At 45.0% G+C, this 72,089-nt stretch overlaps 1 protein-coding gene across 3 annotated transcripts; it reads right to left on the reverse strand.

The window, feature by feature from the left end:
* Window positions 1-26,491: 26,491 nt before the first annotated feature.
* Window positions 26,492-57,323, reverse strand: NOCT (nocturnin). Of its 3 annotated transcripts, none has more exons than XM_075615225.1 (3): window positions 56,742-57,323; window positions 30,729-31,004; window positions 26,492-27,943 (listed from the first exon to the last, which is right to left on the reverse strand). In XM_075615225.1, the coding sequence occupies exons 1-3, from the start codon at window positions 57,019-57,021 to the stop codon at window positions 27,108-27,110; spliced, it is 1,392 nt and encodes a 463-aa protein (XP_075471340.1). In that variant the 5' UTR covers window positions 57,022-57,323; the 3' UTR covers window positions 26,492-27,107. The 3 variants fall into 3 exon arrangements, with proteins under 3 accessions (XP_075471340.1, XP_075471349.1, XP_075471359.1); XM_075615234.1 differs by lacking the exon at window positions 56,742-57,323 and adding an exon at window positions 36,823-37,105; XM_075615244.1 differs by lacking the exon at window positions 56,742-57,323 and adding an exon at window positions 34,532-34,639.
* Between the last annotated feature and the right edge of the window lie 14,766 nt (window positions 57,324-72,089).

The following is a 72,089-nucleotide window of genomic DNA, read 5'->3' on the forward strand; positions in this document are numbered from 1 at the left end:
TTTTCATCCTCTGCAAACAAGATGGAAGACGTGGTGGGTGCGCTGGTACGCAATGTCGCTGCCCAGAAAGACGCGAATGAAACCCAGCAACAGCTGTTAATAGCCCAGCAAGAAACTAATGCAAACCAGCAGCAGACGAATGCAGCCCAGCAACAGCTGCTAATAGCCCAGCAAGAGATTAATGCCAACCAGCAACAGGCGAATGCCAACCAGCAACAGGCGAATGCAAACCAGCAACAGACGAATGAAGCCCTGCAAAACGCGAATGCAAACCAGCAAGAGACAAACCGCTTGCTGAGAGAGGAGCAACAGCGGTTCGCTCAGGGCTTACAGCAGGAACTCGAGATCCTGAGGGGGACTATCAGTAACCTTCCACTGGCAGCGGCAGCCCCAGTTCCGAAAATGACCAGGGCAAGCCACTACCTTCAGAAGATGGGACCCTCGGATGATGTGGAAACCTATCTTCTCACGTTTGAACACACGGCACAGAGAGAGGGATGGCCAGAAGCTGAGTGGGCTGGTCTAATCGCACCCTTCCTAAGCGGCGAACCCCAGAAGGCTTACTTTGATCTAGAGCCAGCCGAAGCTAACGTCTATGCAAAATTGAAGTTCGAGATCCTCGCCCGCCTCGGCGTAACCACGGCTGTTCGCGCCCAAAGGTTTCACGCATGGTCCTTCACGATGGATAAAGCCACCCGAAGCCAGATGTATGACCTCATCCACCTCGCCCGGAAGTGGCTACAACCCGAGATCAACTCAGCCAGCCACATCGTGGAACGGTTGGTCATGGACCAGTTCTTGAGGAAACTTCCCTCTGCCTTACGCCGTTGGGTCAGTCGGAGTGACCCCCACAATGCGGATGAGCTTGTGGCCCTCGTAGAAAGGTACAATGCAGCAGAAGAGCACCCGCAACCCACAGTCGTGGAGCAACCCCACTACCCGAGGTTCCAGGACTCTTCCAGAGACGGTAAAAGGGTACCGGGGTTAAGGGGCGCTGAAGAGCGGCGACCACCTTCACGCAGCACCAGCAACAGTGGTTCGCACACTAAGGGCAATAGCCAACATGGGGAGCCGGGAAAAGGCTCTAAGTGGGACACAGACTATGTACCTAAATGTGTAAATTGTCATGAGAGGGGCCACACAGCAAAAATCTGCCCACTAAATGATGAGCCCATGCAATGCAACAGCGTGGAACCTTATTCGCTGTTGTCCCAATGTATGGGCCCTAGCCCAGAGGACCCCTTGAATAACCATCTGTGGGCATTTGTAAAGGTTAATGGTAAGAGGGTTCGGGCACTTCTTGACTCTGGGAGCATGGTCACACTAGTGTCCGAATACCTCTTGCCCATTAAGAAGAAACAGGGAAACAGTTCACAAAGAGTGGCAATTTGTTGTATACATGGGGATAATCATGAATATTCCACTGTTGATGTTTTTTTTGAAACAGAGTTTGGTTCTTTAGATTTCAAGGTGGGTATTGTACCCAAACTGGCACATGATGTGTTAATAGGGACCGACTTTCCCCATTTTCTAAAAATGTGGTCCCCCGCTCAGAATAGCGCCCAGAGTTCAATAGCGGACCATAACGAAGTATTAGAAGAAACAAATCCTTTCCCTTTTTCAGAAATGGAGGTTGACGAGGGCCCAAATAAGAAGGGGGAAAAGGAGGAGTGCTGTAAAATTCCCTTCCCCATCACTACTTTGGTAGGGAATACCCCAAATCAAGATGTTGAGCAGACACTTACCACCCCAGAACCGGATAAGACCCTCGCTGACCTAGAGGTCAGTCCTGGGAGTTTTAAGAAGGCCCAGTGGGAGGACCCCACATTAGCGGTAGCAAGGGGAAATATACGGAACCAGAATAGTACTCCTGGCCAACCAGATAGGTCACTTGCTTACCCCTACTTCGAGGTAGAGAACGACCTAGTATATCGGGTTGATAAAAGGAAATCAGTTACAACTAAACAATTGTTGGTACCACGGACATTCCGTAATGTAGTATTACACCTCGCACATAGTCATCCATTGGGGGGACACCTAGGGGTGGAAAAGACAAAAGAAAAGGTTCTCCGAAGCTTCTATTGGCCTGGGGTTCTGGCAGAAATTACGAATTATTGTTCCTCATGCCCAGAATGTCAGATCACCGCCCCGTTCAAGGCGTACCGCAGCCCATTGGTACCCCTTCCCATAATAGAGGTACCATTTGACCGGATTGCTATGGATCTAGTAGGACCCCTAATAAAGTCTGCTAGGGGACATCAGCATATATTGGTAATATTAGATTATGCCACCCGATATCCGGAGGCAGTTCCCCTACGTAGCACCTCAGCTAAAAACATAGCAAAAGAGTTAGTAGTTCTGTTTTCCCGGGTCGGGATTCCTAACGAGATTCTATCTGACCAGGGAACACCATTTCTGTCCCAAGTAACGAAAGAGCTATGTAAACTCCTAAAAATCAAGCATCTCAGAACCTCAGTCTATCATCCACAAACAGATGGTTTAGTGGAAAGGTTCAATAAAACCTTAAAGAGCATGTTACGGCGGGCGGTTGATAAAGATGGGAAAAACTGGGATTGTTTGTTACCGTACCTGTTATTTGCCATTAGGGAAGTTCCCCAATCATCCACAGGCTTCTCCCCGTTTGAACTATTGTATGGCCGACACCCAAGGGGCTTACTGGATATAGCCAAAGAGACTTGGGAACACGAGGTTACCCCTTACAGAAGTGTAATAGAGCATGTTGCCCAGATGCAGGACCGCATTGCTGCAGTCCTACCCATAGTGAGGGAACACATGGAGAAAGCTCAAGAAGCACAGAGGAATACATATAATAAGGGTGCTAGGGTCAGAATTTTTTCTCCAGGTGATAGGGTACTAGTTCTGGTTCCCACCGTGGAGAGTAAATTCCTTGCTAAATGGCATGGGCCATATGAGGTCTTGGAAAGAGTGGGAGAAGTAAATTATAAGGTAAGACAGCCAGGTAGGAGGAAACCTGAGCAAATTTACCATATAAACCTACTCAAGCCCTGGAAAGATAGAGAAGTCTTGTTAACCCTAGTACCCCCAGGTCCGTCAGAGAATCAAGAAACTGACCCAGAGGTTAGCATAGCTGAAACCCTGTCTGTTCATCAGAAACGAGAGGTTCAGAATTTAGTGAAAAGAAACAAAGAAATCTTCTCTATACGGCCAGGTAGAACTAGCGTAATTGAACATGACCTAGTCTCTGAACCGGGGGTCCGAGTTAACCTTAAACCGTACCGAATCCCAGAGGCCAAAAGAAAGGCTATAAGTTTAGAGGTTAAAAAAATGCTAAAACTAGGTGTAATTGAGGAATCCCAAAGTGGGTGGAACAGCCCTATAGTCTTAGTCCCAAAGCCAGATGGTACAACAAGGTTTTGTAATGACTACCGGAAACTAAACGCGGTGTCAAAATTTGATACTTATCCTATGCCCAGGGTAGATGAACTTGTAGAGAGACTGGGCAAAGCCCGATATCTCACAACCCTAGACCTAACAAAAGGGTACTGGCAGGTTCCCCTCACAGAAAGGGCAAAAGAAAAGACAGCCTTCTCAACCCCAGACGGCCTCTTTCAGTATAAGGTGTTGCCTTTTGGCTTACATGGAGCTCCCGCCACATTCCAAAGAATGATGGATAAAATTTTAAAACCACATGCTCGGTATGCTGCCGCCTACCTGGATGATGTGGTAATCCATAGTGAAGATTGGCAATCCCACCTTCCAAAGGTCCAAGCTGTGCTTGACGCAGTCCGGTCTGCTGGACTAACTGCTAACCCCGCTAAATGCACTATTGGTCTGGAGGAGGCCAAGTATCTGGGATATTCTATTGGCAGAGGTTTACTCAAACCCCAAACACTCAAAGTGGAGGCGATACAAAATTGGCCAAGGCCAGTTACAAAAAAACAAGTAAGGACCTTTTTGGGGTTAATTGGGTACTATAGAAGGTTTATTCCCAATTTTGCAACTAAGGCAACCCCACTAACTGACCTCACAAAAGCAAGAGGACCGCTAATGGTAAAGTGGTCCCCCGAAACCGAACAGGCCTTTAGAAGCCTGAAAGAAGCTCTCTGTGCCCAACCAGTGTTGGTCACACCTGACTTCTCCAAAGAGTTCGTAGTCCAAACCGACGCATCTGAGGTAGGGCTGGGGGCGGTACTCTCCCAGGAGTCTCAAGGTGAGGAGCACCCCATCCTTTATTTAAGTAGGAAACTAAATCCCCAGGAGAAAAATTACTCCATAGTAGAGAAAGAGTGTCTCGCAATAAAGTGGGCTGTAGAGACGCTCAAATACTACCTGTTGGGGAGAAAATTCCGGTTGGTCACAGATCATGCACCCCTTACCTGGATGTGTCAAAACAGGGAAAAGAATGCTAGAGTGACCAGGTGGTTCCTAAGCCTACAACCCTTTAAATTTTCTGTGGAACACAGGTCAGGGCACAAACATGGCAATGCTGACGGGTTGTCAAGGATGCACTCCCTAATATCCATGGTCGCTCATCCCTCGAGGTCTGAGCTGGGGGGGAGGATATGTGACAGAAACCAGGGGATGGTAATAAATTCCGTATATAGGGCTCCCAGGATACTAGACAGTTTCTATCCTGTTTGGCCTGGGAGTGCAGCCTTATAATACATACACTCCATCCCACAGTTTGGCAAGCGCTGGAACTGAGGGATGAGAGATCCAGACCAGAGTTTGTCTGCTGCCTGATTTCTGTCACCTGTCATGCTAATTAGGAATCAGGTATGAAAGACTGATTTCCTGTTTGCTCTGGTCTCCCCACAAGAGCCAGGAGGCTGGAAGGCTGCTGAACTACAGAGGGGAGAAGCCTCTTCCCCAAACAGGTTCAATCTTTCTGTTCATTTGTGTAAGACTGCAAAAGTACCGTGTTTTGATGTTGGAAGTGGAAAAGCCACTTCCAACCCTGAGTCAGGGATATCTAAGTTAAGTTATCGCTCAGGTGAGCAGCTTTTGTTTTGATCTGTTTTCTGTTGTATGCACTGTGGCAGTCTCAGTGCCTGGGACTGAATAAACCAGGCATAGCCTGTTTAAAGGAACAGTACGTGACGCCTCATCATTTAACCTACCCTAAAAGACCGTGTTCTAAACAGTCCTGGACAAACGACGGAGCCCCGGAGTAAGCCGTTTGTCACAATATATATATATATATATATATATATATTTTTTTTTTTTTCCTATATTAAGTACGATAGCAATATATATTCTGCACACAATAGGTTAAAATGTTTTTAAGTTGGCTTTCTCATGAAAGATTTTATGGGTAGCTTGAATCTTAAGGGAGGGTTGAAACCGAGTGACAGGATGTATATGTTAGAGATAAGACTTGTGCTGCCCAGTTTCAAACTCCCTTTCCCATACATTGTAATTCTCTGATGCTATATGCTATAACTCAGGTGTGAGCAAACTTTTTATGACGAGCCCCCCTTTTCATCCATGAAATTTCTCGGCCCCCCCCCCCCCTGCCTGATGTAATCAAAATCACATGAAAAAAAAACCCTTTATTAAATGGTATACAAGGTAAATACAAATATGTCTAAATACTTATTTCAACAGCTCGTGCTTGCAAAATTAGGCTGCGTCCACGCTGGCGCTGAGAGCGGTGACATCACCAACTCTCCAAGCATGAGCGCAGGGAGTCCTGCATAATTTTGCAAGCACAAGCAGGGGGGGCATGGATCGGGGCTATTTTTGTGTGTGGCTGTGTGTGTGTGTGCGCGAGTGCATGCGCATTGACTGCTGCTGAGTGTGCTTCAAAGTCAAATTTGTTTGTCTCCCCAAGCGCCAAGCTTTGGAGAGCGTACGCCCCCCCAGTTTGTGCACCGCTGCATTTAATTACCACACACAATCACAACACAGACACAGCACACTTACTCGGAGAGAAGGTGAGAGACGGAGAGAGGGTGAGACGAGAGAGGGTGACTGTGGGGGGATGGGGTGACTGGGTGGGGTGATTGGGGGTGTGGGGTGACTGGGTGGGGTGACTGACTGGGTGATTGGGGGGGGGGGTGATGGGGTGGGGTGATGGGGTGGGGTGACGGGGTGTCTGACTGGGTGGGGATTACTTACTGTCTGGGGTGGGGTTACTGGTCAGGGGGTGAGGGTTGGGATGACTGACTATGACTGACTTGACTGACTGGGTGGGGGGGTATGACTGACTGGGTGGAGGGGGTATGACTGACTGGGTGGGGGGGGTATGACTGACTGGGTGGGGGGGTATGACTGACTGTGTGTCGGGGGTATGACAGAGTGGGTGGGGGGTATGACTGACTGGGTGGGGGGGTTATGACTGACTTATGACTGACTGGGTGGGGGGGTATGACTGACTGGGTGGGGGGGTGTGACTGACTGGGTGGGGGGGTATGACTGGATGGGGGGGTATGACTGGGTGGGGGGGTATGACTGACTGTGTGGGGGGTATGACTGACTGTGTGGGCGGGGGGTATGACTGACTGACTGGGTGGGGGGGTATTACTGACTGGGTGGGGGGGTATTACTGACTGGGTGGGGGGGGGGGTGTGACTGACTGACTGGGTGGGGGGGTTATGACTGACTGGGTGGGGGGGGTATGACTGACTGGGTGGGGGGATGACTGACTGACTGGGTGGGGGGATGACTGACTGACTAGGTGGGGGGATGACTGACTGACTGGGTGGGGGGGTGACTGACTGACTGGGTGCTGTGGGGGGATAACTGACTGGGTGCTGTGGGGGGATGACTGACTGGGTGGGGTGATGACTGACTGACTGGGTGGGGTGGGGTGTACCTCTGGTATCGTACACGTACACACACACACACTCTCTCTCTCTCTCTCTCTCTCTCATACACACACACAAACACTCTCTCATACACACACGCACACACACTCTCTGTGGGGGGGGGGGACGGAGACAGCCACGGGGACCGAGGGGAACACACCTGCTGGCATCTCCTGCCCCACGCGTGCAGCCACGGGGACAGGAGCGGAGACTAAGGGGAAGCGGGTCCGAGGGGGGGGGACACATCCCCCGCTGTCATCTCCTGCCCCGCGCGTGCAGCCACGGGGACAGGAGCAGACTGAGGGGAAGCGCGTCCGAGGGGGGGGGGAACATCCTCCGCTGTCATCTCCTGCCCCGCGCGTGCAGCCACGGGGACAGGAACGGAGACTGAGGGGATGAGGGGGGAAGCGCGAGCAGGAGGTAGGGACCGCGTGCGCGAGGAGCAGGAGCAGCCATTACTTACCCCTGCAGAGAAGGGCTCCATTCAGCGTCACGACTAATTGGCCAATCAGATAGTAGGATATTTGTTTTTTTTTGTTATTTATTTATTTTTAAATTTGTGGGGGTGGGGGAGGGGAGGAAGCGGAGACCGGAGGGCAGGGGGAGGGAAACATCGCCGCTGTCATCTCCTGCCCCTCGCGAGCAGCCACGGGGACAGGAGCGGAACCGGAGGGCAAGCGGGACAGTGGGGGGGGGGGGGAATCCCCTGCTGTCATCTCCTGCCCCGCGAGAGCAGCCACGGGGACAGGAGCGGAACCGGAGGGCAACCGGGAAGGGGAGGGGGATCGCCCGCTGGTATCTCCTGCCCCGCGGGAGCAGCCAAGGGGACAGGAGCGGAGACTGAGGGGATGAGGGGGGAAGCCCGGGCAGGAGGTAGGGACCGCGTGCGCGAGGAGCAGGAGCAGCCATTACTTACCCCTGCAGAGAAGGACTCCATTCCGCGTCACAACCAATTGGCCAATCAGCCAGGAGGATATTTTTTTTTTTTTGTTATTTATTTATTTAAAAAAAATTTGCCCAGAGCAGGGAAAAAAAGTAGCTGGCCACCGGCCAATTTCCGATCGCGCCTGGCGAGTGGCCGACCGGATTTGTCGAGCACGCACACACGCACACACACACACACACACACACACACACACACACACACACACACACACACACACACACACACACACACACACAACACTGTACAAATGAATGGATGAAGGGTTGGTATTGGTGCAGGATGGGTTAACCCCTTAATTACTTTGGCGGTGATTAAGGGGTTAACTGGCATTTGAAAGTATTTTCAATGTATTCTTTTGCCAACGGAACCCGTTTGATGACCGGACTGCATCTCATTGACAGGGGGTAAGTAGAACTCTATTTATTTAATTGATTGATGCTGTTTTATGTGTTTAATAACAGGCAAATAATCTATTATCCATATCTGGATAATAGTTATTTTGCACATTACTGTACTGTATGTGTTTAGGGGGGGGGGGTATTTCTTTCTTTAAATGTATAGGACGAGGTTTATTTATTTTAAATACAGGGTTGGTTCCTTAGGTCTGCGAGGACCTCTGGAGACCACCTGAGGTCTCCTTGGACGCTCACGGGTACCAGGCTGACGTGTCCTTTGGGGGACACCTGCGGGGAAGAACCGGTGGCCCCACATATCTGGGGGCACCGCGGACCCGTAGGGACCACCCGAGGGCCCCCAGACCCCCAGACCCCCGTGGGAACCAACCACACCTGTGGGGCTGGCCCGGGGCCCCCAGACACCCGTGGGCCTACCCGTGGAGACCCCATTTTGGGCCCACCTGACCCGCGGAGACCACCTGGATGACCACGGTGCCTGCCGGGGACCACCCGTAGGCCTCCAGACCCTGTTTGAAACCTTTTGCTGGGCCACTGTGGGGCTTGCGGACACCCGGCAGGCCCATCGGGGACTCCCGTGGGCCTGCGGTATTAACCCTGTATGTAAAAGAATAAACCATGTATTTATGGGGGGGCACAGGGGGTGGGTTATGTATTGTTTATTAAATATAGTTATGATTATTGTGGCTAGCGGGGGTGGGGGAAGGGGGTATTGTCCCCAAGCCAGGTTGGGTAGTGGTTGAGGGTGGTTAGGCCTCACTGGTGGGGGGGTAGTGGTGGAGGGTGTATAGGCCTCCTGGGTGGTGGGTGAGGGTGGGTTAACCCCTTAATGACTATAGCGGTTAATGACCGCTAAGGTTAATCACCGCTAAGGGGTTAGGGGACATTACATTGGCTTTTTTTTATTCTTGTTTATGTTTTGCAGCATCAGAGGGGGGCATGGACGGGAATGAAGATGAGAATGACCTTCATCGTGGCAGCCGGACATGGGTGAGTGCAATATGTATTTATTGTATTTTAAATGGGCAAATGCACTATTATCCATATGTGGATAATAGTAATTTTGCCCATTACTATACTGTATGTGTTAGGGGGGTGTATTTATTTATAAGTATTTGTGTTTTAAAATTATTTTTGGGGGGCACAGAATTGGTACTGCAAGCCCGCGGGGAACACCCGAGGGCCACTGCTGGCCCATAGTATCATTGCTGTGCATCCCAAAACTTTAATATATGTACTGTATGTTAGGGGGTATAGGGGTTGTTGGGGGCACAGGGTGTGTATGTTGTTTATTGCAATGTTTATTGGGGGCAATTGTCCCCAATAAACATGCTATTATGTCTTAACCCCTTCATTGCCTTAGCGGATAGCCGCTATGGTAATGAAGCAGCATTAATGTATTTTTAATAATATTATGCGGGAGCAGGGGGTCTCCTGAGCTGAACAGCATTGATTTCTGGCTCAGGGACCCCCTGCTTCCCGAGTTGCAGGCCCCAGTATGGGACATCGGTGCCAGTGTCGCCGCCATCTTTATAGCTGGCACGTCGCGTATGGGATGCAATAAAGATGGCGGCGACACTGGCACCCGATGCCCCATACCGGGGCCTGTAACTCGGGAAGCAGGGGGTCCCTGAGCCAGAAATTAATGCAGTTCAGCTCAGGGGACCCCCTGCTCCCGTAAACTATTATTAAAAATACATTTATGCTGCTTCATTACCATAGAAGATAGACGCCACGGTAAGGAATTATTCTTTTTTGATATGTGTGTTTTACTCATAGTGTAGATGTGCAGAGGGTCTCCGGAGCTGAACCGCTTTGATTTTAGGTCCGGGGACCCCCTGCTTCCCGAGATACAGGCCACTTTAGGGGGTGCCAGTATCCTTCTGCTTTGTTTACATTCTGCGGTCACGTGATCAGGACATTTAAATGCAGAGGGATACCGGCACCTCATAATGGTGCCTGTATCTCGGGAAGTAGGGGGTCCCCGGACCTGAAACCAATGCGATTCAGCTCCGGAGACCCCCTGCACATGTACACTATGAATAAAAATTGATTGCAAATATTTTTTATTTTGCCGATGTTTGCGCAGAGAGAGTGGCGGATCTCTCTCTGCTGCAGGCTGATGTCGGCATGGGACGGCGTATCGCCAGGTTATGGGCAGACAGACTGTCTCGCCACCGGCTACTCAGTGTGTTGCTTTCACAGTGATTCGCCAGGGATTCGGCCCTTCCTGCATACTGCGAGGGCAACACGTCAAAAACATGCCGATTTTGAACCCCTGCCGAAAGTGCTTTTTCGGTGCTTACTGCATCGAGCCCCATGTCTGTTATTTTAAACAGTTCCTAGGATTCTTGTCTGTGTTTTATATTTTCTGATGTCTTTCGTTCCTAGCTCTGATATATATTTTTCTTAGTTCTTTATCTTCCTGAGAAATCAGTGTTTAGTTAGTAAAAAAAGTAAGTTAGTTTAGACCAGTGATTTATGTCTCTTTGTTCAGATGGTATAAGAATCACTTTGAATATTGCATAAGTCACTACCTTCTTAGATACTGAAGACTAACAGATGTATCTATAATGTGTATCCTTGCTACATAAAACGCTGAAAGCTGATTGAACAATAAAGAATGCTGATTTTGGACTGGAACCCTGAATACTGATTATTATATCACAAAGGCTTTTCTGACATAATGGTGGAGAATGCAAGCTCGGACTAACAGCTAAAGGGGAGAAGGTGAGAGTTATCGTGCCTCCCAAAAGGAGAGGGGGTTTCCATAAAAAGGTGTATACCTTGATAAAGGGCACACAGCACGAAACACGTAGGTGTGGTGAGTTTGGAGCTCTCTTGGGGTTATGTTGGATCCATCTCAAGAGTAAAGAATTCATTTTACTTGTGAGCCTCCTCCTGTTTTTCTGGCAGTGCGCTGCCCGTCTCCTTTTCACTTTCCTGTTCATCCTCCTGGTGGATCTGCACGCCGTCTGGACCGTACTTGGACCGCACTGAGGACCTGGGAGCTATAACAGTGAGTTACCCCTGTGGGTTTATGCATTCATCAGCTTTGTATGGGACAATCTTTGTACTACACGTGTGCCAGTGAGCACTAGGTACTAGTCCCTTTTCCCCTGCCAGGGATGCTGTACTAATACCCTAATACAGTGGAGTGGTCGAAGCGGAGATATATACCTTATGAAAAGGAATTCAATCCGTTTCTGATGCGCTGGTCACCTATGTTTGAGTTTCTGAACAAAATGGTGTTGATACATGAGGAAGAAATAATAGTTAAATGTGAAATTGACCTAAATTGTAAGCCAGGGGGGCGTAATCTTTTCCCCTGCACTCACCTGCTGGCTTTCCCCCTCTCCTTGCGCCCCACCCCCCCTTACCTTGATTCAGACGTCCAGGCATCATGACATCACATTGTCATGGCAACGTGATGTCACATGACCCTGTGGCGTCATGTGACGCCGCGTTGCCATGGTGACGCATCCCCAGGAGCGTCTGAATCAAGGTAAGTAAGGTTTACAGAGACCCTGCAGCTCTCCTGGCATTAATATAAATGCCTTCGGGAAGCGTGCGGGGGCCTCTGTAAACCCCGCACCCCCCGCAGCAAATCTTACACCCCCCTTGGGGGGTGCGCCCCCCACTTTGCGCACCGCTGTTGTAAGCAATGTGCAGTGTTAGGGTTGAAAAATCAGCAAGGCAAAATTCCTAGAACTGTATCAGGAAAATATTTTAAATTGTATGCTTTGTAGATGTAATGAGAGGACCGTATGGCTGGAGCCTGAAGTGTCAAACGTCGATCTATATCTTTTTACGGAGGCATCTGAATCTTGGGGGAGGGGGGTTGATGGGGCTGCTGCACAATAAAAGTGTGTTATTCAGATCAGATAACAAGGGTGTGTTAGATGCACTTAATGGGTTAATGGCCAGCTCTCCCACTGTGGTGCGGTTGCTGAGAAGATTAGTGCTCTTCTGCCTAATGGGGAACATTTATTTTTGCGCAAATCATGTTCCAGGGCTGGAGAATAACATAACCGATGCACTCTCTCATTCTAAGGTGGGGTTGTTCCGAGAGCTAGTGCCAGAGGCAGATGCAGAGGGACACGTGTGCTCTGATCATTTATGGAACCTGGGTTGGGAAGAGTGATGGAGGGGATAAGGAAGGCATCATACGAGGGGGCTTGGAGGGATAGGGGCACATTTTTTTTAAGCCTTTGGAACTCCCAACGGCTTATAAGGAGCAGGTTGGGGGCATGGTGGCATACTTATGGTGATTGTCTGAGCAAGGGATGTCTCCCGGTTCCATGGAACAAAAAGTGGTGGGTATATCCTTTTTCTGTAAATTGTATGAGTCAAGGGATGTGACAAATAATTTTTTAGTGAAGCGGATGCTGCTGAATTGGAGAAGAATAACACCTTCTGGGGACAGAAGACGTCCGGTGTCACCGGGCCTACTAGTACAGCAATGCCAGGCACTTGCAGCAGTGTGTTTTTCTAGTTTTGAGGTGGGTTTATTTAAGGCCTCCTTCGTGTTAGCATTTTTAGGGGTGTTGAGGGTTAGGGAGTTAGTTTTTGCTTCAAGTTTAAAGCCTTGGGGGTTATGGTGGAATGAAATGGTGATTGATCAGGCAAGAGTGAGGTTTTTTCAAGTTTTTCCAAGACTGACAAGCAGGGAAGGGTGTTGTTGGTCACCTTAGCAGCTATTGATCGAGAAGTAATCTGCCCTGTGGGCGCAATTAGAGCCTTTATAGTTAATAGACTACAGAGGGTCCAAGGCCCAATTTTTGTTGCTTTTGATGGGGCACCTCTTACATGATTTCAGTTTACCCGAATTTTTAGAAGGGCTTTGCAGCAGTTGGGTATCAACCCGGCTGAGTTCGCACCTCCCTCTTTTAGGCTAGGAGCAGACACAGTGGCGGCTAGGCTGGGGCTAAAGGAAGAGGTGATAAGGAGAATCGGCATGTGGGATTCGCAGCACTTTAGGAGCTACATTCGCGCTGGCTGGGAGGTGTGGTAAGGCTGGTCATTATGTCCTCCCCCCCTTCCTTTATCTAGGACGTTTCACTGGCAGAATATGGGTATATGGTAACTTCTACATTCATTGGGCAAAAAGAGGGTGGCTCGTAGCCCATACAGATAGCAGCTGTGGATGGCAGGGTCGGAGGCTGAGGTACCATGGTTGGGCATTCGGGGTATGCGATGGGCAGAAACGCTTCGGGAGCTGTTGAATGTCACTTGCTGAGCCGGCGGTTCTAATTAGATGTTGGGGGAAATGATCTATTTTACAATAAAGTGGGACACAGCTCAGATATATTTGGCATTTAGCTCTACGGTGTTGGTCTGGTCTGAGGTGGTTGCAAGGCAGGTTTGGCAAGGAGCGAGAGATGTCAGGGCGATTGAAAAAAGTAGGAGAAAGCTGAACAAGGGGGTATCCGATTTTGTCAGGACTCTGTGGGGAATCTCTTTGAGGTACAGTAACCTGAAGGATAAGCAGTCAGGTTTATACAGGGGTGGGGTGGGGGGGGGGGGGGGGGGGTGGCATTGGCATTCATCTTTCAGACATAGCCCTGGACATCTTTAATATGGGTGTTCAGGACAGGGTAGAGCAGACAGTGGGTCTGGTGGGGGTCCAAGCTAATTTTAGGGGTTACATTTCCCGTCTTTTGGCAGAGGTAGTGTTCAGATTGCACGTGATAAGGATGGATCAGTGATCCAGTTTACAGAATGGGGAAGACGTTGCTGGGCTGTGCTAAGTCGGCTGGTTTGGTGATGTCCTTTCGGTTTGGATAGTGGTATATTATAAATTTCCTGCTTGGCTGGTACGGCCAGTGGGTTCTTGGGCATCATAGGTGACGCAGGAGGTTCATCATGTGTGGGTACAATGTGATGCTGTTATTTGGGTTATGTTGTTGTTTTAATAAATGCGGTGGCCATTTTACGCCAATTCTGAAGTCTGTGCCTCGGGTGTGCACTTCAAACAGGGAGTTACCCCGTTGATTTGAGGTCCCAGGACACAGAGGAATAAGATATAATGAGCGGCTAGCTTCAGCTTGAGAAGTACTCAACACCGGCCCCATTCACCATCAGTTTCTGCATACCAGAGCCCACGTATGGAACCTTAGAGGATCCTTTTGCATCCAGGGCGGCTGACAGGGGGAGCCTGGCTGCCGGTCCTCTAGTTGCCGCCAGGTCCGGCTCTCCCCCAACTGTGGGCTTCCCTCACTAACACTGTCTCACGTCGAGGTTCTGATGCTGGCGCGCGCTGGAAGTAAGCTGAGGGAAGACCGGCATCAGAAGCTCAGTGTGGGACAATCAATGAGAGAGGTCCGCAACTGGGGGAGAGCCGAGCCTGGCAGCAATGAGAGGACCGGCAGCCGGGGCATTTTTTTTATATGTATTTGGTGGATGTTTTTTTTTTAATATATATATTTGGGGGATTTTTTTTTTAATGTGCATTTTGGGGGTGTTTTTTTATTTTTAAACTGAAATGTAATTGAAGTTTTTCAAGGGAAAGGGAGGCGGGGGGGGGGAACAAATGGGGAGGGGGACAGGAACAAAAATTAAGCAGGGAGGGGGCGGAGGTAGAGGTACATTTCCAAGTTTTAACATCATCACATCATAAAAGTTACATTGCTCGTGGGTTTTACAAGGCAGGGAATATCAGCTATACGGTATATGAAAAGTAATATCAGATATTCTCGTTGACAGTTTTATGTCCGACATACCCTCGAATCGAGGTGTTGAGTGAGGAGAAGAGGAAGGGAATGTTCAATGACACATTTGTAGCAGCAGGACAGAATGAGAATTTATACCTGGATGTCCCGAGTATAGAATCCATGGTTGCGAAACCTTTTGATAATCCAGGCAAGTGTCATTCGTTAGACTGGCCAATTTCTCCATACTATACACAAACCAGACCTTCTGATTTTGGAGATTGGGGGAATAACTGCTTGCTCACATCTTGTAGCTGTGGTAATATGACATAGTAACTTATTCTCATGTTTCGTGAGGGCTTGGCATGGTTTGTTTAGCAGAAACAACCAGGGGTCTAGAGGGAGGTCCAGATCAAAAATTAGTTGGAGCCAGGACTTTATTACACAAATGTGTACACAAATGTGCAGGACCACCACATATGTAGAGATGTAGCCTGTTCAGTGCAATCTTTGGGGCATGTTGACGGGTAACCTGCGATGAACATAGAGAGCCTCATGGGGGTTAAGTACCACCTCATCATGACTTTATAGGCATTTCTTTTATGGTGGTGCACATGGAAGACTTGGCAACTGCCAAAAAGATTTAATCCCAATCCTTCATTTCCAACTCTTCCCCCATGTCCTTTTTTCCGTTGAGTCATATATTTCATTTTATGTTGTCAAAGGAGAGGGGGGACTCACGAAATAGCCATATAAATGCGAGATAAGCTCTGACGTATTTCCTTCCCCTAAACAGAGAGACTCAAATTGAGTGAGAGAGTCAGAGGGGTGGATTTTGTTATAAAAAATTTGAGGTGCAGGTACAGAAGGAACTGATTTTTAGGGATGGCCTTTTCATTGTTAAAATATTCAAAACGTCTGGGCTTCATGTCAGGACCCAAGTCCCTCAGCCTCATAATACCTGCGTCCAACCACTGCACAAACCTTTTCTGCCACAAACCAGGCCCAAAATTTGAGTTATCAAAAAAGGGGGTCATCAACGACTGAACGTGATGTCTGAAAATATTTAAGTGCCATCAGTTTCCAGAATCTTAGGGAGTGGGCAATAATTTTGCCGGATTGGGTGATCTCAACCTGCTTCCTTTCCGGAGCCCACATCAGGTTTTTGAGCTCTATTGGAGCTACCAGATCAGATTCAAGAGATACGGTATCCAGCGTCTGTGAGCTGGGCTCGAGTGCCAGAGCACCAGTTGGCTATGTTGGGCAGCATTATAGTATGAAATAAGGTCCAGACCTCCTGCCTTCTTGGGTATTGTAAGGATTTGTTTCCTTATTGTGGGCCTTTTTTTCCTCCAGATAGATTAATTTATGAGGGATTGAAGGATTTTAAAGTCTTTCGACACTAAAGGAATAGGTATGGTCTGGAAAAGGTATTCATTTTTATACTATGGATTCTGCCTATCCACGAGATGCTGTGGTCAGACGATGTCCCGATGTCGGCTCTGAGAGCCTGCAGAATCCCTAGGTATTTGATGGCTACTGGCCAGTTTGATCGAAGAGATCAAAGTTTGAGGCCATCAGCTTGACCTGTTCTTTTGGGGGTTAATGTTAAGGGCCGCAGATTTACTATTATTCATTTTGAATCTTAAGATAGTATTGAAGTGGGTTAGAATGGAATACAGGTTTGGAAGCGTAGTCAATGGTTAAGGCACGTGAGGATCACACCATCCGCGAACAGTGCAGTCTTATAGATCTGATCCTTCAACCATATTCCAGCTATATTAAGGTAATTTCTTATATTCGCTGCCAAGGGCTCATATAAAGAGCGAATAACAAGGGGGAGAGAGGGCACCCCTGCCTTGTACCCTTCATTATGGGGAAAGAGCCTGAAGAGAAACCCTGGGAGTATACTCTAGCCCAGGAGTGCGCAAACTTTCTATACTGTACCCCCCCTGCCTGCCAGCCCGTGCTCGTGCCCCCCCTTAACTAATATCCAGCGTCAAATAACGCGCAGGGTCATGTGACATCACAAGACCCCTGCAGCGTCATTTGACGCCGCGTTGCCATGGCAATACATCGCCGAAGATAAGGTAGGAGATGGCTGCAACCCCCAGAATAATCTTGCGCCCCCCAGGGGGGTGCGCCCCCCACTTTGCACACCCCTGCTCTAGCCGTGGGTGTAGTGTATAGTGCCTTAGAAAAAGGCCTCTTAGGCCAAATGCCTGCAGTGTCTTAGATATGTACGGCCAGTAAATCCGGTCAAACGCCTTTCCGGCGTCCAGGCTCAGGACCATCGATGGTATCTTATGTTTGAAAGCGAACGCCACCAGGTCGATAATTGGTCTGGTGTTGTCTGCCACCTGTCTCCCGGGTATAAATCCCACTTGGTCCGGATGGACCAGGGAGTAAAGGACTTCATTTAATCTATTGGCCAATATTTTTGAGAATATTTTTAGATCTGAGTTTAATAGCGAAATTGGTCTATTGCTTTTGCAATTGGTAGGGTCTTTGCCTTCTTTGTGGATTAATGCTATAGAGGCCTGGAGCATGCTATTGGGAAACTGGCAAGTGGATCATCAGGAAGCGCATACCATGTGGGAACACATAAAAAATGCTTGTGGTGCAATATTGTGCAAACAATGTTGAAAGAAATAGTCTAGCCATATAGTCAGATATGGCAAGGGTTTTTGAGCGATCGCGATCTGCAGAATACATTTGCCCAATATATAAACGGACAGGCATTCAGCATTAAAGTCTATCTGACTGCCCTGCATGATCGCGTGTTCAATCACTCAAGCTATACATCAGAGAAGTTATCTGAGCCATTGTAAAGTGTCTACCAGCTTTTTTCAGTTAATTAATTTAATGCCAATTAGAGGGTGTATATATACTAGCTACACTGCTCACAACGTCACTCTTGAGGACGCCTAGGATAGGTGAAACGCGTAGAGTGACGCTGTCTCTACCCACCGGAAGCCTCGGATGCTGATGACGTCACTTCCGGTCGCTGACACGCACAGCAGAGAAGGAGAAAAATCCGAGAGAGAGATTCCATCCGGTGGCAGCACAGAGCGAAATTTGCAGAGATCATTGAGATCTAAAATGCTGTTTTTTATCTTGCACCATGTGAGTAGATTGGAATATAACTACTTCATTTATTAAATTGTCATACAGTCTACGCTATGTCCAGTGTTTTCCTACCCTAAGGTCAGCTGAGAACCACACTCCTCTGGCAACAACACACTTGACAGACTGACACCAGTTCGTAAAGATACCTTTATGTGTCTGTATCCTACCTCACGTTTGTGAGTATTCTGTGCATACATTTTTGGGCTAGACTATTTCTTTCAACATTGTTTGCACAATATTGCACCACAAGCATTTTTTATGTGTTCCCACATGGTATGCGCTTCCTGATGATCCACTTGCCACTTCTTCAAACGAGGATTGAGAAAGAAATCCTACACCAGGTCACAGCTGCAATCAACCATTGTGTTTGTTTAAGTATCACTTTATCACTATTTTATTGATTATATCACTGTCTGTTGTAAATGTTTATGAGCGCCATTTTTGGTTAAACACCCCACATACACTATTGGGAAACAGGGACTTGGTGAATATGGAGCTATACATGACTAACAGGAAAGGGTCGAGTATGCGAGAATTTTTTTTTATACAAGTTTGAAAAACCGACGGGTCCTGGGGCCTTTGAAGGCTTGAGATTTTTGATAACTAGAAGAATTTCTTCTAGTGTGAATTTCTGGGATTATTTAGTTTTCTCATCTGCAGTCTGTTTACCTTGCTTGACCTTGTTACCGTCGTATAACTTGGTGTTAAATGCCTGAAATTCCTTGATTATGTGGGTCGGATTAGTAGTAAGATGTCCTGACTTTAAACTAATAGCGTGGACATTACTGCTGGGCAGGGTGATCTAAGTCTAGCAGCCAACATAGCGTCGGGTTTGCTTGCTTTTTCGAAGAATTTAGCTTTGGCTTATTTTAGAGATTTTTCCCGTATTAGCTGTATGGAGGTTTAGCTTGATCTTGGCTTCATTTATTTAATTTAAATAGAGCCGACGATTGGCATTCTATTTGGTGTAATTTTGTCAGCTTCTCTACTTTTACTTGAGCCAGTTTTATTTTTTCTTCTCGCACCTTCTTTCTACCTGCTGCGATACCTATTAATTTACCCCTCGAGGTGGCCTTATGAGCCTCCCTGGGGATAAAAGGGGATGATACGCTATCCTTGTTGGTCCAAAAAAGAAAGGCTAACTCCTCCCCAATTAATTTCTTGATTTCCGGGATTTGAAGCAAGGATTCATTAAGTTTCCATTGAGTTTATTGTGGTGACATATTGAGGTGCAACCATCTTATTACCACCGGGCATGGTCTGACCACGTAGCAGCATAGATTTTTTTTTGTATAGGTACAATAGGGCATTAATCTGGACGATAGGAAAATATAATCGATACAGGTATAAGACCCATGGGGAGATGAATAAAATGTGGAATCTTTGGCAGAAGGGTTGAATTCCCTCCAGCAGTCCGAGAGTTGGAGTTCCCTCAGGCCTTTGGATAAAGCCCTGCGGTCCTCTTTTCTGCGGAGCGTTAGGGGCCCTGCTTTATCTATGGCAGGACTCATAGCCAAATTGAAGTCACCTCCTAAGATGATTCTGCCCCTCGCCATTTTCTCCATGCTATTGAAAACTGTAGTCAGAAAATTAGCTCTGGATTCATTTGGGTCGTATATATTGCCAATGACCATAGAGGGCCCCGACTAGGATCAGAAATCTACTGTCCAAGTCTGATTTTAGTACGACAGATTTTTGTGTGTGCATATTTTATTTAGTAAACAGGGACCAAGGACCCTAGCGTTAATAGCGTTTTTTTCTTTGGTAATGTCAGCGATTAAAGATATATATTGTGACAAGGTGAGGGTAGATATTACTTATTTGAGGGATTTTGGGGCTCAGAGTGACCTTTCACCTGCATTCTTTAAAATTGAGTTTCAAGGCTTCCCTGACATGTAGAAGCAGCATCATAGCATATTGAATACGCCAGAAACTCTATTATATTCGAGTATTAATCCTATGCAGATGGCACCTGAGCATACAAAATATTACACCTGTAGTCCAAACTCTCAAGTCCTCTCTGCAATACTATCCTACATAGCACTTCTCGCCTCAACCTTAATACCTCCAGCACTAAGTGCCTCCTCTGTATTAAAGATAATAAAATACTTTAAATACTTTTACCATTTTGAAACGGCTATTTGATTGCTGTAGTAGTGATCACATTGCTCTGGATCCAGAATGTTTGGGGCACTTTCTACCCCTCGCCTGACAAAGGATTAAACGAGCATTGCATGTTTTAACATGATTGGAGATATTTGCAGACGATGATAGGAGGGACTTACCCATTATAGAGCAGTGTTTAGATTACATGATCCAGCCTGTACAAATACATTAAAGAAAACATCTCCTTAGCAAACTTGACACCCTCTACAATTCAATTTGTAGTTTTGTTCTCCAATGCAACTACAACACACATCACTGCGAAATGCTCAAAGAACTAGATTGGTCATCACTCGAATCTAGGCGCAAAGTTCACCTTTCCTGTCTTGCCTTTAAATTCTTTATGGGCAAACTACCCAGCTATCTGAACAAGCTCCTCACCCCTACCACATGCAGCACTTATCATCTGAGATCAGACTCCAAAAGACTGTTCATGGTCCCAAGGCTCAACAAAGTATCTGGCCATTCCTCTTTCTCTTACCGTGCACCCCAAAACTTGAACAACCTACCAGAGACTCTCACATCCACCACCAGTTTAAGTTATTTCATATCTAAGGCTGTCTCACATTTTAATCTGGTCTGTAACGGTTTCATACATCCATAATATATATTTTCTTTAACTATGCACGCAATGTCTTGTATATAATGTATACCCTGCTCATTTATGTAACTGTATTTGTAACCATGTATTATTTGTCTTAACTCTGTGCCCAGGACATACTTGAAAACGAGTGGTAACTCTCAATGTATTACTTCCTGGTAAAATATTTTATAAATAAATAAATAAAATCTCAACCATTAGTGGAGCTTTCCACTGATTCCAGGATTAAGTAATGAATCAATCAGCAAAGTCTCCTCTATGGGTTTATTTGTGGTTAACTCAGTTTGTTATTGAAGATGCAGTGCTCCTTTTGCCACGTGGGAGTGTTTTCCCCTTTCTTCATTTGTGCACCTTTTCCATATTAATTCAAGTGAACAAAAAGATGTAGCAGCGCACCAATTGTCAGGCCTCGGCCAGGCTCCCTGCTTGCTCGCTGAGGCGCGCTGAGGCTCAGGGAAAGCGGGTGCTTTCCCTGGCCTTGCGGTTGCTTACCGCACGCGCTGTCAGCGGGCGGGTGCGTCACTGGCCGGGGGCGGGCCAGTGATGTCACGGAGCCGGTTCGCCCTCATTGGACGAACCGGTCACGTGACCGGCCTGTCGCGCCGGCAAGCGGGGGAATTTTAAATTCCCCTAAGACGTGCGCTTCCGCAAGCGCGCGGAAGCGCAGGTGAGCCCCTACTAAAGCCGCTCTAATTGCGGCTGTAGGGGCTCAGTGCTAAGCGGGAGCGCGCATCAGCACGCTTCCGCCAGCAAGCGGTAAACATGGCCGAGGCCTAATGTGAATATAGGTTTAACACTTAAAGGGATTCGAAATGTTTGTGCTGACCCAAACCTAGTGAATTGGACAGAAATACACAGCTCCAAAAATGGAATAATACAGTGAAACAATAGTCTTAAAAGATCTGTGTACAAAAAAATTAAAAAAACACAACCTTATGTTAAAGGCTAAAAGTTAGAGTCTGCCGCTATCCAAAAAGATGGCTCGTCATCTCGAAGGCTAAAGGAAAACGGACAAGTGCACGACTCTCATAGTGTAGGTTAAAACATGTATTGTATATTATGAAGGGGGAGTAGCACAAATACAAAATAGCAGTTCTTTTAAGCATTTCATGTAACAATGACATGGGTTACCGCAACACCATCCAAAACCAGTCTCAACGAACAGCATAGCTATTTCACGCTGTCGACTTCCGATCCGGGCAACGGTAGCAGGGCAGACGGACAGGAGGACTTCCAGTCAGTGTATCTGCAGTCTCGAGAGCTCCAGCAGAGACGCGTTCGGTATGGTTGGCATAGCGCTCAGTGAGTGTTCCCCTACGGTGGCTGATGACGTCACTAGAGCGACCATACGGCAATTCGTTAGTTTGCCCAAAGTAAACTGCACTCATAAGGGTTACAAAGGACAGTCCAGATACAGTCCACAGTCCCGTTTTTCCCAAGTCCCCATATATAAATTGGCATAACTTGGGGCAGACGTGTCCCCATCGCTGTGGCGCAAATTTGAAGATAGAATTGAGAGATAATTATTTTCTCTTTATGACCGAGAATGAATTTAATAGACTCCAACAAAGTCACAATTAGATGGGTGTAAGGAAGGGTCATTGATCAAATAACCTCAGACTATTCCTTTTTCATGAGGAATTTTGGTATATAGGGCCTGCACATCGCAGGTAACCCACCTATAGCTTTCTTTCCACTGAAAATTAGTAAAGCGATTCAACACCGCTTTAGTCTTTTATATAAGATGGCAGTAGGGGTGGTTAAGAGATCTAACCGCTTGTTAATAATGTCAACGCTTGTCTCCAAAGAGTTAGAATGTGTGGGTACAGTCACTATACATGCAATAAGGTGCATACATAGCGGCATCCCCCAAAACAGTGGCGAGGACTGCCTGCAAATTTTATTTGTCTGGAGTCAGTTAGAAGTGTTTATATCATTATCTATTTTATAGTGGTATTGATCGAGATTAAGGCTATGGACTCCCATACCTCGGAATTAAGAGTGTCTCCTAGATCAATCTGCTTCCCACTTTCCCAAGTTCCAAATCAATGGAATCACATCTTGGTGTGTGTGGGGTGAGGGAGGTTCAACAAATCATCTAAAAATGTTTTGGTACGCAGAATTTTATTTGAGAAATTTCTTAATTATGATGTCAGCTGTAAATAATGAAAGTATTCTGTGTCGGGAATCTTGGATTGAATTTTACATTATCGTCTTTGGTCATGTCTCTGACCTTGGTTACTTTTCAGGATTGTTTTTTGGTGTTTATTTTTGTTTTTCTGGTGGTTTCAAGGAAAAAAAATAAGTAGATCAGTGTTAACAATTAAAAAGAATTGACACCTTTGAATTTGGAATTTATCAGTGCAGTTTTTAGTTCCATACTCCCCTTTTGCTGCCTTTGTCTCCTACATGTGGCTGGGTTGCCACAAAAGGTGGATCTCAATAGGAAATTAGGCTTTAACAGGAAGTGTTAGATGGCCAGTCAGTAGTCTTTTTCGGGTTAAAACCTAAAACCGGAGTCCCTAGTTAAGTTGTTTGAAAACCATGAAAATTATTTACCTGTGAAGTCTGGTTTAAACTGACCCAGATCTTTAGGGAATGGGAGGTAGAGGGATCAATCAGCCTGGGTTCTAACTTTCTTAGGAAACAACATTAAGGATGCCACTAGGGAAGTATTGTAGTAGTAATTGTCAATGTCGACCCACCTTGTATTATTGGGTGAAGTATGCCAGAGTGCTAGCCGTGCTGCTCTATAATATCCCTTTAAATTCTAGGGCACAGAACTATATTCTGTCTCATCCTCAATTTTGGTTTGTACCAAATTAACCTTGTCACTTGTTTATGTAGATCTTCTGATTCTTTTGCCTAGGCCATTACAGGAAGGGGCCTGAACCATCTATGTACATAGCGCTTCACAGCAGTAATACAGGACATACGAATATAAAACACATAATAGGAATAAGCGCTTGAGACAAAGTACGATTAGGAAAAATGAGTCTCTGTATACAGATCTTACAATCCAAGTGCTAAATAGGAAGAACATACTGAGACAGTATGAGAGTATTCTGGTAAGTGTGTCTGCAAGGGGTAAATATATGAGGTGTATGAGCCACTGGGCTACCCATAAGCTTCATTAAAGAGACGTTTTAAGATGGGTCTTAAAAGTGGATAGAGGACGCTAGTCGACTATTGAGGGGGAAGGGCATTCCAGAGGTGTGGGCAGTGTGAGGTTTTTGGTGGGAGAGGGCTTTAGAAACAAAAAGGGATAGACAGAAGACATCCTTTTGCCACTTAATTGATAGAGATTAGTTTAATGATTTCTTGCTACAGTTGACCATGAAACCCCGAAAACCCCAAAAAAGCCTACTTCAGTTCAACGAAAAGAGAGTACCGGACAGAGCACAGGTCTCTAGATTTGCCTGTTGTCATCAGCATATTTTGGAGAGAACAAGGAAACAAACATGAATAGATTACTGCACATCAGATCATGAATAATATGAGTGTTTAGTGAATATATCTTTTACATATAGTGTTTATAGTGATTAAGTGATAACTGGAAATCCTATTGAATAGTGATTACCAGTGTTCACACACAAAATAATATAAATATGACCTGTGTATAAGAATATTGGTTGTAATGCTGGTTAAAGGGTGGATCAACATCCTATGAAACTAGAATAAAGGGGAAAAAACAAAACAAAAAAACACCGCAAACATCTCATGTTGAAGTATATAATGATTATATTAGTGCACCATATATAAAGGTAGGTAATATGCGTGCATCAATTAAGAGGTTAACAAGCACGCGTGTATCAAACCACAAATAAATTACTGTGCAGTAACGAGAGACCCGTGTGGAGATCGGGGGTCCTTTGCCACTGTGGTAACATGTCCTGCTTGTTAACCTCTTAATTGATGTACGCATATTACCTACCTTTATATATGGTTCACCAATCTAATCATGATATACAGGCATACCCCGCATTAACGTACGCAATGGGACCGGAGCATGTATGTAAAGTGAAAATGTACTTAAAGTGAAGCATGACCTTTTCCCACTTATCGATGCATGTACAGTACTGCAATCGTCATATACGTGCATAACTGATGTAAATAACGCATTTGTAACAGGCTATATAGTCTCCCGCTTGCGCACAGCTTCAGTACAGGTAGGGAGCCGGTATTGCTGTTCAGGATGTGCTGACAGGCGCATGCACGAGCTGCCGTTTGCCTATTGGGCGATATGTACTTACTCGCGAGTGTACTTAAAGCGAGTGAGTGTCCTTAAACCGGGGTATGTCTGTACTTCACCACGAGATGTTTGAGCTGTTTTCTTTTTCCTTTATTTTGGAGAGAAACATCATTGTGGTTAAAATCTACAAATCAATTATATATGCAGCAACATTACATACCAAAAATTATGTTTCGTGGAAGCTAGACTGGGATGAACTTGCCCCAGCTTCAAGTAGGCAAAAAAAAATTAAAACCTTGAATGTGGGAGTAGATGTCTGCCCCCCCCCCGCCCCCATAGACGTCCTTCCTATGTATACCAACAATAGCAGTGTTCATTTACAGAAGTGGTGTCAACCCCATTACATTTCCTCATAAAGTACTGGTTTTGCCCAGTTATACCACGTATTTAAAAAATAAATAAAGTTAAGTTGATAAGTACATACTCGCCTTATAATCAGGCCCAGCCCACTTTGCAAGCCAACCAGCAGTCGGCTGTATGAGGTATAGGGTACAAAACGGAGGCAGCTGCACATTGGGGGCCTGAGGCACCCATGTTGCTTGTGGTAGGAAGCTCAAACCGAGACACAGACACACTGTGTGTGTGTGTGTGTTATCTTTCCAGCTGCTTCTAAAATTAGAGGGTCGCTGTATAAACATCAGGCAAATACGGTACTAGTTCAGACATAGTTCTGAGTTCTCACGTGTCAGAAAGACAGGACTGAATTAAATATCTTTAATAATAATAATACTGTATCTTTAGAAGATTTTGATATCTACATTCATCAAAATGCCACCCAATATTAAAGTTACAGCCATGGCTGAAGAAATGCTTATTGCAATGGATTGAGCTACAAGAAGTTCCAGCACGTGCAAGTCTGTGGATTGCCAGTCTTAATAAAAACATTAACCCAATACGCAGGGAAACCTGAAATAATTAATGAATGACAAAAAAAACAAAAACAAAAAAACAAAAATCGCATGTTTTACTAAAGTGGTCTTATATGTGTGTCACTATTAGTCCAATACAGTTAAAGGTTAAATCAGTGGTAGTGCAGGTGTGAATGGGAAACAATGAACACTTGAACAGAACAGTATTTATTTTATATTAAGCTCTGTCAAATTTGCAATGTAAGAAAATAAGCAAGAGCAAGTTGGAAAAGTTCTGTAACATCTGCATTGGCCAGGGTGACGAGACGTCCCGGTCTAGCCGGGACAGGCCCAGTTTTTCGGGCTCTACTGCGGTTTTCTGTGCTGCTGGAGAGTGCCGACTGCACATGCGCCAAGAGCGCTTGCACGATCGTCACTTGCCGGCTGCTCGTGCGATCGTCACTTGCCGGCTGAGCATGCGCGATCGGCACTTGCACATGCGAGACAGGCAAACACTGTTTGCGCAGTCAGCAAGTGCCAATCGCGCATGCGCACGACTAGACAGGAAGTGTCGATGGCGCATGCGCGGTCAGCAAGTGCACTTCGCAGTGAGTTGTCCCACTTTTTGCCAGGACAAATCTTGTCACCCTAGCATTGGCACATAGCTCAAATATTAAAAAAAAAATCGACAAAACTACTCAGTTGTAAACGTTTCTTTTAATTTGTTACCATCATTATTTAACTTAAACATTTTTCAAATAGAAAAATAAATACTATCAAAGGTTTTCAACAAGCAACATTCACAAAAAACAAGACGGGGAAAAACAAAAAAAAAAATGAAATACATGTGCACGTCTTTCATTAAGAAGAAGGCATTTGGTTTGAGAATGTACTCTGTGCTAAAATTCCAGAAGAAAAAGCAGAACAAAAAGAAACCATTTCACGTCAACTGGAAAGTTTTGCCATATAAAGCCATCCAGATGCCAAGATTCAAAACAGAAGCTGTACCACGTGGTAAGAGTTTTGGCAAGAACACAAAAGAAAATGTCCTTAGGTGCAAGTCGGTCCTTGCCAGCTCTAATGAGTCTGTTCACAAATCCCTTTTTTTAACGGTTTATTTTTTTCATTTATCTTTTTACGGTCCTTAAATATAAATGGGAAGATGTTTGCTGTTGCTCCGACATCAATGGCATGAAATAATTTAGATCATATTTTTTTTGTGATCTGTACACATCACTGTACCCCACGCAGGACAACAGCTACATACACTTTACAATTACTGTAAAAACCCGGGACACGGCGCGCAGTGCCCCCCTACAACAACCTGTCGGGGTCTTCGTTAAAGCTAAAGTCGCATACCAGCGACAGATGATCTGAAGGGTAGTTGAAGGACGGCAGCCTGTTGGGTCCAATTTGCTCTTCTGTCAGCAGGCTCAAGGCAGAGTTCACCTTCAGGGCATGCTGGGAGTACCAGATGTAATCCAGGGTGAGGCAGCACTCGCCCGTGGGGCGGATCTTCCAGGTTGTGTAGGGGGGCTCCGATTCTCCATCTTCACTCAGTAGCTTATAAGCGCTGTTCAGGTTCAGGCTTGAGGAGGCAAAGCGCTTGTACACCTCCTCAGTGGGCTCTGCATTGAAGTCCCCGCAGATGATGGAGGGGACCTTTGCCCCTTGGGTTATAGTCTCTAGGTTCCGCAGAAGGTCAGAGCCCTGGGCCAGCCTGAATCTTTCCCACCCTGTCCGAGCTTTCAGGTGGGTGACAACCACGCACAGTAACCTCCCAGTCGCGCTGCACTGCAGGGTCTCCGCAATGGCAACCTGGTTGGTTTTCAGAGTCCGCGCCGACAGCCTGATTTTGGAGCTGCTGACCAGTTGGAAGCGGTCCTGCAGGAAGAACAAGGCGCAGCCGTCTGGTCCATTGTTGTGCTCAACGTCAAGGCAGGGTGACCAGGGCTTTGCCAAAAAAGTGCACTGGTAGCCCATCCTGCTGAGGATCGGCTGGAAGGTGTCAAAGTAGTGATCCACCTCCTGCAGGCACAGCACGTCGGGCCGATACATCAGAATCTCCTCCAGGATCAGATACTTCCTCTCCTCCCATTTCAACGCCTCCACAGGGCACTTGATAAAGTTGTCCTTGCCTTCCCCGAGGGCTAGGAAAAAAACATAAGTATTTTAATTAAACGCATCTGCAGCTGGTGCCAGTACAATTATGCTTTTATACTTAGCTATAAGCTCTAACTAGCATCTTAAGGCAGGTTACACCCTTTATAAAAGTCAGGAGGCAGTGATCTTGGATTTGCTACTTCATTTGACACCGACGTGTTAGAGAAGCTGAAGTGCAATCATTTACTATTAACCCTTGGGGTGAAGCAGCACAAATCTGTACTCGCTCCCCATTCTTCTTCTCTGGTGTTTTACACAAATGTTAAAAAAGGAGCTGTTCCTCCTACGCAATTTTTTTAAATTAAATTTTTAGCCATTTTGGTGTTTCCCCCCCCCCCTTTACTGGGTGGGCACAGAGTCAAACTCCACTCCAGCTTAGGGGACCCCTGGTTCCAAAAATACTCACAAGTGAAGTTACCAGTTTTAAATCTTGCTCATGCAAAAAAACAAAATGGCTGCCAAATCTCAGGCCAATAGGAAACTGCAAGATTATTGTGGCTTCCTATTGAATGGCCATTTAAATCCCCTTTAAAAACCAGGAAGTAATCTCGGTCACTTCACTAGTAAGTATTTCAGGAGCCAGGGGGTTCCTGGAACGTAAAATAGTGTGGTTTAGCTCCGGATGACTCCCCATTTTTCACGCGGTGTATAAAAAATAAAAAAGGAAAAAGGAGGTTAGTTAGGGTGGATTGTTCCTTTAAGTAGAGGAAATGTTTATGCAGTTCCATGAGAGGCAGGTAAATTGATATTAGTGCACTTCAGCCTCACTAATATTTGTATTGTAACAAATGACATTACGGAAGTGACTGTCTGCTTACTCCTAAGCAACACAATCAAGAATCAGTCATTTTATTTTAAACTTGATTTATTTTCCCTCAGTATACAACTGTTTTAAAAAGGAGTGCAGCCTGTCCTGAAGCACAGTGCAAGTCTTCGTCATAGGGCAATTCAATATGGTGTGAAGCTATTTCTGTGTCGGGCAACACCTCTGGTGAACTCAAATGGATGATCTCACCTAATGTGGAGAAATTGCCACTGAATTAGTTGCAAACATCATTCTTCTTAGGCTAAGCTTATACTGTGTGCGATGGCGCTTGCCCGCTCATGCGCCAAGCGTAATTTGCCGGATCCCTTGAGGCCTCTCCGAGTGCACGCCCGACCACGTTTTGAAGACAAAAAAAATGTGTCTTTTCAAGCGGCAGTCGCGTCACGTGAGCGGTTTAGCCAATCACGGCAAACCAGCTCCGTGATGTCATAGCCATGCCCCCCGTCACCTCCAAGGCCTTGTTCAGGGTGCCGGCTTCGCGACGTGCACGCGCTTACGTTCGAAACAAAGTGTTTCAACTGAATAGCAGTCGTCAGCGTACCAGCTTTCATTGTCTCGAAGTACGGAGTTGACGCTGCGAGTTTCCATAAACAACTCAAGTTGTTTTTTTCAAGCTGCAGCAGCGTCACTGGTACTTTGGCAGCCAATGAAATCATTCAGGAAGGTGTAGTGAGAGGAACAACACCGATCCCTAACCTCAGGTCTGTAGCCCCGCCTCCTCAACGCTAGCAAAGGTCTGCTGGGGATGATGTGCACACATCGCCCAGCAGACTGACACGCGGACGCGCGCCCTCCACCTCCTGTCTCTGGCACCCTGAACGACACCCAACACTGAGCACGGATCGCTTGTTCTACAGCAGCTCGCAAGAGGTCACACTCTCGCAAGCAAGCGGAGTGTATAAGCTCGGCCTTATTCAAACAGACTCATCACACACATCCTCAGTCTTGTATACTGGAGGAATACTGTTGTAAAATATTTGCAAGGTGTCTTACTGCAGAACATAGATTGTACACATCATAGCCAATATAAGTGATGTTTGCAGACATTTATTTTAAACTGGTTATTGTGGATTCTGCGTTGAGGCTTCCATAACTAGAGCTGCAAAAGCCAAACCCATATCTTCATTACTTACCCATACTTTCATTAAAAACCGATTCGTCTATGCAACCGCTATTTATAAATGGCAGACAGGCAGTTGCATTCAGTTTGCTGCAATGCAAGAAGCCTTACTTACTGGGCCAGCGCCCGTAACCCTCTCAGTGCCAGAGTCGCGCAATGTCCGAGACCATGAACCCTCCGGCATTTCTGCGTTACAAGATCATTTATCTTGTACTGGACGTGACAGGGATGATGGGATGATGGGACGCCCTCCCCCCCCGTCAGTGTGGTACGAGATTGGCGCTGATCGCATACAATCCCCAAACGAGCAGGAACTTTGAATTTTGTATTGATAGTATTCAAACTGGACCGCGCTATTTCTTGCTTCGGAGACTTCTGGTTCCCGAGATACTTCACGTTTTAGTTGTCGGTGCTCAAGTTGGTAAATAAAAATGGCTGCAAAATTCTGCAGGTCCCGTGGGCCAAAAAGGAAGCAGCAATGGATGAGATTGCAGCTTCCTAATAGATTACTGCAGGCACGCATATAAAAAATATATAAAATAAAAACGAAGGCATAATCCGGCAACTAAAACTGTCCGCATCTCAAGAACCAAGGAGTCCACAGAATATTGTAAAAAGATAGTCCATTTTTTTTAAAAAAGTATTGGTGTCCTGGCAAATAAATAAAAATAGTATCCCTCCCCTACTGCTTAGTACCAAAACACTTCAACCACGGTCCTTAACCCTTTCATTGCCCGAGGGACTTGCAACACGTTGCAACACTGGCGAAAGGGTTAAAAAAAAAAGCAGTTGCTAGCAAAATATTCCCCGGGCCACATGCTGATACCTTGAGCCAGTATGTTCCACTGCATCACCCTGAAGGGCTGTGGCTGGCTGCTGAAGCCGTTCCTCAGGCCGACAAACTCCCTGCGGAGCCGGGCAGGCCGCTCCTGCAAGGCCACTTGGCACTCCTCCAGGAGATCCTTGGGATCGAGGGGATCCAGCTGGTCATGGTCGGACGCCTCCAACTCCTCCTGGTGCTGGGACACGGCGGTGCTGCTGCTGCTGAGCGTCTTGGCGAGAGCACTGTACAGCCGGCTTGTGCTGTTTCCCATGGAACACACTGCAGGGGAGGAAGGAAAACATCGTCCTCGTTTAGCAGCTTCTTGTACTGATAATCATCACATACAGTACTTCTTTTTAAAGATGTTACATGCACTCTGAAATAAGGCCACAATGGTGCCATTTCTCGGCAATGACCTATAGCAGTTTTTCACCTATATAACCAATTTACCCAGCGCTGTATATAGATTTCCCCAAAGGTCACAAGGTGTTGACACTGGGATTTGACACGGGTTTCATGGAGAGATACAGTACCGCAGAGCTACTCCAGCACATTACTTCAGCTTCTTTAGATATGGCTTTTTAATACTTTTGCTGCCAAACAGGCCAGCCATGCAGTGCTCTGAAATGCTTTGGTGGCCCCTTTGGCAGCGGCGGGGTTAACCTGCACCTCAGAGAGAATAGTACAGATGGTGAAACTTGTGGCACCGGAAACCTATTAAGGCAACTAAAATTGCGGAACCTACATTAAAAATGATACACAATGCCCGGGCTGAGTGCGCTCTCACTGTATTGTAAACCTAGTGCATGTTGCTACAAAAACACACCGGCAATTTAAACCAGGGGTGTGCAAGGTTCTTATACTGCGCCCCCCTCCCTACTCACCTCCCGGCTCGCGCCACCCCCCCCCCCCCCCGCCCGCCTCCTGTTTGGCTCCGGCGCCAAATAACATTACGGGCTCATGTGACGTCACGTCACCATGCAGCGTAGATCAGGTAGGCGAAGCTACAGAGGCCTCACGCAGTCCCCCCCACCCCCCCAGCACTTAATTTAAGTGCCTTGCGGGAGGGCGTGGAGCCTCTGTAGCTGCCGCGCCCCCCACTGGAAATTCTCATCCCCTCCTGGGGAACGTGCCACTTTACGCACCCCCAATTTAAACCACGAAAAATATTGAGTGCATCACCCAAGCACTGCTAGATTAGCCTGCAATGCATCGCGGCTCTCAGGGGCTTCACCAACAGTCTGGTTGGTTACCACCCCAGCAGCCCACAAGCCCTCTCTCACCCAGTGCAGAGGGACAGAAAATGTTGCTTGTGTGAATCGTAGCTTCTTCCCACTCCCTCCGCTGCCTAATGACGCTGCATGCTGGTAAATACTGCCCCCTCCTCTCCTGTGCTAATAACTAGTTCTCAGTGTAAAAAGAGGAATGGGACAATGTTCCTCGTCGTGCCGGCATTCAGCAGCTCTGACTGGAGCATTGTTGCAACATCCATTATGTGTGTGTGTGTATGTATGTATGTATGTATGTATGTATGTATGTATGTATGTATGTATGTATGTATATATATATATATATATATATATAGTGGTTGACAAATCACCAAAAAATCTACTCGCCACACAAAAAAATCTACTCGCCACCTAGTACCAAACGTGTGCTGCTTGGGCCAATATTTACTCGCCCGGGGGTTAAATCCACGCGAGCAAATGTATAGGTTTGTCGAACACTGATTATATATATATATATATATATATATATACACACATACACATATATATGTATATCACACACACACGCAAAAATATTCTTTATCTAGAACGTTTCGGTTCTTCAGGGAACAGTTTTCAAGACATTCCAGGTTCCCTGGAAACCCGAAACGTTGCCCAATAAAGAATCTTTTTGCATTATGTACAAGTCCTGCAGTGCCTACTTAACACTTATTATTTTCGCTTATGCGGTTTCTACCCAGGCGGCCCTTTTGAGTGATGAGATAGATATCTATATATATCATGTTGCCCAACACTGCTCTAGTGCATCAGTGCTTGTTATAAGTAACTGGCAAGTATTTAGCACAAAGTCCCATAATTACTAAGCAGTCTTCCGCCATAAGACACTATCCAACGTCAGAAGACATCCTACAGCTCATTGACTCAAACGGGCTGTATGGTATCTTTCCAGTGTTGGACGGTCTTATGGCACACACATCCTACAGCTCATTGACTCAAACGGGCTGTATGGTATCTTTCCAGTGTTGGACGGTCTTATGGCACAAAACTGTGTACTTAATATGGCCCTATATGTGACCATTCAAATTGAGGCAAATTAACCATTATTGAGAATGAGAGAAATCCCCTGAAGGTCATAGTTTGGAGCATGTGAACTCAGAATAGAGAAATAGCTCATGGGAGGAGGAAGGGGTGGGGGGTGGAGTGGGAGTTTGGCAAGCCGGGAGGCACCCATATTAAATACAGATAATACTAGTAAACTTCTAAAGACGAAATCCAAATTTGAGTGGAAAGACAGGAGCAGATAATATGACCATAGCACAGACTAGAATTTTTATTTTCTAAATGCATACTTGCTAATGCAAGACGCCAGACAGATACAATGATGGAGTTTGAATTCATAGCTAGAAGCCGATATAATAGGCATTACTGCAGTATGTTGGGATGAAACTCGTGACTGGACAGTTAATTCAAAGGAATATTCCCTTTTTTGGAAAGAATCGAGCAAATAGAAGAGGAGGTGGAGTACGATTATTTGTTAAACTGGATCCAAAACCTATTATAAGGGAAGATGTTGATGAAGGGAATGATGAAATGTAGAGACCTTGTGGATAGAAATTAGCAGCGGCGGTAAAAGTACAAAGAAAATGTTTGTAGGGATATGCTATAAACCACCAAATATCAGTGAGATTGAGGAAGCTAAAATATTTTGCAAACGGCAAAGGCATCAAAACTAGGTCATATTTGCATAATGGGCGATTTTAACTATCTGGACATATAATGCTAATCTCATTACTCCAGTCCAACTAAGGGAAACAGGTTTCTGGGGACGCTAAAACAATTACATGACCCAAATTATTGAGGAACCAACCAGGAGAGGGGCAATATTGGATTTGGTAATATCAAACAATGTAGGCGTAATAACATATTCAAGTCCAGGGACATTTGGGAAACAGTGATCATAACATGGTCTCATTTGAAATGATCAAAAAACATTTTGCATGGGTTCAACAACGACTTTAAATTTTAGAAAGGCAGATTTTAATAAACGGAGGAATAATCTACAAGGAATAAATTGTGATGACATTTTTGCAAGAAAAAATGTGGAAGACAAATGGGCAGTCTTTAAAACATTGTTAGATAAGTACACTGATCAGTAATAAGGTAATAAATATAAAAGAAACAAGGGTAAACCAAAGTGGCTAAATAAACAGGTAGGAGTGAAAATGAAAAGGAAGAGCCAGGCATTTATAGTCTTAAAGTCAGAAGGATAAGGAATGCAACAAAAAATGCAAAAGGGCAATCAAATAGCAAAAAATGAAAACGAAAAAAGGATTACAATAGAAAGCAAGATCAACCCATAAAAGTTCTTTAAGTACCTTAATAACGGAAAGATTAGACAAGAGAATATAGGACCCTTTAAGTGTTAGATGGGAAGGCAAATTGTTGGAGATAAGGAAAAGGCGGAGGTATTCAATACATTATTTGCAACAGGAGAAAGCCACAGCCTCTATATTAACAAACAATTGGTTAACTGAAGAACTGCATGTGCGTCCGGATAAATGTAAGTAAATAAAGCACCTGGCCCCGATGGCATATATCCAAGTGTTCTTAAGGAGTTCAGTAATCGCCAAACTGTTATATTTAATATTCAAGGACTCCGTTTCCACAGGCTCAGTACCACAAGATTTGCGTGAAGCAGAGGTGGTGCCTATATTTAAAAAGGGAGCTAGATCACAACTGGGGATTTACAGACCTGTAAGCCTTACATAAATAGTGGGGAAGTGACTTGAAGGTTTAATACGGGATAATATTGAGGATTATCAAGGGGAGGAGAAATATAGGGACCCAAGTAGTAGTGCATGAAGCACAAAATGTACATCTGTGCGTATCGGCCGTCAGTGACGCCAAGTTACAACCTATTGTAGAAAGAGGACACACTTGAAGTACCCAGCTTGTTTCTCTCTAGGGAGGGAGGGGGTCTTGCGGACAGCCTTGAATATTAGAGACTTGGATACCTTTGCTCTAGTGGCTGAACAGCGACCCCCTGATGTAGGTATTAGAGTGAGTGATATGCACAGCTATTTGAGTGTATGCATTGACCCCACTCACTTATCAAACCTCCGTTTCAGCTGCAGCAATTGCCGCTGATTTCTCTTTTCCCTGTGTAAGCGGGACCTTATATTGTCAGGCCGAGAGGTGCACTAATCACAAGCTATTGATTTCACTTTACCAAGGGACTACTGAGGTTTATTTCTTACAGCATAATACGGCTATAGAATGGCATTACCCTATAGGTACTCAGCATTTGCTACTGTTATCCTCAGTCTACCTAAAAGGTATATTTTCTCACACACACACACACACACGCACACACACTTCGTGGACTTCATCCACATATATGTCTTACAGCTGCCATCACCTACTGAGGGTTAGATGTTATTGTTTAGGGCTATTTATGTTAAGTATCATACAGGCGGTAGGAGAACACATTTTTTCTATAGCATATGTGCTAAGAAATAACGTTTTACATGCTTCGATACACCTCTCTTCACATTTATTAAGAAGAGGCCCAGCGCCACCACGGCAGCCATCTTTAGTGTTACCCTGGCTGCCTTTACTTAGGATTGTCGTGATTTTTCAGTTTCACTTGTTGTTTGTTACATATGTATGTTTGTTACACTGGCACTTTTTTCCCCCTTGATTGTTTAAAAGACGTACTGTATCACCCACTTTAGAAATTAACACAGTGCTTTAACCTTCCCTAATACACACACAACCTGTGTGCCCCAGTGAGAGCCAGGGAAGAAGCACTATTGGCTGGCTGGCTTCTGTCTGTGCACTCAAGACAAACAGCAGCCCAGTGACTACTTCTCATCAAGGCACCACTACACCAACCAGCTACACCATGGGAAGTGTGAGAGCAATTAGATAAAAGGCAGCCGAGAAAGGAAAGCAGGACAAACCCAGACAAGTGGGAATCAGGAGGAAGGAAAGCAGGACAAACCCAGACAAGTGGGAATCAGGGGGAAGGAAAGCAGGACAAACACAGACAAGTGGGAATCAGGGGGAAGGAAAGGAGGACAAACACAGACAAGTGGGAATCAGGGGGAAGGAAAGCAGGACAAACACAGACATGTGGGAATCAGGGGGAAGGAAAGCAGGACAAACCCAGACAAGTGGGAATCAGGGGGAAGGAAAGCAGGACAAACCCAGACAAGTGGGAATCAGGGGGAAGGAAAGGAGAACAAACACAGACAAGTGGGAATCAGGGAGAAGGAAAGCAGGACAACCCCAGACAAGTGGGAATCAGGGGGAAGGAAAGGAGGAGAAACACAGACAAGTGGGAATCAGGGGGAAGGAAAGCAGGACAAACCCAGACAAGTGGGAATCAGGGGGAAGGAAAGCAGGACAACCCCAGACAAGTGGGAATCAGGGGGAAGGAAAGCAGGACAACCCCAGACAAGTGGGAATCAGGAGGAAGGGGGACAGCACCAGCAAGAGGAAAGAAGGGGGTAAGAAGAGATATTTTCAGCGAGAACAAAAACAAGTTGGTAAATCTTGGCACAAGATATTGTTCAGTAAATCATCAAAATAAGGTTGTCCTGATACTTCGATGTACTGAAATGTGTACAAAATAAAGCAAAATGTAAATTAAACTCAACCTCAGAAAGCTTTTTTTTTTTTTTTTTAAAGGCAGACATAGGAGCAGAAACTGTATAAAGATGTAATCTCTACCCAGAGCAAGTCTCAAAATAGAGACAGGGACTACTCATACACCACCTGTTGAAATGTGGGTCAATCTTAAACACCTTTCACAGCAGAATAGAGTAGATGTTCATATTATTTTGTATCCCACAGGTTTCTCCTACCTCCAGCTGACAGGACATGGTATCCCTTGTGCTTGTATGCAAGGATATCGCCAATATGTTCCTCCATTCTGTACAGCTGGGTTCTTGTATAATGTTGAGACCAACTTATTCCAGTGGGTCATGCAAATATCTTCCCTGTAAACTTAGCACCTGGTTGATTGCTGCACTTGTAGCCAGCTAATGCCACCAATAGCCTTTTATATCACCTCCTGTATTATGCTGATTACGCCCGTCTGAAACTAGCCACAGATAAAGGAACTTCAACACTGCAGACCTAAGCCACGTCACTGACAGCCAAGGGCATGAAACAGCTTAGGACATTCATGTACAGTACACAGTACTTGACGTCAGCAAACATCTCTCTCGTACATCTGGTAGTTCGGAGAAAACAAAATCATGACCGAGTCACCGTTCCCACAACATGCTAGTTGGTCTTCTCCTTTCTATTGGGGTGAGGTGGCCTTTCTAATAAAGTGAAAGTATTTAACAGTAAAAAGTGTATTATTTGGATGCAAAGTTAGTTTTTGAATCTAGGATATGGTTAATTGTTCCTGAGATGTAGGCCTAATTTGCCAGGGTATGCATCTGCAGATCGATCTAGTGCATGTATATATTGAAAAAGGAATAAAGGATACCAGTTTCCTTAGGACTCATTTTTTTTTTATATAAACATTTAAAATAAGTTTAAAAAACAAATAATCAAACCGTGTGTGTGTGTACATATACATGTACATGTCTTCCTTATATACATATATATGTATATACATACACCTTATTGAAGGGAAAGGGGGAGGAGAAAAAAAATGCATTTTTCCAAGATCTCGCAATATTAGAATAAATCTTGCATCACGCTTTTAGAAAAAAATTCTTTAGTTCCTTTACATTTCTTTAGTTTTAATCCCTCCCTCCCCGCAATCTGTTTTATATTTTACTTTAAAGGTACTATAGGATAGAGCAGCAGTGCACAAACTTTTTTTTTGCTGACACACCCCCCCGCCTGCTCTCCTCCATTGTTGCGCCGCCCCCCCTTACCTCACACGGCCGTGTGACATCATGTCACGTGACCCCCGGCGGCATTTGACGTTATGTTACCATGGCAACCGTGACATCACACGACCCCGTGGCAGCACTTTGCCATGGTCACGCGTCCTGAAGCCAGCTGAATCCCGGTAAGTAGAAGTGCAGAGGCCTCACGTAGTCCCCGGGCATTTAATTTCAATGCCTTGTGGAAGAGCGCAGAACCTTTGCAACCGCCCCCCCCCAAAATAAATCTCGTGCCCCCCGCCCCACAGTTTGCGCACCACTGGGATAGAGGACTAGTGTACATTTGAACGGAGAGGGTCAGCTGTGGAGGTCTTTGTAATAACAGGCATTTCTGTGTTATCGAGGAGAACAAGCCATTTCTTTTCTATGTTTGTGTATGAGAGTTAATGAAGCCACAATCTGCATTTTAGTGTTTATATATATGATACATACTGTACATACAGAAAGCCCTGATTGTGCATATATGCGTCTCTTGCTGTAACGCGTATATGCCCCTGCTTTTTCCGGGGACCCAGAGCACCATGTCTGTATGGAATTCAATCTACGGACCCCCTGCTACTCGGAACACACAGTGTTGTGCCTACTTTTATGTACTCAATTGTAAGTTACATATGCTTGTTATGTGCTTTTTAATACATCCACTTACAACTTACCTCGGGTGCGCGGTGGTTTGTTTGTACGTACATACACACATGTATATAAACATATACACATTTGTGCAGTAAGATAAAACGGAAATAGCCGTGTTAGTCCACTTGCGATAGAATAAATGAGTACTTCAGTATTAGGTGATACCTTTTTTTATTTGGACTAACAATTTATGTCATAAGACAAGCCTTCGAGAGTTCTCCTCTCTCCCTCAGGTCAGCAATACTGGTTTATAAAGGAATCTGTAAACCAGTATTGCTGACCTGAGGAAGAGAGGAGAACTCTCGAAAGCTTGTCCTATGATATAAATTGTTAGTCCAAATAAAAAAGGTATCACCCAATACTGAAGAATTCAGTAAGATAGGACACAAATTCACTAAATGTATATAAAAAATAATAAACAATGTCAGAAGTATATAACAACCAACTTCACATCATGTGAGAACACACGAACAGACCAGTAAGATTGAAACGTTGTGTGTGCCAAATAAATAAATAAAAGTTGTGGCCCTTTATGTCAATAGCTCTGACAGTTTATTTCTCTCTCTACATTTAGTGTGTGATGGATTGAATAAAATGCCTATTTCTTCATCTGTAATACCTTGCTATGTTCCTTACTCAAAATGGCTACCGCAGCTACCCCTCCCATCAACTATGAAATCAAGATGGCACCCAACCCAGGAATTCCACCCAAATGCTGATGTGTCCAAAAACTACAACAACAAGACCATACAAGGAAAAGACCCAACAAGAACCAATGAGACACTGACATGTGTATTTACACACAACCTTTAGACCTGAGAGAGCTCCTTTTGCATACAATCCCCCCCTGCAGCCTCTATATAGAGACGCAGGCTGTAGTAATAAAGGCAGACATTATCATTCTGAACTCTGTGTCAGTGTGATTTTTCTCAGTGCACTACCTACGTAGGAAACCAATTTGGACGGGGACAGATACTCTGCAGACGTGTTGTCTGATCCAAGTCAAGTGTATTATCTGTGGGTTTTTTTTAATGAACATTACATTTGGTATACATATTTGTATGCAAATATAATTGGAAACACTATAAATCCAAATAGCTGCTTTGCAAATTCCGAGGAAAACTATTACAAAGAAGACACTTCCAGGTGTCCGTGTTTCCTCCGCACACAAAACAAGAGACCACAGAGGTTATGTACACTGAAATAATATCATGCTGCCAATATCAAAAGCTAACAAAAATGAGTATGTCACATGATGCAATATACTGGATTATAACATGTAATGTTGAGTTCAGGGGACAAATAGTAGTGTTCATAATAGGATTGGCCATTTTCGTGTTTGTGCTGGTTATTCAGCTCAGAGATCGCAATTGAAACGGTAGAAGAGGATCAGCACTACACTCGTGATCAAATGACCAAGGAGTTGGAAGGGTTAAATATGCATTCGAACTAATGTAAAATGAAAATCATGTTTTAGTATTAATTTCATATACTTTTATTATATAGTGCAAAATGCCTAAAAGATAAAATGTTAAACTTCATGCAATGTCTTTATACATAATGTATAAATAACCCTGTTCACTTAAAGTTACCGTATATCTGTCATCATAACTCTGTGCCCAGGACATAGTTGAAAACAAGAGGTAATTGAATGTATTACATCCTGGTAAAACACATACTGCAACACACACACACACACACACACACACACACACACACACACACACACACACACACACACACACACACACACACACACACACACACACACACACACACACACACTGCCCAACACACACTACACAACACACACACTGCACAACACACACACTGCACAACACACACACTGCACAACACACACACTGCACAACACACACACTGCACAACACACACACTGCACAACACACACACTGCACAACACACACACTGCACAACACACACACTGCACAACACACACACTGCACAACACGTTAATACAGTGGTGTTGGGCCCCCACACTTTGCCCGGGCTACACACCTGCATGTAATACTATACATTGAACAAACTCAGGATCTGTGTGCAAAAAAAAAAAAGAAGATCAACAGAAATGCACAGACTGAAGGGCAGCGCAGCCTGAAACTCATTTTGAAAAGCACCTACTATAGTCTATGGGGAAAACTGTTCCAGGTTTGAGAACGAAATCAATAGTGGTAAAGATATCGCTCAGACCCAATAAATCAATGTACATACAAACCAGGTGCATGGGGAGATATGGTAGAAAGCACAAGAAAAGTGACCAAGGTCACAACAATCCCCTTTTGAACGTACTCATGGTGAATAAAGAAATGTATACCAAAAGAATATAAAATCCACAGAACGAACTAGGGCAGCTGTGCGCAAACTGGGGCGCGAGACTGCCTGCGGGGGGGGCGCGGAGTTTAGAGGCCTCGCGTGCTTCCCGAAGGCACTTAAATTAAGTGCCGAGCTGCAGGGCCCTCTGTACACCTTTAATTACCTTGGCTCCACATGCGTCGCCATGGCAACGCGACGGCAAATGACGCCGTGAGGTCATGTGACGTCACATTGCTATGGCAACGTTACCTCGGCTCTGGCGTCATGAAGTAAGTGGGAGTGAGAGGGAGCACTGTGACCACCGGCAGGGGGGCGCAAGGAAAAAAGATTTCCCCCCTGAACTAGGGTATCTAACTCAACCAAACACCTATAGTAAACTGTGGTGGCAGAGACATCTAAACAGCTCAAATAAAAAATATATTACATTTTTAATACGATTCAATAATAACGTCGAAACACAAGTGACAAAATATGCAAAAGTGTGAATTTAAAAAATGAAATAAAATGCATCCCCAGGTAGAGAACCCGAGATGGGAGTAGGGAATATGCAGGACAGTGCATGGAGGATGTTAGCGTTCTGGCTTCTACTGGACATATGGTTGTATACCGGGTTCTCTTTCCAGTCATGCTATGACTTATACTAGACTGTGTATTAGTCACTCTATTCATACCCTGGTTGAGTTAGATACCCATGTCCGTTCTGTGGATATTATATCCTTTTGGTATGCATTTGTTTATTCACCATGAGTGCGTTCTAAAGGAGACTGCTGTGACCTTAGTCACTTTTCTTGTGCTTTCTTCCAGGTTTGAGAACCACTGGATTAAACCAAACGTGTTCCTGGAGCTGTGCGGAGTTGATGACATCACAAAAGCAGCATCATTTTGCCAGTTTACATTTTTTCCCCTTAATTCCCCCTCATTTCCTGTGTAACGCTTCAGAACAGAACATAATGTGCAACAGCAGGAACAGACACACTTACTGTATCTTTAAACCAAATCATTAAAAGTCTCCTGTGCTATGCAGAAACCAGAGGATTGTGTTGGCTGACAGTCAGTGACGTGCCAAGAGTTGCCAGATATTCAAATTTCAACATCTGTTACATAACAAATGATATGGAATTTCAATAGCTTCAAAAAGTAGCTTTTCTGAACTAGCTATAAACCCCAACCCTCTCTAATAGCGTGTCTGGGATCAGATGCATTGTAAATTCTTCTGGAATTTGTACCCTTTTCAAATGAAAATTGCAGGGAACCCTTTAGAGATGCCCGGGGAAGACAAGTGTTCATTGGAACGCATGTTGAAAAACACTGCCCTAGATAATTAATTGCTGCTTAAAAATTACTTTATTTCCCTTTTTTGAGAAATTGCAACTGGGTTTTCCCTGACAATTTTATATATATACTAGCTGAGAGACCCGGCATTGCCCGTGAGTTAAATTTCCCGCTCCCTCCTCTTTCCCTATTTCTGTGCTCTCCCTCCCCCCCCCCAGAGGGAGGGAGGGACAGTGGACAAGAGGAAGGGAGGGACACAGTGGACAGGAGGGGGGGGGGGACACAGTGGACAGGAGGAAGGGAGGGACACAGTGGACAGGAGGGGGGGGGGGGGACACAGTGGACAGGAGGGGTGGGGGACACAGTGGACAGGAGGGGGGACACACAGTGGACAGGAGGGGGGACACACAGTGGACAGGAGGGGGACACACAGTGGACAGGAGGGGGACACACAGTGGACAGGAGGGGGACACACAGTGGACAGGAGGGGGGACACACAGTGGACAGGAGGGGGGACACACAGTGGACAGGAGGGGGGACACACAGTGGACAGGAGGGGGGACACACAGTGGACAGGAGGGGGGACACACAGTGGACAGGAGGGGGGACACACAGTGGACAGGAGGGGGACACACAGTGGACAGGAGGGGGACACACAGTGGACAGGAGGGGGACACACAGTGGACAGGAGGGGGACACACAGTGGACAGGAGGGGGACACACAGTGGACAGGAGGGGGACACACAGTGGACAGGAGGGGGACACACAGTGGACAGGAGGGGGACACACAGTGGACAGGAGGGGGACACACAGTGGACAGGAGGGGGCCACAGTGGACAGGAGGGGGGGACACAGTGGACAGGAGGGGGGGGACACAGTGGACAGGAGGGGGACACAGTGGACAGGAGGGGGGACACAGTGGACAGGAGGGGGGGACACAGTGGACAGGAGGGGGGGACACAGTGGACAGGAGGGGGGGGACACAGTGGACAGGAGGGGGGGGACACAGTGGACAGGAGGGGGGGGACACAGTGGACAGGAGGGGGGGGACACAGTGGACAGGAGGGGGGGGACACAGTGGACAGGAGGGGGGGGACACAGTGGACAGGAGGGGGGGGACACAGTGGACAGGAGGGGGGGACACAGTGGACAGGAGGGGGGGGACACAGTGGACAGGAGGGGGACACACAGTGGACAGGAGGGGGACACACAGTGGACAGGAGGGGGACACACAGTGGACAGGAGGGGGACACACAGTGGACAGGAGGGGGACACACAGTGGACAGGAGGGGGACACACAGTGGACAGGAGGGGGACACAGTGGACAGGAGGGGGACACACAGTGGACAGGAGGGGGACACAGTGGACAGGAGGGGGACACAGTGGACAGGAGGGGGACACAGTGGACAGGAGGGGGACACAGTGGACAGGAGGGGGACACAGTGGACAGGAGGGGGGACACAGTGGACAGGAGGGGGGACACAGTGGACAGGAGGGGGGGACACAGTGGACAGGAGGGGGGGACACAGTGGACAGGAGGGGGGGACACAGTGGACAGGAGGGGGGACACAGTGGACAGGAGGGGGGACACAGTGGACAGGAGGGGGGACACAGTGGACAGGAGGGGGGACACAGTGGACAGGAGGGGGGACACAGTGGACAGGAGGGGGGACACAGTGGACAGGAGGGGGGGGACACAGTGGACAGGAGGGGGGGACACAGTGGACAGGAGGGGGGGACACAGTGGACAGGAGGGGGGACACAGTGGACAGGAGGGGGGACACAGTGGACAGGAGGGGGGACACAGTGGACAGGAGGGGGGACACAGTGGACAGGAGGGGGGACACAGTGGACAGGAGGGGGGACACAGTGGACAGGAGGGGGGGACACAGTGGACAGGAGGGGGGGACACAGTGGACAGGAGGGGGGACAGTGGACAGGAGGGGGGGACAGTGGACAAGAGGGGGGGACAGTGGACAAGAGGGGGGGACAGTGGACAGGAGGGGGGGACAGTGGACAGGACGGGGGGCAGTGGACAGGACAGGAGGGGGGGGACAGAGGACAGGAGGGAGAGAGGACAGGAGGGGACAGTGGACAGGAGGGGGGGGCAAGAGGGAGGGGGGGGCAGTGGACAGGAGTCACCCTTACCGCACGATTTCAACTGTGCACCCCTCTTACCCTATAATAAAAATAGCCTTCTCTGACGTTGACCTGACCTGCCTTTTAGTCTTTTATCAGCCACCAAAAATGGAAACACAACCTTTTATACCACCACCCCATTTTAAAACCACACCACCCTCCCATTCGACTTCCACCCCCCCCCCCCCCCCCCCCCACTTACCTTCCCCCTCGGCGCGCCTTCCCCCTTCAACAGGGGGGAGCAGGGCAGTGGCACCCGCGGGGGGACATGCCCTTCCCTCCGGGAGATGGCCACGGGGGGAGGGGCAGAGCAGCCTCTTCCGATCGCCGCCCAGAGGGGTGCACAGTTTAAATCGTGCAGTAAGGGTACGACAGGGTGGAGTAGTGCGGAGCGCCATTTTAATATTGTGGCGGCTCACCCCCCCCCCTCACCCGCAGCTTACCTTCCCCCTCGGCGCGCCTTCCCCCTTCAACAGGGGGGAGCAGGGCAGTGGCGGCCGCGCGGGACATGCCCTTCCCTCCGGGAGATGGCCACGGGAGGAGGAGCAGAGCAGCCTCTTCCGATCGCCACCCAGACGGGTACACAGTTTAAATCATTCGGTAAGGGTGACGACAGGATGGAGTAGTGCGGAGCGCCATTTTAATATTGTGAGCCGGTGGCATAGGGGGGAAGGTGCGCCGAGGTGGAAGGTAGCGGGGAGGTGATGGCGGGGAGGGGAGCAGTGGGTGAGGGGGGGGGGGTGATGGTGGGGGGGAGCCAGCGGGGAGGTGAGCTGTGGGTGATGGTGGGGGGGGGGGGGGGAGCCAGCGGGGAGGTGAGCTGTGGGTGAGGGGGGGTGATGGTGGGGGGGAGCCCAGCAGGGAGGTGAGCTGTGGGTGAGGTATGGTGAGTGTGATGGGGTGAGAGTCTGTGGCAGTATGTGTGTGTGTGTGTGTGTCACAGTGTGTCTGTGATGTCAGCGTACCTGTTGGCCAATGAGAGTCGCGGACCCACGGACCAATCATATTCACCACATCTAGTAACAATCTCACAAAATTCAATTTTATATATATATAGATGTATTGTAGATGCATAAAAATATACCACCTAACGAGGGGAGTTGCAGCATATGGAATTGTTATATGTTGCTGCCATGAAATGTGTTAAAGTATATTAACAAACCCCACTGGCTTTTTGTGCTACTGTTAAAACCACTTTTACTCATGAGGAAAGGGCAGTGCTTTGAAGCAAAATTATTTCAGAGCAGTTCCATGGCTTGCAACGGGAATTTAAAAAAAGATGAATCCCACAATTGTCAGTTAACCCCCGCTGAGGAAGCACGTCTTTCCTGTGAAACACATTATGGGAACTATAGGGCGCTTTCTTTCCATTTTCTCTCTCGTGCTTCCCTTTGTTTGCTATAAAACATTACCTTCTTAAAATGGTATTGGTAATTTACTCGGCGAGCCAGGTAACTCAGGCACTTGGTTAGCCTTTTGTAACCAGCAACCGGATAAATGAAACATGCTCAAGCTTTACCCCATGCCTGCCCAACACTTACCCTAATATGCCAGCAGTCTAGTATACTATACAACCTACTCCCTCTCCCTCCTTTGTTATTTTATTACATGGTAAAAAATAAATACAGGTTAAATAAAGGGGAGCACACAGATTAACCAGCAAGCTCCAGAAACCCCAAAACATACCACATATACATATAAATACACATATAATTATGTGTCAAAAGGAATGCTATTGAGCTTGGCCAAATGTATACAAAAGACAGAAAAGCCCAATGCTACATCCAATATGACAAAAATACACAGTGCAATACCTATATATTCTCTTGAAAAAGGGTCATTTAGTTTAACCCTTTGGCCAAAGAGTTATAAGCCTGCAAGTCACATCAAGGCGTGACCATGAGAATTTTAATCAGGTAGTGTTAGGACCTGCCAATGGTCATGCCGTGATGTAACCCACTGATTGATCTGCAACCCCGTGGTTTTAAAAGAAATACCCCACCCTGCCTTTATTATTGATCTCTGGTATGTTTTGAATAGCAAAAGTTGTTTTGTTAATTGTGTGCTGCTAATCGTCCAACTTGTGGCAGGCAGATTTATTGGGGGGCAGGGGGGGAAGTCAGGCTACTGCTTAGATGTATAACTGTAATACCAGTTAAAGGGAGGCATTAGCAGGGTTGGCATTTGCATCTAAAATGATGCATCTTAAATATTTAAGTGAGAATACAGTATATAGTTAGACTATAGTTTGACTGGGGGACTGGAGCTACTGCAAACTCTTCTATACAAGACAAAAAACGGTGAGCTTATCTGACCACACTATAATCCAATGCTTGTTAGCCTGCACACGTAAACCCCCCACCCCCCTTTACACCTTATTTTACTGCAGCCTCTCCCAACTCTGACTGCACACAACTGCCCTCCACCCTAAACTCTGTAATACCCATGCTCCACTACGCAGAATAAGAATACGGGGGGCCCACCTTCCATGGGTTACAACTGACCTTATTTCACTCTACCATTTCAGGGATGCCTTGTGGAACAGCTACAAAGTAATTGGCACTACCAAGGATCTTAATAACTACAGATGCCTGTGGAATATGTGCAAACAAGACATGCAAAAGCAGAATATTACTCTGACAATCTTCACCAGAATACATTAAACCCAGCTAACTTCTGAAAGGTTAACAATATATTCCAGCCATCGACAATCAAGTAATATCACTAAGGAGGCTATTGCTCTGACAAATCCCACTGACATTGCAAATGCATTCAATGATTACTTTGTGGGGTGTGCTACTAGATTAGGGAAACGCAACCCAAACCACAAACATCAACCTCATTTTGAGAGTACCCCTACAGCCCCACCCTCTCCCAACACTATCCACAATTTTCAATTTGGCCCAGTATCCGAAGGAGATTACAAAAGTGCTCCACAAATTAAAACTAAGCAGCCAATGTGGACCTGACTTACTGCAATCTAAGTTCCTAAGACTTGGTGCCCCAGCCATTGCCAAACCAATTGCTTCCATAGTCAACTCTATTCTGTCTGCAGGCCATGTCCCTAAGATCTGGAAAACTGCCAGAGTTGTCCCTATCTTCAAAAGTGGGGACAAAAACCACTGTCTCAAACTACAGGCCAATCTCACTTCCAATACTATCCAAAGTCATGAAAAAATGTGTCCACTCCCAATTAAGCAATTACTATACCAAGACAAATTTCCCTAGCCAATTCCAATCTGGCTTTTGTCCCAAGCACTCCACCGTAACTACCCTGCTAAAAGTTTGCATTGAAATCCAGTGTGGAATGGAACTGGGACAACTCACTGGTGCAATATTCCTATATTTTGCAAAGGCGTTTGATACTGTTGATCATGTTATCTTGCTTAAACTCCAGAGCTCTGTAATAGGGAAGCATGCTTTAAACTGGTAGAAAGGGGAAGGGGGGTGATAGACAGCACTCTGACACAATGACTCAGCAAGGTTGCGGGGTGCACGGAACAAGAAGGGACCCCAATTCCCTTCAGAAGTACTAACAAACCAAAAGATAGTACCAGCTCTCTCTCTCACAGCTATAGATATAGGCGAATACCAGTGTAGGGAATATGAATAATTTAATGACACTAATAATAAACTGAAAATATAGCAACAATAGCCAATACGCCAATACGCCAATGCAAGAATAAATATCACCATAGAGAAAGTCAAAAATTAAATGGGGTAGAGGGGAAAGAAAGAGAAGGGAAAAAAAACATGAAAGAAAAGGGAAAAAAATCACAAAAATGGAAAAAGGAAAGCAAACTAGGGGGGCGACGTTTCGAGGGGTGACCTCTTCATCTGGCCCATTCCCCCTGGTCCCAAAGGGTCTCAGAGGTACTTCCCTAAGCCTTCCCTCCCCACTGTCAAATAATCCCACACTCAGCTAATGATATAAATCTAAGGTCTAAAGAGGGCAAATCACATAAGCAGATATCTTGGGTAAGCACACGACAGGGCACCAGGAGCTGTTGATAGAGGGTTTGCTTATACTTGTTCACTGATTGACATCTGATATCTGATTATGTTCTGTGTCTTTTACAATATTCTTGTATCTACATTTATTGTTTGATATTTGATATCTGCTTATGTGATTTGCCCTCTTTAGACCTTAGATTTATATCATTAGCTGAGTGTGGGATTATTTGACAGTGGGGAGGGAGGGCTTAGGGAAGTACCTCTGGGACCCTTTGGGTCCAGGGGGAATGGGCCAGATGAAGAGGTCACCCCTCGAAACGTCGCCCCTCTAGTTTGCTTTCCTTTTTCCATTTTTGTTATTTTTTTCCCTTTTCTTTCATGTTTTTTTCCCCTTCTCCTTCTTACCCCTCTACCCCCTTTAATTTTTGACTTTCTCTATGGTGATATTTATTCTTGCATTGGCGTATTGGCTATTGTTGCTATATTTTCAGTTTATTATTAGTGTCATGCTTTAAACTGGTTTCATTCATACCTATCAGGTAGATCCCAACACGTGTCTCTCAGGCTCTAACTCCAACCCCTTGGATATCACCTGTGGTGTCCCGCAAGGCTATGTTCTAAGGCCCTTACTCTTCTCAGTGTTCATCAATGATCTTGCTACAGCTTGTAAGGGAGCTTCAATACACATGTATGCAGATGACACAATCTTAAATTCACACAGCCCTAGCATCTCCGACCTTGAACACATACTTCAATCTGACGTTTTGAGACTTAAATTGAATTTCTCAAAACAAACAGTTTTTAAACACTGACAAGACTAACAATGGTATTTGGGACCAAGGCTACATTTTTAAAGCTTCCAATGACTGAGCTCCAGATCAGAACCAACGCTAATATAACCCTAACTCCTGTTACTAGTTTTAAATACTTGGGCATATGTTTTGACTCCCATTTAACATTTGGGATGCACAATGATACCCTGACATCCAAAACCTATGCCAAACTAGGTGTACTTCACAGGAACAAATCCTCCCTAAGTCTGCTGGTCAGAAAGTGTATTGCACAGCAGATGCTAATGCCAATTATCGACTATGTGGGCAGAGTATATGGCTCGGCACCTCAAACCCACCTTAGCAAACTTAACACCCTCTACAATTCAATATGCTGTTTTGTTTTCCAATGCAACTACAACACACAACTGCACAATGCTCAAAGAACTAGATTGATCATCACTTGAGTCTAGGTGCAAAGTTCATCTTTCCTGTTTTGCCATATAATATTTTCTGGGCAAGCTATCCGTCTACCTGAACAAGCTCCTCACTCCTACCACATGCAGCACTTATCATCTGAGATATGACTCCAAAAGACTGTTTCATGGTCCCAAGATTCAGCGAAGTATCTGGCCGCTCCTCCTTCTCTTACCGTGCACTACAAAACTGGAACAACCTATCGGAGACTCACAGCCACCACCAGTCTAAGTTCTTTCAAAACGAAAAGCGGTCTCACATTTTAATCTGGTCTGTAACTGTTACATAAGCCTATAATATATATCATCTTTAACTGTGCATGCAATGTCTTGTATATAATGTATACCCTGTTCACTTAATGTAACTATGTATTTGTAACCATGTGTTATTTTTCATCTTAACTATGCCCAGGAAATACTTGAAAACGAGAGGCAACTCTCAGTGTATTACTGCCTGGTAAAACATTTTATAAATAAATGTGGCTTGCAGGCTTATAACGCTTTGGCCAAAGGGTTTAACTAAATGACCCTTTTTCAAGAGAATATAAGTATTTCACTGAGTAGTTTTGTCATATTGGATCTAGAATTGGGCTTTTCTGTCTTTTGCTGTATAAATAAAGGGGAGGCAGGATATTCTACAGCCAGTTAAACAAGCCTATATATATTATACCGACAGACTGTTAAACAGGCCTACTATATACACAAGGAGTAGTTTACATATCTACATTACATATCAGCTGTACACAGAGTATTCTCAGATTATAGCAGAGGGGCTGTACCACAGCGTTACACAGGACTGAAGTTTAACCCATTTGGCAGCATAGGGGTTAAGTCATAGGACTACAAGCATTGTGAGTAAAACAATACTCCCCATGTTGCAATGAAGAAGTGATTGCCTAACAGCCATGCATTTGTGCAGCGGTAGTTTGTAACGGTCGATTTTCAGACACCCTGCTACTTTTTATTTTGTGAGCAGAAAATGCCTACATTCTATAATAACAGATCTTCATACTGTAGTAGTCTTAATCATAATAATAATAATAATAATAATCATAATAATAATAATAATAAACAACACCTAAAATGCAAAATGGGGCTTTGGCCTGACTGGAGAAAAAAAAAAGTCTAAAAATATCCCAGTGCCCCGTTAGGCAGCACAGGCTCTTAGCTGGACAGAATTACATGTTTATGTTGCAGTGGCCAAGAGGAAAAGCCCCTTCTAAAATTCTGCTCCACTGTCTGTATCTGCGCTGACTCAGAACGCTTAACCTATTTGCCCTTGGGACCACTGGCAAGAAGGAGAACCCAATGCTGCTGTTAACCACTTCAGAGCTATAAGGAGAGGCTGCACCAGACAGTTGCCCAAGGGTTTGCAGATACTAGGCGTTAGTCCCAAGACTGCATGCAGATTCCGACACATCACTGGGACGTGGGGAGGAACGCAAAACAGAACATATGCACTGACATTCACACGCGACTCCGGCTCCGACGATTAGTGGCCATCAGTACTCCCCAGCACAGGCTGCAAATTATATACCAGGAACTGCACCGAGGCAAGCTGGTCAGGACCAGAAAAGACCGCACTGGCATACGCACCTTAGAAAAGCCGTATAACCTGACAAGACAGCGAACGCTGGTGGTTAGCAATGGGGAGATCCATGAAACACAAGCTTCATGGTCACATGAGCAGGCTGGACCTGGGAAAGGGAGCAGCGGCACCTAGTGGGTGCTGCTGCAAACTACAACCAACCAGGCAGTGGCCTTTATGGAAACTGCGTGGCATGATGCTTAACCCCTCAGCTGCCAGAGGATGCCATGCTGCAGATGGCGGAAAAGAGAAGCTGCATGTAGGACAATTGAACCAAACACAGTGATATGTTTAATCGATTCAAAATAGGCATTAGACTAGAGATGGCAAACTCCAATCCTTAACGGCCACCAACATTGACTTCATACATCGACCATGGCCCTGTGCAGACGCACTTACAAGAACACCCTCCAACTGGCTCTGTACATTCTTCCTACTTACCAATTAGATTGTAAGCTCTTCAGAGCAGGGACTCCTCTTCCTAAATGTTACTTTTATGTCTGAAGCACTTATTCCCATTATGTGTTATTTGTTATATTATTATGTCACATGTATTACTACTGTGAAGCGCTATGTACATTAATAGCGCTATATAAATAAAGATATAAATACACATTCTTTATAGCGTGTTTTACCAGGAAGTAAGAGAAAAGATGAATGATCCAGGGCAACGTCGGATTTTCTTAAAGAAATTTAATCAGCGCAAAAGAACACCGTGTCCTTAAATTTCTTTAAGAAAATCCGACGTTGCCCTGGATCATTCATCTTTTCTCCACACACTGGATTTCTTAGGCATTTATCCCTGAACCAGGAGCACCGGTCTTTGCAAGTATTTTTGACTTTGTTATATGTGGTGTGCAGCTCCTCTTGTTATATTACCAGGAAGTAACACATTTAGAGTCGCCTCTCATTTTCAAGCACGGTTATAACAATATAGAAAAAGTGGCAAAGGCGCTCCAATGCCAGGGCAATATATATTATGATGCCAAAACCACCATCCAAAGGAATCCGTAATCACAAATAGTAATAGTGATGATATAACAACCAATAATGGGTACTATCCTCCTGAAGACAGGTGGTGGGTAGGACAAGCCCACCCACTATCAGTCTCATTGGCAGGTTCCCCTAAGTTGATGCAAGTACTCACACATCCTTGGTGTTGCTGACAGGCTGTGCAGCTTCCAATGATTATTGCAGAAGTGAAAAAATTGGGAGGAGCGCACAAACCAAATGGAGCAGGAAGGACCCAGAGTCAAAAATAAATAAAAGGGTACTTTAATGTGTCATGAGACCCATCCAACGCGTTTCGAACGTCACAGCGTTCTTTATCAAGGATAAATATACAATGTAACACCACCCATTAAATACCCTCTTACCTGCAAGCAATTCGCGCCAAAACGGCAGCGCGATGACATCATGACGCAATGCGCGTCATTGCGCATGCGCAGAGCGACACCGCGCCGTCTAAGGGCGGAAGTGTCTATGCAAGCAAGAGGCCAAAACAAGTGAGGGCAAATACATACAATGGCTGCGATAGGACAAAAAGGATACTGAAACCACAATAAATGAAAATAATAACTAAAGATCCTCTATATCCCATAAAGATAATGAAGGAAAAAAGAAAAAAGGAAAACATTATAAAATATATATGAGCCCAAAAAATGTTTAAAATAATAATGTTAAAAAATAATACAATTAAAAACAAAAGAAGCACAGATAGCTGATAATAAAAACCAATGTAACACTATGGTAATATTGAATAAACAATGGAGTAACTATTTACGAATATCAGGTAATGGCAAATAAATAAAATTGAATGAAAACAATTGTATATAATGTAAGAAACAGAAAAAACATAAGGAAAAGAAGAGAAAAACCAAAAATATATATATATAAAGATATGAATAACAAAACTTGTTAATGAATAAGGAATATCTTGGTTCAAAAGTAATGTATGCCTACAAGAAATGAATCAATTGCCAATCAATGTTTAAACCCATAGGGAAGCGCGTTTGAAGAATAAAAATCCAATACGCTTCCCTACGGTCCAATAATTACGTCTACTAAATTGAATGTGTCATTGAATATATTTTTTAATGCCCATTATTTTATCCTTGGTTCAATTAAAATGTAACATTTATCAGAAATCATCCAAGCTGGTGATAGAGTGCTACCAACAGGGTTCTCTCTCTCCTAGTTTGTCTTCTACAAAGTCTGTATGATAATAACTGAAGCACTGCACTGGCTTTAACTCCCCTCGCTAAAAATAAATAAAGATTGCATCATGGAGAACCTCAGTTGCCAAGTTACAATTATATTAATCATCACTTAACCAGCCGAACGCAAGAAGAGATGGCCATGGGGGAAAAAACCCATCAGTCCTTATTCAAGAATTATAAAGGTTGCTATTGTAATATGAATTGTAAATTGTAAATAGTGTAACAACTAGGTATTTTATTAGCTTTTCAATGTATTGCAATACGAGATAATGACATACACCAATACTGAGAGAAGGAGCGGCTCAGTGAGTAACCCACTGACTGGCACTGGTTCAATTCCTGGTGTCGGCTCTTTGTGATCTTGGGTAAGTCACTTTATCTCCCTGTGCCTCAGGCACCAAAAACAGATTGTAAGTTCCACGGGACTGTGTCTGTAAGGCGCTACGTAAAACTAGCAACGCTATACAAGAACATGCTATTATCATTATTATTAATACTGTGAGGAAGATCTATATAAAACTGCCAAGGGCCTTGGTATATTCTTGTCGTAATGTAAAGTATTTTTTTCCTACAGAACCGTACACTTACAATTTGAGTGATTTATAGTGATTTTAATGTTTTCACTGACAAACTAAACACAAAGTAATCAGGTTCAATGTAACTTGGGATGCCTCAAAACAGCGAGGACAAAAAAAAACAAGAGCCAAGTAAAATATGGGTGCTACAGGCAAAAGAACCTGGTCAGGGTAACAAAGTATGAGGCATAAGGGAGGGAGCCAAGCCCACCAATAAAAGATGCAGTCAAATTAATGCAAAAAGGTGATTTTAATGACTGAAAGTCATACAGCATCCAACGTTTCAGTGACTAGCACCTTCATCATTCCCTGGTACATCCTGATGAAGGTTCTAGTCACCGAAAAGTTGGATGCTGTATGACTGTCAGTCATTAAAATGACCTTTTGCATTAAATTGAATGCAACTTTTATTGGTCTCCCTCCCTTCACTGACAAACTAACAGACAATTATAAGCCCCTAGTGATTAAGTGTTTGCCCATCACTAACAGGTATTGGTTATGCACGTATACTTGGTCATACTTAAAAGCCATCTTCAGAGAACTTTGCAAACATGTTATGACAAACACCTACCCTCCCTTATTGTTCGTGCGTAAGGTTTCTTGGCTATTTCACTTTTCTGCCAGGGCTACTAACAAAACATTGCAGTGCAGTGCTGCTGCCCCTGGCAGAAAAAAAAGGGTTACGCCGAAATGTTGTATTTCGGAAATATTTGCTTAAAGGGGTAGTCTCACCTGGGAGCAAAAGTTACCCAATACCAGTGACACGTTTAATAGGGTAAAGATTATCATTTTTATATATATGAAAAAGGGAGGATGACAAGTCTTTTCACAGTAAGCTAATGCATAGGAAGACGTATGTTCTTTACCCACATATGAGACTAGTATTTAAATTAATGTTAATATAAACAAAAGGGACAATAGTCTTCTGACAGATAGGATGTGTCAATGTGTACACAGTGTATGGTAAACACACGTGATTTTGCAGAAACTGGTTAGGAAGACGTCACATTTAGTACCATCACAGTGCTGATGCAAGGTCACCCAAACAGAAAGATAAGACCGGTAAATACCGGGCTTCAAGGCCAGAGCCAAAGGGGGTTTCCTTGGCAAACCAAAACTCACTTGCCACTCTGTCTCCTGCATTTTCTTTTGCCAGACACGCAGGAGATCGGGGGGGGAAATATACAAACTAAGAAGCAGAGGCACATCAGGGCAGGGTCATATCTTCTCCTCACCTACCAAACACTGTCCCAGTAAATGTAAAACTACACGTTCCATTATGCTCTGAACTGTACAGACTTCTTGCCATCTCTAGGCCCCAGCTTTCCCATTGGGATGTACTCGTGTTACAGAGGCAGAGAATAATCAAAATGCGATGCGGGGTATTGTGTCCATTCTGGCAATAACATACATTGAAGCCAGTGCCGGTTACTGCCAGAATGGTGTGATACCCACATCGCGCTTTCTTAAATACTTGCCAAATAGAGGTATATGTAATATTTTTTTACATTTAGGAATGCATGTGTGAGCACTGAATTTGTGTCATGTGTTCGTGTTTGAGTGCATATGACCATATGTATGAATCTGAATGAATTAATATATTTGAATGAACAGTGCATCTGAGTGCAATATGTCTATATCTGTCACAGTATGTGTGTTCGCATACAAATGTATATTTAAATATAATTGTGTGTGTGTATACAGGTCTTAACTCCCCCCCCCAAAAAAACCCCACTTGCTCAGGATGAGTGGAAAATAGTGTGTGATGTTTGGTGCTGAAGAACCTCTCTGAAAACGTTGCTGTCAATCACTGTTCTGCTTTCCGAAGTCGTGCCCCATAATGTCTTGCATAGCGCACAAATTCTTCAGCGCCTGCGCCGTCTTTTCTACGCCAACCTCCACAATAGACGACTAGCATCCCGTCGTGGTCGAGCGTAGGCAAGTAAAGTTTTTCGAATCTTGCACATATACAGAGGAAACAGGAGCCAGCCCTATCTTGTCATATAGCTGGAATCTCAGCACCTTTGAACTGTGTGCTCAGCATCTGACATCCTGCAACACGATTGGTTGATCTAGTAACATTGCTGTGACTGATCGGGAAGGAATGTGTTTTTCAACCAGGGTTATTATACCTGTGCAATTGTCAGGTCCTTTGAAAATTGTAACAATTACATTAGAATCTACAATGCATCTGAACTCACACTATTAGAGAGGGTTGGGGTTCCTTACAATACAGCTGATCTCAGACACGCTATTAGACTGGGTTGGGGTTCCTTACAATACAGCTGATCTCAGACACGCTATTAGACGGGGTTTGGGGTTTCGCCGAATTTCACAATATACTTATAGGGTTCCTCAACCCCCAAAAAAGAAGGTTTGAAGCCATTGTTGAAAAGAGAACTGCACAATAAACAGGTTGAGAACGTAAAGGAGACAAGGAGATAAGGTAAAGGAGAAAATTGACCCCTTAGTTACCCGTGATGCCTGAAGGGAAGTGCGAGGTGAACGGTCGGCCTTTTCGGTACTGATGAGGTTATGCTGAATACATGGGTAATAGTTTGTAGGAGGAAACAGGAGGCTGTAAAGTAGCCTGCAATTTCACTTCAGACATGAAATTCGGAATGAGTCTCTTGGGTTTGTGGGCTTTGAGTATCTTATTCTCTCTGCAGCTCATTCATGCACCAGTGACTCACCACGCCCCCACATCAAATCATTGTTGCATAAGATGATCCACGCTTCAAACCTACGGCCCTTACATCACCGAGTTGCTGGACAAGGATGCCACTCAAACACCAACATTACATTTAGAACCCCGAAGCCCTGAACATTATGTCCACTTAAAAACGAACGTTCCACTTGGAACCCCGGTGTTGAACATTCTACCCACCTCAACACGAACGTTCTACTTTATGATCACTCACCTGCTCTAGAAGCCGACCTGGCGCCGGTCCCCGCTGCTCCTACTGCAGGCGCCGCTGCGGGTGCTGTCCCGCTGCTCGGAACCGCTTTGGCTTGTCCGTCCCCGATCCAGCCCGCCAGGCTGTGACAGCAACCAAGCCCAGCCAGAGAGCCCAGCACGGGCTGAGGGAGAGCCCTCCTCCTCACCGGGGAGTGGTGCGGCTGCTGCCGCAGAGAGGAGGCGCACAGAGCGGACACGTCTCTCAGCGCCGAACACAGCCTGCTCACCGGGCTCTGATACATCCCGCGTATACACACAGAACCGGGGGAAGAGCCACTACATACACATATATATATATAGATAACCAGGCCGGGGGAGCTGGCTGTCAAATAATGTGGTGCCTGACTCAATCTGATGATTGACCGATTTTGCCCAACAATAATGCCTGATGGGATTAAGCAGAACGGCTAATGAAGTTCACTATGCTAATAAATATAGCAATATAAATGAAGGTTTGCGCCAGTAGATGTGCAGCTCTCCTCTTCCGATACCGGCTTATTAGCATCTGAGCCTCTCCCCCAGGCTCACACACAGGGTGTTACAGCATAAGCACACCACAGGGTGTTACATCACAAACACACTGACGTCCACACAAAAAAACCCCGGGAGGGTTCACTATTGCAGCGGGGGTGTTATCAGAATAAAAGACTACACATTTACTAAATAGCGAGATGCAAACACTGCATTTGATGTTGTGTTAAGTTAGTAGATGTAATCATGATGTCAGAGGCCGACGTACTGTAGGGTTGAGGATATAGGTTTACTATACGGTGCGCTCGACGGTCCCCGCCCCCCCCTCTTCGGAGGGATGGTAGCGCCCGGACAGGGTTTCCCTGAGCAGAGGGAGGAGCGCACAGAGCTTGCTGGATGTGATGGGAAGTAGGGGAAAGGTTACGTAGGCAGGGGGGAGCAGGCTGCATCAAAATTAAATATTACAAATATAACCCTACCCCTGGAAAACACAAACAGAGATAATGATGACCTGAGGGTACAACAGTTGTACTATGTACCCAAATATGTGTGATGGGGACATTTAATCTCAAACTCGATGCTACAGCATCTATACTAATGGTTTCCAACCTTTTTTTGGTTATGGAGCTCTAAGTGAAATTCCGAGGAACCCCCACCCCTCTCTAATAGTGTGTCTGCAATCAAATGCATTGTAAATTCTTCTGTGTTTGATACAATCTTCAAATTACCAGAATATTGCAGGGAACCCAAGGGTTCAGAGAAACCCTGGTTGAAAAACACTGGTCTGTACAAATGCTCTGGATGTTATCTTTAATGAGATCAAAACGTTGCTAATTATTGAGAGCAGAGCGTTATACCAGAGCACATAGAAACAAATGTCTGTATTTGAATTTGTGTTGTATCTAAATTAGTTAAAAGTACATGCAGGCAGTCATCAGACTTGTCAACTCCCACTGATTAGTAGTTCGTCTTTTTCATTTGTTAACATAAGCCTTCATAGACTTCAATGTACTCTCACTTTTTAATGAACCCTTTATTTGCTAGATAGCAAGGCGCTTGCAGAGTAAGTTGTCACTGTGTCTACTTGCACTGAAAGGGTTAAATGCTATGTTGTGACCCAGAACCCCACTGATTTTATTCCTTGGAAGCTAACATCTGAGTCATATTGTTTATAATGTTGACAACATACAGACACACCTACATAAAACCATGTGGTGAGAATGGTAATCATACCTTTACCGATCCATATTATATCTACTAAACACATTAATGAGGCAGACTCACTGGTAATGTAGGAGAAGTGATGGAATATTAAATTGTAACAGATTTGCTCCATCTTTAATATAATATATAAGGCAAAGCTTTCCTATGAGTATAGAAGAACATGGTTTGGGTTTGGTTACCAATGACGATGACATGTTAAAAAGAGTAAAGTGAACTGATTAACACATTAAAAATAAGTATAAGTATTTTTAGATAATTGATTCAACTTTTAACTTTTCCATTGCAAATAAAAGTATGGATTTTTTTTCTTACAATCTTTATCTAATATCAGACAGATTGTCAGTCCTTAAAACGAGAGGTGTATTGTTGTCTTTGTTTTGTTCATAATTATAAAGCCATCAAACAGATAAACATAAGTAGCTGATATACCTGTGCAGTCCCTCTTACTTCTAGGCCCCAGACTGATACCTGGTGCTGAGGTGGAGGCCTGAGTTCATTATGGCTACTTAATATGCCACACGTGGCCTACGGTCAGACGGCAGCAATTAAGTACACAGTGTGTGTGGTACAACTGCTTTTATATAATCAATATCCAATCTCAAGAACCTCGTGATCCTCAGCAAAGGATCACTACACTCAGCATACAGCCGACTTATATTATAACACATAACAATAACGCTGCGCAGGTGTGTACAGTATCAGTGTCATTTGAGAGTGAGCCACCCAATCCTAGGTATATTGGCTTTGTGATGGTGCCATCTTAGTGGACTAAAGTATTGCGGACATGTACTTCACAAAGGTGCACTTTAATTGCATCCGCTGAGGGTCACCTTTGACAGCGATCGATGCTCTGTGTAGCTCCCCAACGTGTATCCGCTGGGGTCTCTCGCCACAATGTACTGCTCTCCCTTTGGCAGCTCTTGGCTCTATATCATCGGGACACAGACTGGCCCCTGGTTGCTATCAATCGAACCTCAAGGCATTCAGGCTTGAGCAGATCTGCTCTACTGTACATGTGTCATACCTGCCTCTCTTAAAGGCCCCTCTCCCTCTTAGTTCCACCTCTTCCACAGACTTTATCATTGGCTGATTTTATGTCCATCAACAGTCACATGTCCATAGCACATGGGGAGGAACCTGCGAGGGTATCACATGGGGTTACACCTGAAATCAGCGGACTTCGAGAAAAAAAACCATCATTTTTTTTTAACCAATTGCATGAATATGCTGCTTCTTTAATTATGTACCACCCACATAAAGTACATTTATTGTTGTATAGGTGTATACAATTATTCATTTCCATACTTATCAATCAACCTATTTTTTTTAAATATTAGCTTTAGTTACCTTTGCAATGTAACTAAAAATGCCTGTGAATATTGTACTTGTATTCTGTGGCCGGTATCACTCACCCAGGTTAGATCTCCCACTGATGTTTGGGGCTATTAATAGAATAACGTATTGGAATAGGCGACATAAACAACTAGTGGCACAAAGACCACTGTTATAAGGGCAGTGTAGTGACAGCTGTAGGAAAATAGTAGTCATTTTCTGCACCTTGCGTGACATTCTATATCCACCGATGTTGTCAGACAAAAATCGCCAATAAAGTCACTGGGGACTTTTGGCTGAAAGCATCCCAAAAAGCGGCTTCAGTGGACATAGAATAAGGCCCTTAGTATTAGCGGCAGACATAATGAGTAATAACATGGTAACTTAAGGCCTCGGGCATGGTGCCTCGGGCCACGCTGATCCGCGCTCCTGCTCTGCCTCGCCTACTCAAACTGGAGCTTTTTTGTATCCTGGCAGGTGAGGCAGTGAGTGCGCTTTGGAGGCGGGGTGGAGGCGTGGTGGGAGGCGGGGCTAGTCCCTCGCTACCATTGGATGTGAGCGGTCACGTGACCGCTCCTCCGCTCCCCTGAGCGGCAAATTTTAAATTTGCCTGTCCTCACAATATCTGAGCCTCCGCACGCTTGCGGAAGCGGCTGCTAAAGCCGTGCTGATGACCAATGCAGGGGTAAGTGCATCTGCTCAACGCGGCTCAGCACGGCCTACTGTACTATGTCCCAGGCCTAAGCCTTCCTAGGCCACTATTTAAAATACTGCAGTTAATGTCTCGTTAGTGCAGCATTACCTTCCATTCAAACAAGTGGACCTTAACGTTTCCCCAATGAGGTGTTAACCCCGCATATAAAATGTGGGATTTAGTTTTAGGCTAGTTATAGAGTCAAGTAATCTGAGAAGCCGTCCCGTTTATTTGATAACATAATTTTTTTGACGGATGAAGGATGTGTCATCGAGTTCAGACCTTGGCACCTATCCTGTTCTTTCTGTTCTGTTTGCTACAGAAATGCAAAAAAAAAAAAAAACATTGTGCAGAAACGAGTGAAAACAGAGCCCAAATTCACTCTAGAAATGATTACTAAGGCACTGGATCAGAATATGGGTATTTTAGTTTTTATTTTCTCGTCGTTGCAATAGAAATGTAAACAATAGTAACATAAAGACATTTAAAATGGTAGAGAGTTTTAATTCTTTCACTTCTTGGGGTCAGCGCATAATTCAGTGATGGTGATACCTTCGGCAAATTTGCCAACTCTGGCACTCTGTAACATTTGAGACGGCACAATGGCATATCCCAGCTGAACATTGCCTTGTGCCCCTTTCTTCCTCAACTCAGAGAAAGGTTAAGTGAAGAGGTCAGGAAATAATTGAGTAAGTATGAGTAAAGGGGGATGAGAAGCAGAGGGTGGTGCTGAAACTATCTCAATGAGGACACTAAGTACAGAATGCATGGTGCATCGTCACAATATGAATCCAGAATCAAGAGCACAGCAGAAAAATATGTTGTAGCATCAGTCCCACTAGAAAACAGTTGCACCTGACTCTAACACGCCACCACAAGGCAAGAGGGACACGTCCTTCACAACAACGTTCACCATCAGTGGCAGAAACTACAAGTTCTCAGTCTACTGCTTTTCTTCAAGTGACATATGCAACTGCATATTAAATCCTTTGTGGATCTGGCAGCAACATTCATTATTGCCTGAGGACTTTTATGGGGCAATGTATCAATGTTTGGTGAATTACTAATGCAAACATAGACCCATATGAATCAAAGAAAACAATTCACCTATTATTATTTCACTGGGATTGGCTGTTACCATGGCAACTGTGTTTTTCTTAAAGTGCGTCAATTGCAGCAACCATTTTATCTACCCAGGGAGGAATGAAATTGGGACAACTTACTGGTGCTATACAGTATTCCTAGATTTTGCAAAAGCTTTTGATACTGTTCAGCAGGCTATCTAGCTAAACAAACTTCAGTGCTCAGGAATAGGGAAACATGCTGTAAACTGGTCTCACTTATACTTTTCGAGTAGATCCCAACATGTGTCTATCTCAGGTTCTAGCTCAATCTCCATGGACATCACCTGTGGTGTCCCGCATGGCTCTATCCTGGGGCCCCTACTCTTGTCAGTCTTCATCAATGATATTCCTACAGCTTGTAAGGGAGCTTCAATACACATGTATGCAGATGACACAATCCGATATGCACAGAGCCCTAGCCTCTCTGACCTTGAACACATACTTCAATCTGATTTTTTGAGATTCGTAAACTGGATTTCCCAAAATAAACTGTTTTTAATTACTGACAAGACTGTAACAATGGTATTTGGGACAAAGGCTATTCTTCTAAAGCTACCATTGGGGGAGCTTCAGATCAATGTTAATACCACCCTAGCCCCTGTCACAAGTTTCAAATGTCTGGGCATATGGTTTGACTCCCATTAAATATTTGGGTTGCACATTGATACCCTGACATCCAGAACCTATGCCAAACTAGGTGTACTTTATAGGAATACATCCTCCCTACGCCCACTGGTCCGAAAGCGCATCGCACATCAGACGTAAATGTATGTGTATATATATATATATATATATATATATATATATATACACACACTTTTTAATATATATTTTTCATATGTATCTTAAAATGTATTTTTATATGCATTTTTAGATGCTTTTATTGTGACGGTGAATGTGTACCCAGGCCAGTAAATAAAGGTATTATGCCCGGCTGGGGGCCCCTGAGTCATATTGTAAATGTGAAGTGTCAGCTCTGCAGCCCACTGCTGGCTTCAAGCCTCTAAATGCGTTAGAATTGTCTGTGTGTATCCTGCTAGGAATAAGGGGACCACATGTATTATACTAAGTTACATTGTATGAGTGCGGTCACAGTAATGTATTAGTTCCGAGTATTGCAACAATGTTTCACTGCCAAACCGCAAAGCGAAAAAAGGGTTTTAACTCCAGCCGCTTTTTCACACAGCTCAGAAGCAGGGAGCTAACTTAGGTTAGGAGTACGCGAGAGCTATGAAATTTGGTGTGCATGCTGCTGGTGTACAAATTGTAAAGCAGTTATGTTTTCCTTATTATTAACTTTGATACAAAGTCATGCATGAAAGTTCCTCTCTTTTTAGTGCATTAAAGTTATGAGTAAAGAAATTAACATTCAGACAGGCGGGGCAGCGGATACATTGGGAATTCACAAGTACAGTGTATGACCGGCAATTCCTGAGAGTGAATCATGCATACCTTAAGTGCGGACTTCTGAGGCACCCTGCTGCTGTCGGCAGAAGTCCGGACTTAACAAAGACAGTGACAGATCACAGTGTTACTTTAGAAGGATGTATTATAAACAGTTTGCCCAGCAGATGTCCAGATGTCCGGGACAGAGGTAGACATTCTGCTGCCAGAGAAGGAGGCTTGGTTAGGTATGCTAAGGGGCTCAGGTGTGAGGTTAGCGCATGACCCTTGGCATACCATGAAGCCCCTTGCCCTGCTGCAGGAACTGTTGGCAACTCTGCCATAGGGTTGATATTTGGTTTCCATGCCGAGATTGGCTTAACATAGTACATATAGGCTTGAATAGTTTTATAAGGCTGTGCAGTCAGTGGGAACGGTAGATTCATCTAAGAAACATTGTGCGTTACAAAGACTATTCTATCGTAACTAAGGATTGTACCCTGCTTCAAGAGTTCATTAGAACTAAGGATTTGCAAACTAATCCAGCAAGGACAGAAAAAAAAGATTACTTTCGGCAGAGAAACAGGGGTCGCATGCAGAGTCCTTAGCCAAGGACTGTCTCACGGCTCTATTTGCGCACCAACCCCGCTCCTGGGAATTGTGTGCCTGGAGACTTTACTTTTGTGAAGTTCGTTCCGTGGACATTTTATTTAGTTTTGCCCCATTCCAGTAAGTGTTTATTCGTGTTATTTTGTAAATCAAGCTATGTGTGTTTCTCGTGTAAATAAATTACAATTTATTTTATCTCACGTTTTGCTCAATCAAAGGATCCGGGTATTTTGGTGTTAAAAGCATTGGTCTCCCATGACATATATATATATTGTGACATAGTCCAAAGATGTTAGGCAGCTTTCTGCCCCATTTTAGAGCAGAAAGTGCAGGAATAGCTAAAAATGATCCGTTCCACAGCTTCACATTAACTCAGGCAGCTGGATGGAAAATCCAGACCACAGATTACAATGGCTCTAGTTCTCCCTCACCTGCTCTTCTAATCACATGCACAGGTATTTAGAGCAGAGAGGTTTTGCATTTCACTCTCTCTCCTTGGAGCCTGGAGGCTGGGGGTATCGCTGCTCCCCTGCATCCAGTATCGGGGTTGACGGCCCCTCCACGTATCACAGTACCAGAGGATTTGCCTGGACTCCACGAACAGATAAGACAAAACAAATGGTTACTGCTGTTGCTAAAAGACTGTGCTGTATCTTGTGTTCCTAAATGAAAGAGCATTGTTTTAAGCTGGGGAACCAGTTTAGTTGGCCAGCAGCTGTTAGAGAGACTAATTCTGATGTGTAGTTAGATCCCTGAAAGGGATAGGATTTTGCTTATATGATTTTGGTTTTATTTCTTGAAATAACAGTGTGGGAAATATGGTAACACTGAAATATGTGAACTGCTGAATGAAAGTATCTGAGTACCTCTAACCTTCACATGTTAAAGCTGCAGTACCTTACTTGGATGAAAATAAAGCAGGCAGAAGCCTGAGTTAAGCAGCATAATACTTTGCCTGATCCTGTTTGTTGTATAATTAACCCTAGAAGACTGTGTCGGGAAGAACCCAGACAGACGTCAGCACTACAAAAGAGGGGCGTTTGTCACATATGGTGGAGAATGCGGGTCGACACTAAAAAGTCTGTGGGTTTGCAAATAAATGCGGGGGTTTAAAATGGCCGCCCAGCTGAACTAAAGTACAGATGCTATGAGTGAAGTCTGTCCCACTGTGTATATCAGTTGTGCTTCTAGCATACACAGAGAATGTGCGAAGTGTGGATGCAATAGCACCTTGAACCCAAACAGAAAACCAAAATGTTTTGCTGAAGAAAAAAAAAAAAAAATTGCATCTAGCCAGTGCTGTTTGTAAAGCTAATGCCTTTTGCTGAAGTGAATGAATTTGCAGCTAGCAAGTGCTGTATGTAAGTTGCTGAAGTGAGTGAAATTGCAGCTAGCAAATTGTCTCTGCCGGGTTTATAAAATGGCCGACGTGGAATGTTTGTTTTGCAATGCACGTAATCTTGAAAAACAGTGTCCCTTCAGGCCATACGATGATGATGACGACGACTCGTATGTGGCCCCTGGAGGAGAGCCGTACCCACAGATGAATTTAGTATGCTGGGCCTGTCATGAAGTAGGTCACATGGAAGATGTGTGTCCCAAAATTTTCAAAGACAAACAGCTGCAAAAGCAAGCAATGCCCTGTGAGTGCAAGCAAGATGTGGAAGCTGATACCAGTGAGTGTGTGCCCAGTACCACTGATATCTCTGGAGCTAATAAAGCAAAAAGAAAGAAGAAGAAAAAGAAAACGGTTCCTCAAGTCACAGGGGAAGTGACCGAGCCACTTGAACCTGCGCTGTCAGCACATGCGTCAGAAAGGCGCCGAGATGTGCTGCATACCGGAGTGACCAGCAGAATTGTCACGGGAACAGTGGCAAAGGAAAAGGAGGAGCAAAGGGAAGCTGAATCCTTGAACCAGGATAAAGAGGCTTTGGTTTCTGCACTCCAAGCTGCCCGCCATGATTATGAAGTCCTGCGGCAGGGATTGATGAAGGAGCGAGAATGTTGGAAGAAGGAGAAAGAATCTAACAATAAGGTGCGAGAATGTTGGAACAAGGAGCGAGAAGCGAACGCCAAGTTACAGAGGTGTATACTCCCAGCTTTACAAGAGCACGAGGCTTTGAAGAAAACAGAGTCTCTCTTACGGAGTGAGCTGGAAGAGGTGACGACTAATCTGGAAAAGGCCAACACCGTAATTGCCACCATGGATGGAAAACAGATTAAGTCTGACAAATTGATTGCTATCCTAAAACAGAAATACGGGAAGGCTCTACAAGAGGTTCATGCGCTCAGCACAGAGGTGCAACACTTACGCCTGGAGGGCCACGGTCTGAACACAGAGCTGGGAATGTTGAAGCAAACCCATGAGAATGCCCTAAGTGAGTTAGAGACTGTAAAGCAAGAAAATGAGACTCTGAAATTGGAAAATTCAGATTTGACTGACCAAGCAGAAAAAATAAAGAAACAGTTGACTCAGGAAAAATTAGAAGTGCAGGAAGCACTGATGCACACTCAGAGCCAGCACCAGGAAGAAATGGACGCTCTGAGAACAGAATTGCGACATGTATGCACAAAACAGAATTCTCTCGTGGAGGAACTTAACATTTTGAAAAAGGAGAAAAGCATTAGAATAATTCAGAAGCACTGCAAAGCTCTTGTCCAAGGAAGAAGGGAAAGAGAAAATTATCGGCGTAAACGCGCCGCAACTATCATCCTACAGGCTGCCTACAGAGGGATGAAAATTCGTCGGTTCAATCACCGGAATAAAGCAGCCTGTGTTCTTCAATCATTTTACCGTGCCCGCATGGTACGAAACAGGTTCCTCATTATGAAAAGAGCAACTATAAAAATCCAGTCTCTGACTAGGATGACACAGAACAGGATTCGCTATCAAACCCTGAGAAATGCGTCACTGGTTATCCAGCGGTACTTCCGCCTGAATAAATGTAGACCTCAGGAAAGAGAGGTCCAAGACTACATGCCTGCCGGCTGCAAAGGTAAAATACCACAGGGTACAGCCGGAGTTAGTGAGAGCCCCATCAAGGTGAAGGTGCTCCAGGTAATCAGTGCTTCATCTTCTAAGTACCATAAAGGTTCAAAGGTCGCAAATCAAAAGCGACGAAGGTCAACGCTGGCCTTGAATTTTTCCGGATCTCGCCACTCTGGGCCACAATATAAAGACAAAGACTATCCGGCCCCAGAGTTCCGTCAGAAGCTAAAGAAACAGTCCAGTCATTTGCAGTTTGCAGCGGCCTATAAAATAAAGTCAGGAAATGTAATGGACTGGAAGTCAAAGAAAAAAAAAATGTGTTTGGGGAATTGACCGATATTTTTTTTGTTATTACACGTGTGGACTATGTCACGGACACTTAACTATGCAAATAAGCTATTGTAGTTAAGGTATATTAGGCCTCTAGAATAAGCATTTTGTCAATGTTACAGTGTTATATTGGTTCTCTGTGTTGAAAATGTAGCTAAACTACAAATTAATATACAGGGTTGATGGCCCTTTCGGTTGGTAAATATATAATGAGGTTCATATTCTACAGTAGAAAAACCCAGGGAGATAATAGAAATTGTTTGGTTTTGTGAATATATTTAGCATATCCTGGGTTGTAAGAATGTGTGCTAGACACTTATTTTTCAAAATAGTTCCCTAATAGAGAGCAACAAAATATGTTTGCCAAGTATAGTCTCTTATGACGAAACCTATTGTCCATAATTGCCATGGAAAAAGTTCATATTCGTATCATGTGAATACTTAATGTTGTACTGAGGAGTTAGCTCAAGTATTTCAGGTAGGACGCTCACCCCAGTGAGGTCCATGGCCGCTCACCCCAGTAGGTGTGAGCTGGGGAGGGGGATATGTGACATAGTCCAAAGATGTTAGGCAGCTTTCTGCCCCATTTTAGAGCAGAAAGTGCAGGAATAGCTAAAAATGATCCGTTCCACAGCTTCACATTAACTCAGGCAGCTGGATGGAAAATCCAGACCACAGATTACAATGGCTCTAGTTCTCCCTCACCTGCTCTTCTAATCACATGCATAGGTATTTAGAGCAGAGAGGTTTTGCATTTCACTCTCTCTCCTTGGAGCCTGGAGGCTGGGGGTATCGCTGCTCCCCTGCATCCAGTATCGGGGTTGACGGCCCCTCCACGTATCACAGTACCAGAGGATTTGCCTGGACTCCACGAACAGATAAGACAAAACAAATGGTTACTGCTGTTGCTAAAAGACTGTGCTGTATCTTGTGTTCCTAAATGAAAGAGCATTGTTTTAAGCTGGGGAACCAGTTTAGTTGGCCAGCAGCTGTTAGAGAGACTAATTCTGATGTGTAGTTAGATCCCTGAAAGGGATAGGATTTTGCTTATATGATTTTGGTTTTATTTCTTGAAATAACAGTGTGGGAAATATGGTAACACTGAAATATGTGAACTGCTGAATGAAAGTATCTGAGTACCTCTAACCTTCACATGTTAAAGCTGCAGTACCTTACTTGGATGAAAATAAAGCAGGCAGAAGCCTGAGTTAAGCAGCATAATACTTTGCCTGATCCTGTTTGTTGTATAATTAACCCTAGAAGACTGTGTCGGGAAGAACCCAGACAGACGTCAGCACTACAAAAGAGGGGCGTTTGTCACAATATATATATATATATATATAAATATATATAATGTTATATATATATATGTAGAGAGAAGCAGTTGGCCCACAAAAACCCAGGCAGAGTACAGATGCTTATCCCATATGCATAATATGAAAAAATAATTACCAGAGGGACATCCGATAAAAGGAGACAGCACACTGTAAGTTGAATTCAAAGCGTAAACTGTATAAAAACAGAAGGGGCACTGCAACCAACGTTTCGGTCACCGTAACGGGACGTCCTCGGGGTCATGCAATGGTCAAGTGCCCGTGCGAATCCTTATATACCACAACACCCAGTGCAACATAAAAACTACATCAATCATCAGACATCTAATCAGTAAAAACAGCTGTTGGCAATACATGAAGAACCAATAAGCATAGCTTAACAAAAAACACACCCACCTCCACCTGAAAGATAGCCAATCACCCAGCCTTACCTTAATGGGATGCCTCAGGCACCAATGGGTGACGTGCACCAGTCCCGTATTTAATGCTGGCGTCGCGACAGCGCCATGGTGAAAACCGGAGCTGTAACTAAAGTATATTAGAGAAACGCAAGCCTACACATACACATCTTATATATAGTATATTATATAATTTCATTTGTATTTGTTGACATTTGACAATCACTAAATTAATTTTATTCTCTCTTTTCTTCCCTAACACTCGAGTCTATTTGTGAGAAAAGTTAGGATAGGCCCAATTAAACATTTGTTTATATTTTATTTTTTTATCCCCCATGAAATGCCTTAACAATTATTTTTGGAAGGTGTGAGATGTTTTCCACATCTTTTAACATGTGTGATTCCGATTTTCATGTTCATCAATTCTATTTAATAGATAAATTACATTTCCTTAGAATAATTCACTCAGAATAACAAAACAGAAATGGTAGACAGCACTCCAAAATTAGGTACAATGATAATGCGCAGGGTGCACAAGGAACCAGGGGGGGACCCAAATTCCCCCCAATACCAATATCCAAATATCCTCTAAAGTTCCAGCACTCACAGACTATGGGAAAATGCTCAAAACATAGTATATGCCAAAGAATAAAGAATTTAATGCAAGCACAAGATAATACAATATAACTTGGAGTGATGTTGCACAGGCAGGTAAATACAAGACCCTACAAAGGGGTGGTGAGGGGAAAAGGTATACACAGGGACAGGGAGAGGGGAAAACAATCAACAAGATGTGGGAGGGGGTGTGTCAACATATACGATGGGGAGGGGGGGGGAAGAGAGAGTAATCAGGGGGCAACTTTTCGGGGGAAAAAAACCTTCCTCAGGCCCGTTCCCCTGGATCCAGAGGGAACACAAGGTACATCCCTTGACCCTGTTATCCCCAACCACCAGAGCAGCCCACAGAAATCAAGCTACAGTATATGCGTAATCCACACAGAGACTAAATTCAATGGTAAAGTCCAAGTCAGCAGGAGTATCAACATAGTTTGGTTAAATAATCAAACCGTCAGGTTATCAGCACTGGTGAATTCTCTCTCTCTCTCTATCTCATGTCCAGCGGGGCATATAGCTTGATTTCTGGGGTCTGGTCTGGTGGTTGGGGATAACAGGGTCAAGGGAAGTACCTTGTTCTTTCTTTCTTTCTAGTAAATTTCTTCTTAAAGGCTTTAACTAGTTTCTTTTTATCGTAATCATCTGGACCCAGGGGAATGGGCCTGAGGAAGGCTTTTCCCCCCCGAAACGTTGCCCCCCTGATTACCTTCTCTTTCCCCCCCATCGTATATGTTGACACACATCCCCCTCCCATACCTTGTTGATTGTTTTCCCCTCTCCCTGTCCCGGTGTATACCTTTTCCCCTCACCACCCCTTTGTAGGGTCTTGTATTTACCTGCCTGTGCAACATCACTCCAAGTTATATTGTATTATCTTGTGCTTGCATGAAATTCTTTATTCTTTGGCATATACTATGTTTTGAGCATTTTTCCCATAGTCAATGAGTGCTGAAACTTTAGAGGATATTTGGAAATTCATTCATAATGTGCCGTTTTATCTGTTAAAAAGAGGATTTTAGTGTTGACCTATCATATCGCTGAATGGGGTATATAAGAGGAGGAAGTTTAAGCCAATCCATGACTCGTGACGAAGCTGCCCCAGTGAAATGCGTAGAGTCAATCTCTGTGGACTGCTGGCTCCATTCTGCCCTTACCTTGCTTCATCCAGGATCCTCCTACATCTGGGACGGTAAGTGCGTCCCTACCGGAAGTGACGTGACGGAGAGATCCGAGTGAGGGGAGTGGTGAGAGCTTAAAAGCAGACAACTATTTGTATGTACCTTGTTAAAACTGACACTATGTTAGTGTGCATTTTATAGTCTTTTTATCTTGATAAAGTTTACGAATTTTGCTGGATTGCACTATGTTGGCTGCTTCATCCCATTAAACCCCACGTTGCCATATCTACACAATAGGGAGTGCGATCATCCTACATCCATTAAGGAGAAGATTGAATAGGATTCCCCTACATCTCCTGTTGCCACAGTTTGGGATATGTTTATTTTCACTGGGAAAATGTAAGTTCCCACTTCCGAGGCTATCTCTTCACAAAAACACCCTCATTATTTAAGATTTATTGCACTATGATGTGTTTTTATTTCTTTATATATGCATCATATTGAACTGCTCTCTCCTACTTCAAGTAACACACTTTCTCAGAAAGAAAAATCCTTTTATTTATTTATTCTTATGATTTCTATTGTAGGAGAGATTTCACACATAATTAGTGGCAGTGTATCATGTATTACTAAGTAGTAATGTTCCATTACCAGATATTGTTTTAAAATTTGTATTGGGCCTAAACAAACTGTACTGCTCCAGTGAAATGGTTTGAAGCTAAATAATATAACTTCCATTACATTGTTAAAAGCTATCAAGCTACCAGCTGAGTGATTTCTTTGACATTTCCCTGTGCACATCATCATAGCTCAATGTTATAGTTTATGAACAAATGTCTCTGTCGTTCTGCAGCACATCTTTGCTAGTGGTAGGAATTTGCAGAGTCGGCTGCAGGCATATGGTTATTTTCTTTGGAGGCTTTTATTTTGTGTGGCCCTGATCCCCCTTGGGCTCCCAGTGAGTGTCCCCTTACCTCCGCGACGGCTACGGTTGCTGCTGGAGGTGTGCTACAGTGTCCGGCGGGTGCCGGGAGTATGACGGGAGGTGTGTGGTGGTTGCACCGCCATCTTGGACTACGTTGCACATGCGCGAGATGCAGCGCATGCGCAGTACAGGCGCATGAGGCGCAATAGTGATAGAAGGCTCCACGGGGAACTACTACTCCCATGATGCTTAAGGAGATTGCACCAGATGACCCACAGACAGCCAATAGGGCTCTAGAATTCCCTGCTGCAGGGAATAGATACATTTGGCGCGCTGGGACCACGCGTCAGTCGGTGCAGGGACAGGATAAAGGTAGGGTTTGAATGTGCAGGGAGCCAGTGGCCCCTGCACTAGGCCAGTGACCCCCTCAGGCCCCAGCTAAGCCCCGACTCCCCTCAGCTTGTGGTTGCTGCAGGGACTGGCCCATAGGATAGGGACACGGCCCTGTAGGACCAGCATAAGTGAGGGACACAGCAAGGACGCGGCAGCATCCTTGGTGGTCTCGGACCAGATCACCCCTGAGAGCCTATCGTTGAGGTGGACACGTCACGTGGAGACTCTCCCCCGCAAGAACGGATGCACCGGAGATACCAAGCACAGTTGGGTCCGTGAACCCCGTCGCAGGACACAGTGTGCCCGGGTGTGGACACACCCGGCAGGTACCTTCCCCAAAGTGCACCAACACACACAGTATAGTGGCAGCG

This window comes from Ascaphus truei, chromosome 1 (genome assembly GCF_040206685.1).
Source record: "Ascaphus truei isolate aAscTru1 chromosome 1, aAscTru1.hap1, whole genome shotgun sequence".
Taxonomy (NCBI): Eukaryota; Metazoa; Chordata; class Amphibia; order Anura; family Ascaphidae; genus Ascaphus; species Ascaphus truei.

Excerpts from the sequence above, each read along its gene's own strand:
- NOCT (XM_075615225.1), bottom strand. The coding sequence starts at position 57,021 with ATGTATCAGAGCCCGGTGAGCAGGCTGTGTTCGGCGCTGAGAGACGTG. Across the intron at positions 31,005-56,741 it reads CAGGTCGGCTTCTAGAGCAG|TGTGTTCCATGGGAAACAGC; the intron begins GTGAGTGATCAT and ends CCTCCCCTGCAG. Across the intron at positions 27,944-30,728 it reads GTGGAACATACTGGCTCAAG|CCCTCGGGGAAGGCAAGGAC; the intron begins GTATCAGCATGT and ends TTTTTTTCCTAG.